Below are 71756 nucleotides of genomic sequence, written 5' to 3'. Positions count from 1 at the left end.
TCAGCATTCCCAGCAGTGCATCTCTATATCTTGTCAGTCCAGTTCACGTGGGCAGGCCCAGTTGCGTGACCGGAACTTTTGAAGCATATGAAGTTCCTGCTTCGCCAATTCTGCCCGTGAACATTTGGCCATATTGCGTCATTGACAGCTAATCAAGAACCTACTGAGTACGTCACATGCATTTGCAGGATCGATCTTTGAGACTGAGAGGCAAACACCACAGCCAGCTTCATTTCTTAGCCTGAACTTAGACAAAAAAAAGACCAGCAGGGTTGGAGAATTGGGAGTAAAGAAGCTGGAGTTTCTTGTGAGTGGACTGAATTGTTTATAACTGGTTAACTCTAAACAAAGAGCATTTAGCAGCCAACAAAACCATCACTAGATTGACTGGTGATGTCTGAACTCCCCCCTGCCGGAGGAGACGAGTCACTCTTGTCGGCTCAAAGCAAACCATTGTGAGCAGTCACCTCCACATTGCGATATTTCACATTGGGTCTGAACGTAGCATAAAGGATTGGTGGCAACTTGGAAACTTTAATTAATCATGCCGTTACTTGTCGATAAGTCCGCCAAAATAACACAAAATCCATGTCTTATGTCACGGTAACACCGCTCTCAAAATCGGTTGAAGTCATTTTGACCCGCTGCGACGCCCAGCTCCACTCCACTCCTTTCACGACATACACAGTGAATGCGAAGTGCAGTGTGAAAAGCGCCTAATGAGAGATAGATAGAGAGATAGAGAGATAGATTGAGAGATAGAGAACTGTATATTGTAATAACTGCATTTGAAACCATTTGTCTTTTAGTATGAAGAGGTGCTTCTTTTGGAGATTGAGAAAATGCTGGTCACAGAAAATGCTTTGGCGGTGAGCAAGAGCCTTATGGAGCAGGGGAACTCACAAGGTTCTACCAAAAAATGGAGTAAACTTAGCAAGTATGTATTATTAAAAAAAGAGTCAGATTTCACCCCAAAATCCAAATTAAGCATTAAGACCTGCAGTGTGAACCAATCCATAGTGAGCCTCCCCTCAAAGATATAGAAAAAAGTGTTTTCTTCTTAGAAGACATTATAGATGTTACATATGCAAATTGCATATTTTAATTATTTGTAAGCGATTATATTTTGATTACTGGTCTTCAAATCACTTGGTGTGGCACAGTTGTCAATTAATGCCAATACAGTCTGAGTGCTTAAAACATCTGTCTCACAGTTCTGAGGTTCCAATTTGGCCTACGGCCGTCCTGTGTGGAGTTTGTTCTCCCTGTTATGTTCTCCCTGTGCCTGCGTGGCTTTTCTCCATGTTCTCCAGCTTCCTCCCATAATCCAAAGACATAAATGTAGCTTTATAGAAAACTAAATTTGTCATTAGGTCCGAATGTGATGATGGATTTTTTTTTTTTTTTAATGGTATATGCCTTGCAATTGGCTTGTGACCAATTTAGGGTGTGGCTCACTGAATGGACAAATACCGGAAGTTCAGGCTCAAGTTATAACTGGGCAATCAAGTAAATCTTTTCCGATCGGTCTATGTCAGCAAATTTATTTCTAAGCATGATATTGTAAACTATGTTGTCTTTTAATGCAACAGAGTGGCTAATTTATAAATGTACATGTGCATCCATTGATGATCTCCTTCCCATTCCGCCAGGTTCCTCCTCCCAGAGTATGTTCTGGATTTTGGTTATGTTGTTCCGAGCCAAGTACTAAAACAAACTGTTAAGATCACCAATAATGGACCGCTACCAATCTCCTTCCATGCAAACTCTAAAGTCATTGCAGGTAATGCATTTGCAGATGTTTAATGTTATTTTTAACACTTTGAGATAATATTTGATATTTGTAAGTTATCATAAAGAAATGTATCATGGCTAAACTATATCAGCTGCATCCTGCTTTTTAACAATGTTCTAAAATAGTCAAAAGTTCCTGCCTTTCCCTATTAGGGCTATATGCTATTACAATGTTGTGATTATGTGTTTGGTCTTTCAAGGTTTCAAGGTAGAATTTGGTAGCATAAGGAACCTTTCCTGTGGTGAAAAAGAAACTTTCAACGTTGAATTTGATCCCCAAAAAGGCAACCTATCATTGGGGATCAGAAGTGCTGTCAATCCAATTCAGGTACTCGTCACTTGAGCGGAGTCATCTGTTCTTATGGCAATTATATTATTCGATTGTTTGCTTACACTGATAAGACTTTCTTTTAATTTTTGTAAAAGAAAATTGCAGGATAACATCTTTCTCAGTGCCAAGTATGAATTGAATGTTTAGATTTACAGGGTATTTTATTTTGGATTACAGGTTATAGGTGGTCCATCAGTGCAAGTGCATCTTTGTGCGGTGGTGACTGTGCCGTCAATCTCTGTTTCCTCAGAAACACTGCAGTTTGACGTTGTGCGGTGTGGATTATGTCAGGTAATATAGTGTCATAAATGAACAAATTATAAGGCAACATGTTTCTGAATAACATGTATGCTCATATTTATTATTGCATGTCATTATTTGCACAACGTGACATAAGAGTAGCATGTAGCAAACATTGAGTGCACAAACAAGTCGAGTCATTCCCTAAAACGGTCTTATGTTCCATTAGATTCAGACAATGCAGATATTTAATTACGAATCTGTGTCCTGCCAATGGAGCATAGTGGAAGATGTGAAGCCTGTAAAGGTACTCAACAATACAAGCTATTGTCAATTTCAATTACACGTTAATAACATGTCACGTTCGGGTGAAACCTACCCCTGTTCTACTTTTCTTCCAGGTCGATAAATTCCTGCCCCTCCATCAGCGCAGTAAATACCTGCAGCAGCACCGGCCACCACGTGTAGTGTTCGAGATGACTCCTTCCTCAGGCATGCTCACCCTCGGCGAGCATGTCAACATGCAGGTCAAATTCAGTCCTACTGAAGGGGTAAACACATTCACCTTGTAGAAATAATACAAATATAATACAATAATGTTTATGGAGAAGTGATGACAAGCACGTTGACTTACAATGAACTGATTTCTTCACAGTGTCTTTACAAGAGGCATTTAATAATAACTGTAACGGAGGGAACTCAGCCGGTGATCATTACAGCCCTGGGGCGGGGCGATGACCCACAACTGGTGTTTTGTCCTCCAGAATTAACCATGGGCCCTAGTCTGCCCTTTAATATGGAGATTGAAGCAGAAGTCATTGTTAAAAACCCTTGCTCTTACCCCATTGAGTTCTACTCCGTCGAGTTTGACACACAGTACCTGAAGGAAGAAAAGGTAGCGCTTTTTTGCAAACAATTTTCAAGTCTATTTCTAATTATACAATCCTATATGTAATTATTGTTATCATTGTATCTTTAATTCCTGTACCCCGTTACATTATTCTATAAAGATCCTCAGTCTACTGGATGGATATGATGCAAACGATGTGTTGCTGCTGCCTCCAAGAAATGCCGGAGAGAGTCTTCCTGTAGAACTTATGGACTTCTACAAAGATCACTGCTTTCGGCTCAAAGGTCATGCTCGTGTGAAGCATTATCATCAATGTGCATCTGTCAGAAATTATTAAATTTAAAGGTGCTAACTTAGAGATTCAATGACCTATAATCTGTTTTTTTACTCCAGATAAACACGTAACTGGAACAGGTCTGCAAAAACGAAGAGGCGGCAAAAGGGGCGAAAGACGAAGAACTGAACTGAGTGGGTGTGACTGCTTAATCGTTGCAAATACATTAAAGTAATGCTGTTATTTTAACACTCATACGTGTACTTCAGTCATTTCAGATATCATGAAAGCAGAAGCTACTGGGAGTCTGGGAACACTAGAGATAAACCCTCTGTCCAATGCAATTGCCCGCTATATGGGTGTTGACCTATCACCCAAAGGTCTCGCTGCTCTGAACTGCCGAGGCATTGCTATTATTATATACGGAGCCCCACTGACAGGTAACCAAGCAAAGATTTTTTTAATGATTACTTAAGCCTTTCTGCAATAAATGGGAAAAAAAATTGCTGGATGCACAAAAACAAATAAAAACAGAATACAATAATTTCAACCAATATTGAATTGAATACACTTTGAGGTAAGAGATTTAATAAGTAATATTTTCTTACCATAAACTTCACATCTTTTATTTTGAAATTCAACAAAAATTCTCTAAAATTTCGTTTTTCTACTCTAATTTCTACATTTTTCAACCGATTCAACCCATTCCAACTTTCAACTGTTCATCATTTTTCTACCATGATAGCATAAGGGCAAAAGGGGCGAAAGACGAAGAACTGAACTGAGTGGGTGTGACTGCTTTTCAACCTATTTTAATTAATTATTAAAATTAATAATTTTAATTATTATTAAAATAATAATTAATGGCAGTTGTGGAATACCACAACTTCCCAAAAACTTCACATCTTTTATTTTGAAATTCACACCCAATTCCTTTTTCCCTTCTCATTTCTACATTTTTCAACCGATTCAATCCATTCCAACTTTCAACTGTTCGTCATTTTTCTACCTATTCCACAACTTCCCACTTCCCAAAAACTTCACATCTTTTATTTTGAAATTCACACCCAATTCCTTTTTCCCTTCTCATTTCTACATTTTTCAACCGATTCAACCCATTCCAACTTTCAACTGTTCATCATTTTTCTACCTATTCCACAACTTCCCACTTACCAAAAACTTTACATCTTTTATTTTGAAATTCACACCCAATTCCTTTTTCCCTTCTTGTTTCTACATTTTTCAACCGATTCAACCCATTCCTACTTTCAACTGTTCATCATTTTTCTACCTATTCCACAACATCCCACTTACCAAAAACTTCATATCTTTTATTTTGAAATTCACACCCAATTCCTTTTTCTCTTCTCATTTCTACATTTTTCAACCGATTCAACCCATTCCTACTTTCAACTGTTCATCATTTTTCTACCTATTCCACAACTTCCCACTTACCAAAAACTTCACATCTTTTATTTTGAAATTCACACCCAATTCCTTTTTCCCTTCTCATTTCTACATTTTTCAACCGATTCAACCCATTCCAACTTTCAACTGTTCATCATTTTTCTACCTATTCCACAACTTACCAAAAACTTCACATCTTTTATTTTGAAATTCACACCCAATTCTCCAATATTTCCTTTTTCCCTTCTCATTTCTACATTTTTCAACCGATTCAACTCGTTTCAACATCATTCTGCAGCATTCCTTCATTATTTATTCAACTTCTTCACCTTCACACGCAATTTCTTCAGGAATTGCAAATTCTAGTTAGTGTGAAGGTGAAGACCTTCACACTATTGTTATTCCTGTCCTTTATTATTATACTATATCTTCCGCTCACTTTTTCGCTGATTAACTACTTCCACATACTTCAACCGATTCACTCCATTCCACTTTTCACTTATTCCAAAAATTCATGGCATGGGTGCTCACATTTTTTTCGTTCCAAAAATTTTCCGTTTTCGCAAAATTCACAAATTTATGGCGATTTTTGCCCCATTCATTCTTAATGGCAGATTCAACATTTCACATTTACGTTGTTCCTGTTTGAAATTCACATAATTCAACACATTCAAATCACATTGGGGACATTCCCAAACTTGCCGAATTCAAAATTTTCACGTTTTCACTTTTAAAATTTGCATAGAATTTTGCAAAATTTCATAAAATTTCGTTTTTCACTTCTAACTTCTACATTTTCCACCGATTCAACTCGTTCCAACTTTCAACTGTTCATCTTTTGCCTACCTATTCCACAACTTCCCACTTACCAAAAACTTCACATCTTTTATTTTGAAATTCAACCAAAATTCTCTAAAATTTCGTTTTTCTACTCTTATTTCAACATTTTTCAACCGATTCAACCCATTCCAACTTTCAACTGTTCATCATTTTTCTACCTATTCCACAACTTCCCAAAAACTTCACATCTTTTATTTTGAAATTCACTCCCAATTTCTTTTTCCCTTCTCATTTCTACATTTTTCAACCGATTCAACCCATTCCAACTTTCAACTGTTCATCATTTTTCTACCTATTCCACAACTTCCCACTTACCAAAAACTTCACATCTTTTATTTTGAAATTCACACCCAATTCCTTTTTCCCTTCTCATTTCTACATTTTTCAACCGATTCAACCTGTTCCAACTTTCAACTGTTTATCTTTTGCCTACCTATTCCACAACTTCCCACTTACCAAACACTTGACATCTTTTATTTTGAAATTCACACCCAATTCCTTTTTCCCTTCTCATTTCTACATTTTTCAACCCATTCAACCCATTCCAACTTTCAACTGTTCATCATTTTTCTACCAATTCCACAACTTCCCACTTACCAAAAGCATCACATCTTTTATTTTGAAATTCACACCCAATTCCTTTTCCCTTCTCATTTCTACATTTTTCAACCGATTCAACTCGTTTCAACAGCATTCTGCAGCATTCCTTCAATATTTACTCAACTTCTTCACCTTCACACGCAATTCCTTCAGGAATTGCAAATTCTAGTTGTTTTTACTTTTGTTATATGTATTTATGTTGTTGAAATGCCTGTTACTGCTGCTGCAACAAAGGAATTTCCCAGATTGGGATTAATAAAGAAACTATCTATCTATCTAACTATCTATCTATGTTACGTCGAAACAGGAACGTCGTGAAGTTTTTTTTTTTTTTACGTCGTTAAGTTCAAAGGTGAGCTCCGGTCAGAGCTCAGGATGGCCCAGAACACAAATAATAACGCTTTGGTGAGTGTACTCTTTATTTACCTTTTGTGTTCGTAAAAGTCAGTATTTTATTTACCGGACACCTTAACATAATTTGTTGAACAATATCTACACAGGGAACTTTTAATGAAGTGGCGTTCCTTAAAAGTTTGCTAGCTATGAGCTAGCGTTATGTTAGCTAATAGCTGGCGTTATGTTAGCATGGCTTATTTATACTCAAAACAGTTGAAAAAAAGGACAAATGGACATCCGATAATGTGGCTGTCACCAAACTACTCTAATGCTTATTAAAGTCTAGTAACATTTAGCTATCACCGTTCTTATCTCCGTTGCCTTTCGCGGCGCCATCACCATGGTAACCATTATCATGGTGATGGCGCCGCGGCCACGGTACTGCGCTCTTTAGCAGGAGTATGCTATACATACTGGTTGGTGTACTGATGTCACAGTACTGCATAAACATTGCTACCCGAACCTGGAGTTCCTTGTTCTAAACTGTAAACCCTTTTATTCACCGCGGGAGTTTTCCTCCTTCATCTTCATCGGAGCCTACATACCACCTCAGGCGTCTGTGAGCGACGCTATCCAACAGCTGGCTACACAGATCACATGTTTAGAACGAGATCACACGGACTCTCTGGTTATTGTTTTAGGCGACTTTAACAGAGCTGCACTCAACCATGAACTGCCTAATTACAAACAACATGTGAGTTGCCCTACCAGAGCTAACAGTATATTTGACCACTGTTACACCGTTCTGAAGCATGCCTATCACTCTGTCCCCCGTGCAGCTCTGAGACAGACCACTGCCTTGTTCATCTCATTCCAGTTTACAAGCAAAAACTGAAATCTGTTAAGCCTGTAGTTCGGTCTGTAAAGAAGTGGTCTGACGATGTCAAACAGGAACTTCAGAACTGTTTTGACACCACTGATTGGAGTTTTTTTGAAGCTGCAGCCACCAGCTTTGATGAACTTGCAGACACTGTGACATCATACATCAGCTTCTGTGAGGATGTTAGTGTGCCAACCAAGTCATTTTTGGATTACAGCAACAACAAGCCTTGGTTCACGCCCTTTTTTTTTTCTTTAAAAAAAAAAAAATACATATATACATATACATATACACATATATACATATACACATATACACATATATACATATACATATATACATATACATATACATATATACATATACATATACATATATACATATACATATAGACATATACATATACATATATACATATACACATATACATATATACATATACATATATACATATACATATATATATATATATATATATATATACATATTTATTAATAGTCATTACTTTTCCACTCCTTTTATGTGTTTTATTTCTCATTATTACTACTATTACTTCAAATACTTCTAGAGTAACAACATCTGCCGGTGAAAAATTCCTTGTATGTGATCATATACTTGGCAAATAAATCGAATTCTTATTCTGATTCTGACAGGATAGTCAGGCTGAGATTGTGCTGTCAGCCAGGCTCTTATTGGATTTAATCAGTTCGCCTGAAAGACAACGGGGCGCAGCCAGTGGTGGAGTAGTAAATCAAGTTCCGAGGTTTAGTATTACTAAACTTTAGTTCATGTACACATGGCTTAGTCAAGCATGAATAATGAAACCACGTTTGTTCGTTTTTTCTTATTAGACTGGTTAACTATCAGTGACCCCACCAAGGCCATATCTCAGTGTGCTGACAGTTTTCTGCGTATTCATCAAACTGAGAGCCCCTTACTTCTCAGCATGGACATCAGAAAAAGCCCTGCTTAACAGGACATGGCACTAATCTCCTTCTACAAGCGAAATCATGTGGAATGGGGACGGCCTCTGAATTGCAAACTTGAAGGTAGCTCCAATTACAAGTTACAATGATCCAAAAATGTAAGTATTTTCTCTGTCTTTATTCTGTCAAACCTAATGTGTTACAGGAGATACTGCTATTGGACAGGGTGTAACTCGCTTCTTTTTCTCAACATGCATGGAAAAATTGAAGTCAGGGTTTTCCATCAATTTTGGTATGTTATGTGTATGGTTTCCTTCCAAATGCTATGTTTATTCAAAGCTGTTTAAGTTTTTTTTTTTCATATTGTCTCTATAGGAAGTTTATCGTATTTGTATTGGTTTGCTTTACCATGAAAGTTCAGAGGATTCTATTAAATGTGTAATGCCTGTATTGACAACTACTATTTCCTGTCCATGACTACTAAGGGACTGTGAGAGCTATATTAACCTGCATGTCTTTGTATTGTGGACGGAAGCTTAATACTTTTTATTGAAATACTTATTTCGTGTTTTTTTTTTTAATGTCTTCAACAGCAAACTCAAATGTTACGCGGCTTTTTGAAGGAGAGACTGGCCATTTGGCTCCCTCAGCCTCTCACTTTCTTGTTGAAAGTGATATGTTCATGTTGGCGGGGAGAATGGTAGGCCACTCCTTTCTACATGGCGGACCATGCCTGTTGGGAATCAGCCCTGCAGTGATTCATGTCCTACTTGGTGGAAGTCCTGAAACTGCAACTGTTACACTTGAGGACTGTCCAGACCTGGATATCAGAGAAACAATCGGACTTGTATGTTTGATTTTAAAAATGTTTTTTCTTTCACTAAGATTTAATTTACAATGGGGCACCCTTTGATTGTGTATTCATTATCCCTATTGAGTGACATTAATATATGGATAACTTAAGATTATCAATTCAAGAGGGAGTGAACAAGATTTTTAATACTTAGTTTTCTAATACTGTAAATATAGTTTTATATAAATTATTTTAGAGCTTCTAAAATGCCAGTAATCTATCTATGAATAAAATAGATGGTGGTGCTTATTTGGATCCACTATGTAATATTCATATTCATTACTTTTTGCTAGTGCACATACAGAGGACAAATTAAAGGATGATTCTACTTTTCATTCTATATCCATTCTACTAAGTCTCTGAACTCTACTGGAGGAATGAACAATATTCTTCCAAACGATATTCCTTCGTTTGGTGTTTTGATGATGATGGTGGAGAGTGCTGTCTAACACATCGGCCAAAAATGTCCCGTGTTCAAGTGGGTCAGTTATGGTGACTGAAGACCGTAGTATATAATTCACATTATATTTTCATCAAAACACCCAGTGACCCCTATGGATGAATCCCACCTCAATGTAGGGGGTGGGTATTTCTGTTTTTTCCTTTTATAGTAATTTGTCCCCCATCTGTAGTATCTGGCATTACACTTTTTCCCTCTGTCTTGAAGCTTGAAGGGGAATCCATACTGTCAGATAAAGATAAACAGCGGGTCCAGGACTTGGCCCATGCCAAGAAAATTAAGTTCCAAAAGTTTGCTAAGGTACCCTGGGGATATGACCATTCTTTGTCGCCCAGCCGGTTCTTGCTCAAACTGCACAACTGCAATGTGTTGCTCCCTTTTGTCTTTTTCCAGATTGATGAGACTGTGTAGCTGTGTCAGTGAGTCTAGAATAGCTGGACAAACAGTTACTTGACTGGATACAGCATTTAATAACACAAGTTCTTGTGTGCAAGTGAACTCTAAGAAGTCCAGATCAAGAGGCATGCGTCCCAGAATATGCTCCAATCGAGAGCGAAGTCTTTCTAAAAGATGATTAAGCAGGAGTTCCTAGGAGAGAAAAATAAAATCACTGTGTGAGCACATTTTATGGAAAATTCAAACTAAGCATGGATTTGTTAACATTTTTACGTTCTCTTTTTATTGTCTCAAGTAAGTTAACATCTCATGAGTATCGGAGTGAGTGCAGAGCTGAGATTATTTATTTTCATATGAAAAATGCTCATTTGTAAATGTATTTTTTAGTGGGCATCAGGACTTTGTCCTTAACCTTGGAAAACAACCTCTGTCCCCACGAGTGAGAGAGTCAGACAGCGTCCAGTACTGGCAATTATGTAAATTGGCACGGAAAATGTAACTTTGCAAACGGCAGAATGGGGCTGCTAACTTATGAGCAATCACGACCCAAGCTGTTACCAGTAACAGTTAATACTGTAATGCAATTATTTGTGCCTTCTTTTAATGTTGTGGGTAAAGTGAATCACCTAGTAGTAGTTTGCTGTTAAACAAACGGTGAGTCAGCCACATCATAACATCGGAACAGAGTACTAAAGAGCGCAGTACCGAGCGCCATGTTACCATGGTAACCATGCTAACATAACGCTAGCTCATAGCTAGCAAACTTTTAAGGAACACCACTTCATTAAAAGTTCCCTGTGTAGACATTGTTCAACAAATTCTGTTAAGGTGTCCGGTAAATAAAATACTGACTTTTACGAACACAAAAGGTAAATAAAGAGTACACTCACCGAAGCGTTATTATTTGTGTTTTGGGCCATCCTGAGCTCTGACCGGAGCTCACCTTTGAACTTCACGACGTTCCTGTTTCGACGTCACATGACCAATGGAGCGTAACTTGATTGGCTGAACGTTGGATGATTGGCTGACGGCTCTTGCACTTCAAAATATTCCACAGGCCCATATAACGAGATATAAATTATATATCAAATAACTATTATATAAGCAATAATGTTATCAAACCATCTGTGCACTCTAAATCATTACCGTTTTTTTCCGTGTATAGTGCGCAAAATTTAACTAATTTATTGTCCTAAAATCTGGGGTGCGTCTTATACATGGTTAATGGTTAATTTTTTTTTTTTTAATTTTCTTTTTTTTTTAAAGAAAGTCATGGTACAACAAAACCAACAATAGGACTGACCGACAAAGTCGTGGAACAAAAAGACAGGGTGAAATTACCAAAGACAGGAACAGAATGACAGTAACACATGCAATGATCCAACGGTGAGCGAGGGGCAGACAGGACTTAAATACAAAACACGTTACATCGATTGAGGTGACACAGGAAGAGAGGGGCGACGCGAACATAAACTATGGCAACCTAGACACATAGCAAAACTGGGGACGAGACATGACAAATTTCTTCTTGTTTGTTGTCAATCGCGCATCGCATTCAGCCATCCTGCCCAACACACTTAGTAAAATTCATAATTGACGACACATCGTTTGATGCGATGGTGCAATCCTTGATGGTGTGTTATTGTCAAATATTGTTTGTTTTTTAATCTCCATCGCGGACCGGACGTCATACGGAGGCCGCCATTACAGATGCGCAGAACGGTTGCGCAAGACACGTCAGCTATATAAAGAGCGAGAGTTCAGTTCTCCACCTATTAGTTTCAATTCACAGTTTAATTTGCAGTTTCAATCAGCAAATAACAAAATGCGTATTACAGGTAATATTTTATTTCACAACACTATGCCTTGTTCCTTTCGTCTCTGCTGTTCACTTCAAACACGCTCCATACGACCGCAATGCTCTTGTATCAGACGCTCGCTCGATCACCTGCAAGTTTGCTGTCTGTCACAATGTACCCTACACAAATCCGAAACATTTGTTGCGGCTCCGAGTCACGACGAGGGGCAAGTTTGGGTTTCCAAGGGTGTTTTTATTCCTCTTCAACGTCTCTCCCATACAGAGCCGCCTCTTTCCCGTGCGCGCACGGAGCGCGGTGGTGCGTTTAGGGGCAGTCGGAGAAATCAACGCCAACAAAAAAAATGACATCCAGCCTAGTTAAGACAATACCAAAGAATATAAAAATAGGACCCATTGCCTCCCTGCGTGTGTGACGATCATTGGGACTTAAAAAAAAAATTAAATTTTTTTTTTTTAAAATTCATAAAAATTGGGTGCGTATTATACATGGGTACAAGCTTTTTTCCAGCATCAGCATGCCATTTTTAGGGTGCGTACTATACATGGGGGCGCACTATACACGGAAAAAAACGGTAAATCCATCGATCAAATTCCTCGTCCTTTGTCAACGTCGCCGCCCGTGCGCCCTGACGTCAGCCTCATAGTTATTCCACAGATCTACTATATAACTATATTGTAGCATCAACAAAGTTCAAGGAAAGACGTGGGTTTGGTAAAGGGCTCTTTATTTAACAAAACAAACTTACAGGCGTGTGGCGGCGTGGACTTCCAGCCACGGAAGTGGAAGAGAGCTCCATAGAATAGGACCGGGCGTGCGTAAAAGCCATGACTGACCCCCATCCACCGTCCTCGGACAGCCACCCGGCTGAGCGCCGGCCCTCGACTTCCATCCACAGAGGTGAAAGACAGCTCGGTAGAGTAGGACCGGGCGTGCGTAAAAGCATTGTCCCCCCCCCCATCCACCGTCCCAGGACGAGTCGATCTTTGTCCTTTATGTAAACAACCGCGCGTCACTCGACGGAGCTCTCCTTCACCTCCGTGGATGGAAGTCGAGGGCCGGCGCTCAGCCGGGTGACTGTCCGAGGACGGTGGATGGGTCCACGCCGCCACACGCCTGTAAGTTTGTTTTGTTAAATAAAGAGCCGTTTGTTAACGCTACAATATAGTTGTATAGTAGATCTGTGGAATAACGACGAGGCAGCGCGACGCTGCGTCAGCAGCGTGACGGTTGTTTACACAAAGGACAAAGATTGACTCGACGAGCTGCTGCTGACGCGACGTCGCGCTGCTATCGTTACTTGAAATTCAAATTACAATAATCCCTTGCTACGTTGCGGTTCGTTTATCGCGGTTTCACTTTTTTTGGGGGAAAAAAAAACCATATATAAGTCGCTCCTGAGTATAAGTCGCCCCCCCACCCAAACTATGAAAAAAAAAAGGCGATTTATACTCCGAAAATTACAGTAAATATTTACCGACCATGATCGATATTTTCTCGAAATGTGCCTATGTACTAGTTTTGAAAGCTAAAAAAGGTATGCAGGTCACCAAAGCATTTAAAGATGTCTTATCAGTTAGCGGCACACCATTACGACTCCAGACAGTTTGGATTATGCAATTTCACGTGACATTTTGGTGTCTTTGTCAGGCTGTAGCCTTGTGCTTGGAGAAAGGCCAAAGAACGCAGGCGTCCGGTACCCTCCGGTGGTTCGACGAGCACGTCGAATACCCGCCAAAAGTGGCAGCCAAACTCTCCAACATTGTGGCGCAGATGGACACCTACCACCCTTACCTCACCGTGTTCAGTTTCGATTGACTGCTGGAGGTGGTTCAGACCTTCCTGGACGCCTACCTGGCCAAGAATCCGACCGAGTTCCTTGCCAATGTTGGCATGCCCACCGCAGGCTTTTTTCTCACGAGGGTCATGCTTTGGAAAGGTATGTAATATGAGGAGAGCTGATTTTGATTGTCTATCTCTCAGCTAGCCGTCAAGAAGATCCAGTGTTCCCGCAGTACGGATGCCACAGACGCCGTGGCCACTGAAGACAAGTCTCTCTTGGAGAAGGTGGACCACGCGAGACTCGAGACCAAGTAAGAAATGATCCGCTCGTGTCGACTGACAGTTTCTACAAAACCAACTGTCATCCAGAATAAGTCATCATTGCCAGATAAATCATCCAGATATTAAAACCGCTACATTTGATTGCAGTCATAAATCTTAAATCATTCTTTTGCAAAATAACCCCCCAAGTTATCCCACTTGAATCGCTCTCAGAGGCTCAATTGGAACTCTACTTGACACGCCGCGTCGCTTTGTAAAATGTTGCCTTTCACACTTTTGTAGGACAGAAGCAAATCTCCAAGTTAGCAAGAAGCTGCGAGTGTCCCTCCAATGGCAATCGGTCAACAGTGAGTTGTGTCACTGAGCCTTTATTTATTGCTATTTGGAATTCTCTTCCATGAGCACAAATGTCACCCACAGAGTTATTGTCCACTGACTTGTCGACTGATGCGGATAAGCAAAACGTGGAGGCCTTACAAGACACCACTCTCGCTGAAGTTGAGTATGGACTGCAAATGCTTTCAATACGCACCAAATTGTCATGACAGCCTAGCAAAGCTCTTATTGCATTCACATGAATACAAATAGCTATCCTAATCAGAGCAGAGCTTTTGTTACATCTCAAATATTGAGGAAGCTAAATGTCTCGCCCGTCAAGCATTTTGGACCACCTCCAACGTTTTTTTTCTACTTGCCCCCAAGACCGAAACGTAAGGTTCGCTCGGCAAAAAGCACCTCCGCCTCTGGCAGAAGACTGTTCTCCAGCAGTTAATTCTGTTTATTGGCTGTATTCTTCGGCGCAGGACTCAACGGTTTAGTTGGAGCGAGCGAGGGAGGGAGGATACGTGGTGGTCTTTTTCCAAACGTACTGATTTCTATATTGTAGAAATGGACGCACGAGCTGGATCTTAGGCTGTTGCAGGGCGTCCGCCGTCATGGCAAAGGCAAGTGGAGTCGCATCCTGCAGGATTATGACTTTGAGGGCCGCACCGGGGTGATGCTGAAAGACCTCTGGAGGATTCTGGAGAAGCTCCACAAAGTGAACTAAGAAGATCAAAGGGACAAGCCTACCTCGCTATGGGTGCTTTTTATTGTACATAGTTTGTGGTTTTTGTTATATTTGATTGTATTTTGTTAGGGCTCTTGAAAGATGTTTGTGCAGTTTCTGGCACATCGTGGTATGCATTAATGCTGGTAGTAGAACGACGTGGCTGCAGAATGTCATGTCTCGATGTTCCCCCACCAAGAGCAAGTCCGTTCCTTGCTTCTTTTTTTTTTTGCAGAATAAAAAATGTTCAAATAACAACCGGTGTTTGGCTCCATCTATTTTGTACTGTTTCTTCCGGGTTGGTTAAGGGTGGCAGCAGCTTCAGCAGGGAAGTCTAGACTCAATTTCATACATTTATATTCCTTTATTTAATTTCTTGTTTCTCACAGTTTTATTATTATTAGTAGTAGTCGTGCTTACGAGTCAGTAAAAGACAATCCAATTCACACTGCAACCACATGGCAGCGCAATAGGATGACTATACAAATAAACTTGACTGATAAACAAGCTACTGGAAGAAGAAGACAAAGTAAAGAAGAACTACAATAACCACAAGTCTTTCTGCGTTCGGCCCGCGGGCCAAATCCGGCCCCCGATCAGATTTCATATGGCCCGCAGCTTCGGTCTTATAATGTATTTATGGACCGCCTGCACTGTCAAACTGAATTAAAAAAAAAAAAAAATGAAACTTGAACCTGTAATTCCTCCTATTACCAAAGGGTGGCAGCGCCACCCCTCACCGCTCATTTCCGCCATGGCGACTGCAAAGAAAACGAGGACAGTTGACATTGAGGAACGTCGCGTTCAAGAGAAATGGGAAATACAATACTTCTTCGCTGAAAATCAAGGCAATTGTGTTTGTCTAATTTCGGGTGGGAGAGACGGTTGCCTTGTTTAAGGATTTCAACCTAAAGGATATGAAGACATTAAGATAACAGGAACCAAAAGACATCAAGACAACAACAACAACACAATGATGCGAAGGGGCACGAGAGGCAGACAGGACTTATATAGGCGACAGGTAACAAGAGGCAGGTGAGGATAATCCAACTAATCATGGGCACACGGGAGGGGAGGGAGGGGCGAGCACACAGACAGAAACCATGACAACAGAGACACATAGTGGACGAGACGTGACACAGGAGGGACTTAAATACATGAGAGGTAACGAGAGGCAGGTGACGGCGATTACATAGATTGTGAGCAGAGACAGGAGGGGAGGGGCGAGCATACAAACACACAAACCGAAACGATGACTTGAAAACAAGGAAAAAAAACGGTGACAGATCTTGACAAATACAGTGGCCAGCACACTGCACGGTAAACGAAGTCAAATGGCCCCCCAATTTGACGTTCAAATGACATTTTGAGGATTTGTCAGAAGCAAACGGTTTGCCAATACTTCATTGGATTGCAGTTGACAGACTTAAAAACACTTTCAATGTCACAAAGGCAATTTAATACAGGTGTGCACAAAAACTGTAATAAAAATGGCGGACATCTGCTCACCACATTGAGTTGTGATATAAAAAAGAAAAAGATTTTTCTCCCCCCCAAAAAAACCTCACCCTATTTCATATTGTGAGATTGCTTTGCAGAGGCGATGAATTGAAGTGCATCAAATTGCCGAATTATGCCAACATTTTGTACTATTTCCCCACGTAATAATAAGCTCGAAAATATTAGAAACATTCTCGGGATGGTGTTGCGCGAGTCGTCGACACATCTACAATATCTCATTTAAAGCTTGCAAATGGAGCACCATTTGGACAAAATGTGTTGGTTATTATTGTTGTGTGAAGGCGATAGCCTTCACAAATGTTATTCTACTCCATTCACTTTATTGTGTGAAGGCGATGGCCTTCACACGTTATTCTACTCCATTCACTTTATTATTGTGTGAAGGAAATCAAATGACCCCAAATGAACCGGAAGTGACCTAAGGTTCTAATTTGAAGGTTCGCTACCAATCGGAATGTAACGAAGCTGTTTCTACCCAGTCACGAACTGGGGACTTTTCGTGTGTTAGGCAAACATGATAATCACTACACTATGGAAACATCTGCTACAGTGGTGGACCTTACTTACTGGACCAAAGGTGAGGGCAGGTGCTCCCTGTGTGGAGTTTGTAGGTTCTCCCCGTGCCTGCGTATGTTTTCCCCGCCTCCCACATCACACAAACATGCTTGGTCAGCCGATTCAGTAATCCAAACTGCCCATAGGTGTGAGTGCCAGTGTGAATGATTGTTGTCTCTGTGTGCCCTGCGATTGTCTGGCAACCAGTTATAATGTGTCCCCCGCCTACTGTCCGATGACTGCTGGGATAGGCGGTTTCCAACCAGGGACCTTCAGCGTGTGAGGGAATGTGATAACCACTACACCATGGAAACTGCGCTGACACATAGCCTTTTGAAGAGCCTGGCAAAAGTTAAAGAAAAGTGCGAAACCTGGTTTTCACCCAGTCTCAAATCAGGTACCCTTTAGCGAAACGACTCAGCCTGGGCTCGGCAAATCGGGCTTCAATTCCCCGACGTGGAGTTTATTTCTTTGTATGGAAAAATTGCTTTTGCTAGCACAGTTTTGTAAAGCAAATCAAAAAGTTCACAAGTGCCTGCTTTCTTCCTCACTCACTTTTGTTGAATTTTTGCCAGGCTTCTCAAAATGCTTAGGACGTCAAAGCAGTTTCCATAGCGTGGTCATCATGTTCTTCTAAGACGCGAAACTGGGTGGAAACAACATTTTCTAAATGTATTTTCCAGTGTTGTCTGCTTTGCAAAGTGTGCCAAGGACACCTCGGCAAACAGGAGCCATATAGTATTTGATAAAGTAATCACATGTTCTCCAAAGTACAATGTCAACTGGTGGAACTTACTTTAGATCTTGGATGGTTTTAAAGCTAATGCTCTCTGGATTACCGAGTAATCGGTTGAGACCGGCGTAACTCTACGACGGCTTCCTGCTTATCCGGCCGGTGCTGACGGGTCCCTTGCCTTGGCCTCGCAGACTCGTGCTCGTCGGAACCAACGGCCTTCGCCGTGCTAGCCCTGTGGTGTCCATGTGGATGCTGGACGCTGCTCACAGGTTTGCCTGTTTTGTGATGTTTTCACCAATTCACGACCACGGTCCATTGGACGCCGTTGAACTGGACTGTCCTTACACCTGTTTATGGACCCCGTGGAGGCTATTTTGTGTGTTTTGGGGTGTTCTTTGATATTGAGGGGTGCTGGTTGGCCGTTGTTACTTTTTTTCCTTTGCTTTGATGGCTTTTATCTTTCGCACTTACTGGCTTTCTTTGTGGCGCTGTTGTGTGGCAGCCTTATGAGAGCCTATTGAGTTGCGCTCATGCCATCTGTGTCTTTTGTATACCCGCTCTGTGGTATGGATTCTGATGGGGCCTGAATTTCCCCATCCCGGGGGATCAATAAATGTTCAATCAATCAATCAATCAATCAATTAATCAATGTTGGCATGGTGTGATTGTGAGCACTCTGAATCTAGCAATCCAAGTTCAAGTCTTGGTGTAACTTCCAATTTGTAGTCATTTACATGGAACACAAATTTGGAAATTCCAATCCAGTACTTTGTGGACAGCCCTATGAGTGTGTAAGCCCTGCCTCCACTACTTTCGTCAATTTCATAAAAATGAGCAACTTAGTTAGTGCATTGTGCTCAGAAAAATTATGCTCCTCCTTCTGTCACTGCCAGGGTTCTATGGTGAAATGGTGAGCACTCTGGACTCTGAATCCAGTGATGCAAGTTCAAGTCTCGGTGGGACTTCAAATAATTTGTCATTTAGCTGGGAAAAATTTGCGAAATGGCAATAGCTTGTGTGCAGCCCCATGAAATTGTATGCTTCCCTACACCTGAGGGTTCCATGAGCGCTCTAGATCTCAGTTTTAGTCCCGGTTGGACCTCAAATATTTGGTCATATACATATCCGTTGTATGCAAAAGTTTGGGCACCCCAATCAACTTCAACATTTTCTTTATAAATTCAGCCTTCTCAAAATGCTTTGGACGTCACAGCAGTTTCCATAGCGTAGTGGTCATCATGTTCTTCTAAGACGCGAAACGCCCCCTGTTTGAGACTGGGTGGAAACAACATTTTCTAAATCTATTTGTCAGTGTTGTCTGCTTTGCAAAGTGGGCCAGGGACACCTTGGCAAACAGGAGCCAGAAGCTCTCTGAGTCAGCAACAGCCAGGTGTGCGACACTCCGCTACAATGCTCCCCTGACCACGTGTAGGCCAAAACCAGCCTCTAATTTGTGTTTCCATTTTTTTTTCCTTCAACTGTCAAGCCAACACTTTCCTTCTTGGCTTGGCCAGCTGCCTGCAGACCCACTCCAGAACTACCTCCAGTTCATCCATGCAAGAAGACATTCAGTGAGTGCAATTTATCAGGGTACAAACTACTGGAGCTTAAACTGTTGGTTCATGGTCACCCCTTATGAACGTTAAAATCATTTCATGCCCATATCGCTTATTTCGAGTTGCTTATATTGTTCATCTTGTCATTCGATGATATTCTCATTCTTTGCTATCCTTTCGCAATCACTCAATTTGTCAACCAATCAATCTGTAAATCTGTCAATCAATCAGTCAATCAATATGTCAATCAACCAATCAATCAACCAATCAATCAATCAAATAATGTTTGCATGCTGTGATTGTGAGCACTCTGAATCTAGCAATCCAAGTTCAAGTCTTGGTGGAACTTCCAATTTGTTGTCATTTACATGGAACAAACATTTGAAAATTCCAATTCAGTACTTTGTGTACAGTCCTATGAGTGTGTAAGCCCTGCCTCCACTACTTTTGTCAATTTCGTAAAATGAGCGCCTTGTGCTCAGAAAAATGATGCTCCTCCTTCAGTCATTGTGTTAGAAAAATGTATATATATGTTATCATGCGTTCTCTAATCAATGCTTTACCCCAATAGTACTGCAAGAGATGCTTGCTGTTTGGCCTTGCTGTTTTTATGATGTACCACAGAAGAGAGATTACAGCTGGGTCAGACAGGACGCAGCTGGCAACTCAGTGACACAGCAAAATGAAGACATCTACCAAGACAGTTCCTTTTCAACAAAGAATGATTGCTGATCACTCATGTTTCCTGATTTCATCACAGACACAAACAATGATCGCTGATCACTCATGTTTCCTGAATTCATCACAGACACAAAGAATGGTTGCTGATCACTCGTACTCTTTCTCACACTGTTCCATATCAGTATGTAACACCTTGTAATTTTTCTTCTTACGAAACAAAGCCCACGTGCTTCCCTCCTCCCCTTTTAGAGGGCTTGTCTCATTTTGTGGGTAGGGCAAATCCAAATAAAAAGAGCAGGAGTACATACAGATAATTAGTGTAGTGAGATTGTTGTGAAGGATCTGTACTGCACTCCTTGCGAGAAAAGACTTAATATTCTGTCTCACTTGTGGTCTGTTTGCTGTTGCTCTTCTCTTAATAGTTATTCAGTCATCAAAATAAACTTGACGCATTGCCAGGGTTCTATGGTGTAATGGTGAGCACTCTGGACTCTGAATCCAGCGATCTGAGTTCAAGTCTCGGTGGGACCTCAAATAATTTGTCATTTAGCTGGGAAAAATTTGCAGATGGCAGCAGCTTGTGTGCTGCCCCATGAATTTGCATGCTTCCCCACACCTGAGGGTTCCATGAGCGCTCTAGACTCTGAATCCAGTGATCTCAGTTCTGGTCTCGGTTGGACCTCAAATATTTTGTCATATGCAAGAGTTTGGGCACCCCTAATCAATTTCAAGATTTTCTCTATAAATCCTTGGCTATTCGGATCAGCAATTTCCGTTAAATAGATCATATAGCAGACAGACACAGTGATATTTGAGAAGTGAAATTAAGTTTATAGTAGTTACAGATTTGTCAAGAAGAATGGACCATTATACCTTCAACCAGAATCCACACTCTCATTGGAAGCTATAGGAAGTGTTTATAGCAGTGGTTCTTAACCTTGTTGGAGGTACCGAATCCCACCAGTTTCATATGCGCAATCACCGAACCCCTCGTTAGTGAGAAAAAATACATGTGTTTTTTCAAATTCAAGACATAGATGTTTTCTTACTGGCACACAAAATGAGCCGTGCATGAACATCACCTTGTTCACAGAATAAAACCAACACAATGCATGAATTCACAAGAAATGGCATACCAGCAAATCAGTGTGACGTCTGCTTTTGCCTTTGCGAGACCAGTTCAGATATGCGGATATATAAATCAGGTGTGTTCGGACCTCTCCAGCGAAGGCTCTGCTGAACCCCTGAAACCGACTCACCGAACCCCCAGGGTTCGACCAAACCCAGGTTAAGAACCACTCGTCTAGAGGCTGTTATTTCTGCAAAACGAGTATCTACTAAATTTATGTACCTGCCTTCTTTTGTTGAAATAATAATTGCACATTGTCAGCAAATCCAATAAACTTCATTTCACTTCTCAAATATCACTGCCGCCATCCACCGTCTATGGATTCGGGCTAGCGCCCAAGATTAAATTGGGCTAGTTGATCAACAGCAATGTTTTAAAGAAGGGCTCGTCTGGGAGTTAAATCCAGGACCTCCCACACCCAAAGCGAGAATCATACCCCTAGACCAACGAGCCAAAACGAGACCTGGCAGACCATGACCACAAGGAATTTCGGTTTCTTTGTGTGTCTTGACATATGAAGGGATTGACAATAAAGCTGACTTTTGACTTTTTTGACTTTTTTGACATGTTACGTTCCGTGTAACGTTGGCCTGTCAAACGCTCCACATAATGATAGACAACAGTGTTTGCAAGAAGAGCTCGTCCGGGAGCTAAACCCGGGCAATCATGCATCCTAAGCAAGAATCATGCAAGTTTCATTCCCCCGTACCAATGAGCCCCATAGTAGACCAGCTGACCCCGTTACATTCCGATTGGTAGCCCATGTGACATGGACCTGAAGACTGAATGTGTCTTAATTAATGGAATAAATGGAATCTGGTTGGCCTAAGGCTCCTAATTCCCTAACTTCAACCCCTAACGCTAACTCTAAAACCGTAACAATAACCAAACCCTAATAATTAACCCCTTACCTGCTAACTCGCTAACGGTAACCCCCTCACCTTTAACCCTAACCTCTGATGCTCCCCCTAAAAGTAGTGCCCTCTAAACCTGAAGGCAGGTGTTGGGTTCACAACATTTTTCTGAAAAGAATCTCACAGAGGCAGGATATCTCTTTTTGGCGAACGATCATCTGCAGATGGGCTCAATCCCAGACACCGCGAGTGTCGTTGGGATCTGCGCCCTTCCTTCAGTTTGGTCGTGCCTTTTATTGAGGAACAAACAAAGGGGCAAGTGTACATGTACATGAATGCATAGCTTCTTTAGACGGGAAGGACATTCCACAATTACATCTCATGACCACCGCGCAACAGCGATACTATAAGGACAGAAGCGGTAGGGTCGTCACATGACTTTAGCTAGAAAAAAGACGTAGTCTTAGTGCTCATGGGATGGATACCTCTGTTGGAGTTCTCATGACTTCTACTTAAATAAGACGTTTGTCTGCTTCAGCCATCCCATGACAACCTCATGATATGTACATGGATAGCTAACTATGGGCTCATTGTATTGCGCGGCTCGTGACTCCACACATGAGCTCCTTAGCCAGCCATCTGCTCCCAAGACATTATCACGAGGCCAAACTATCACATGTTGCGGAGAATCTTGCACACATAGGTAGATACATAGAATCCAATGATAAAAAGTAAATTTTTCCCAACAGCAGGCATATATGAACCAGACCAGCAGATTGCCCCATTTCAGTACTGTTTTAGAAAAGTTTACAGATGGTTAATATCCACATAATAGTTATGCACGCATGTGTTCTGTGAGCGTTCCCCTTTCTGCCTCTTCCCTTTCCTTTCTCCTGCCAAGCAGTCCATCTTGCCCCAACACAGGGCATGTCCTCGTTAGTATCGTGGATAGTATCTCTGCTTGTCGCGTAAAAGACCGGGGTTCGGTTATCAACCCAAGTGTGTTAACCTATGTTTGCAGCAGAGTCATTATATAGCTGGATTGGTTGTGCGTGCATCTGAACTTAAGTGAGTGACCTGTAGGTTTTTCAAAATGAACTCAAACTTTTATCTGTAGCCGCCTTCTACTAAATCAGTGGTCCCCAACCCTTTTGGCGCCACGGACCGGTTACGTGTCAGAAATATTTTCGTGGAGCGACCTTTATATAAATAAATAATACATTTATATACTATGTGCTAACCCTAACCCTAACCCTAACCCTAACCCTAACCCTAACCCTAACCCTATTTTTACTTTGTGTATTGTTTACTTGAATGTTTTGTTTGTCTGTGGACCAATTGGGTGTAATATGTCTCGCAGTTTTGATCTCTTTGTATGTCTTGACATGTGAAGAAATTGACAATAAAGCAGACTTTGACTTTGACAATGTGTTACAGTAATCCAGGCGCGACATAATAGTTTCCGCATCACCGGTCGAGAGAATCGGACGAATCTTACCAATATTACGGAGGTGAAAAAGCGCAATTTTAGTTATGTTCTTAATGTGCTTTTGAAAGGAGAGAGTTTGGTCAAAGATTACCCCGAGATTAGATACAGTATCGCTCTGACTGATAGTACAGGTATCCATAGTTATAGTGGTTTCCTTAAATAAGTGGTGATAACAAGCTGGACCAATTATCAACATCTCAGTTTTATCTGGGATAAGACGAAGGAAATTGAGAGACATCCATTGATGGATCTCCGCAAGGCACGCCTCAAGATTAGAACAGTCCCGCGGATTTGTCATCGATAACGGCATATATAATTGAGTGTCATCGGCGTAACATTGAAAACTAATGTTATATTTATGTATTATGTCGCCAAGCGGAATCATATACGTAAATTACGTATTCAATAGAATTGGTCCGAGTACCGATCCCTGCGGGACACCACAAGTAACGTTATAGAGCTCAGAGGTCGCATTACCATGAACTACTCGTGTTTTTGCTATGAATGGGAGATTTGAAACCGGCCTATAATTACTGAGACAGTCCGGGTCGAGATTTGGTCGCTTAAGTAGCGGTTTAATGATAGCGGTTTTAAAGGCTGTTGGCACTATACCAGAGGAGACAGACAGATTAATTATATTTAAGACGGACGGTCCTAAAATTTGAAATAATTCTTTGAATTGTTTGGCTGGAAGCAGGTCGAGTGAACATGTTGTTTGTTTAGCCACACTAACCAATTGCGTAAGCCTTTCAAGGGACACACTTTTAAAATTTGAGTCAGAGTCAGCTTTATTGTCAATTCCTTCATGCCAAGACACACAAAGAAATCGAAATTACGTTTCCTCCATCCCACGGTGACGAGACACAGTACACGAGTAACATACAAGTAAACAACGGGGGAGAGAGTTCAGGACGCCAAAAGCCTGAAGATCACAAACTTCGCCAGAGGCGAGCAGTGCTTGCATCCCACCACAGAGTCCCGGCACCATTCGTCACGGATGTAGACACGCATTCCACCTCCTCGCGATGTTCCCCCTCGTACAATGGCCCGGTCCGCCCGATAGCACGCTAGCCGCTCCAGATGCACAGCAGTTACGCACTGTCCGTTTCATAGATCTCAGCAGGCATGTTGATGCCCAGCGATCGAACGTTCGCCCGAAGAAAGGAAGGCACGGCCGGTCGAGCTGGGTTGGCCGCCAGCCTGGCCCGGACGCCCCGCTCTCGCCCCTCTTCAGCCTCCTCGCACACCGCTTCCGACGCTTCAGGACGGAGCAGACCGAGCGCCTTTAATGTCCCTGCTTCAAAGTCCAGATCGCCACAAAACTCGCTTTCGCCGATGTCGAGCTGTACCAGCCCGCTGTACTTGTAGCACAACCCGGTTGATAGGGTTATTGCATGTTCGGCAGCGCCGGTAATGGGCGGTCTCGACTGAGCGATTGGAACTGTCATCTTGATCTCATCCCTAATGGATTCAATCTTTCAAGCGAAAAATTTCATGAACCCGTCGGCTGAGTGGAAGGAGCTATCGGAGGTCGGATGGCACCGCGTCAGCTTTGCCACTGTATCAAATAAGTATTTAGGATTGTTTTTATTGAGGTTAATAATTTGCGAGAAATAATTAGTTTTTGCTAAAATAAGCGCATCTTTGTATTTCAGGAGGCTGTCGCGCCATGCCTGATGGAAAACCTCAAGTTTGGTTCAACGCCATTTTCGTTCATGCTTTCTACATAATTGCTTAAGCGTTTGTGTTTCACCTGTGATCTGTGTAGTAGGCTTTCTACGGCGAGTTTTCAGACGTAGTGGCGCTACCGAGTCGATGGCATTTAACAATGTCGCATTGAATTCATTTGTAAGATTATCAATAGAGCCAATATATGCTTGAAATATATCATTGGAGCCACCGTGTATCACTATATTTGAGTGGCTAGTGTTGTTGGACCTACGCTGTTGACTAGACCTATTGCGAGCTAGCGCCCTTAGATTAGCTTTTATGTCGGGTGCTCTGCCTCCAGGGATACACAATACCGTGGCTGGAAATAATAGTTTTTTCAAATCAGATGAGTGGAAACGTTTCAAATATTTCACAAATAATTTTAAGAAGATTCTTGAAAGTTACGACAATTTGAAATTTTAGCATGACATGAATTTAATGCACAATTTGTTGTTGCGGGCCACAGAAAATGATACGGTGTGCCATAACTGCCCCCCGGGTCTCGAGTTCGACACCGGTGGTCTAGGGGTATGAATCTTGCTTTGGGTGTGAGAGGTCCAGGGTTCAACTCCCAGATGATCTCTTCGTTAAAACATTGCTGTTGATCAACTAGTGCAATTTTATCTGAGGTGCATGTCACATGGGCTGTCAATTGAAACGAAACGGTTTGAATTAACTTACCTTGGGTCTCTTAAATCTGTTGTTTTGATTCTCATCACTTGCCGTCATGTGTCATCCATTGCGCCACTCACCCTACGAGACTGTATCGACTGTAAACTTGTCTGGAAAACTGTCATTGACCTAAGAAAGGCTGTTTAGCAACAGTGACCAGCAGACAAATTCAACAAGGTAATTTGATTAAACCATAACCCGGATTCGAATCGAACACCATTAACCACTACACAATCATGGCCTATATGCAGTAGCGTTAAATAGATTGTGTATATTGGCCATGATCGTATAGTGGTTAGTACTCTGCGTTGTGGCCGCAGCAACACTGGCTCGAATCTGGATCATGGCTTAATCAAATTACTTTGAATTGCTCCCTTGCTTCATATTGCTAAACTGCCATCTTTTGGACAATGACAATTTTCCACACAAGTTTACGGTCAGTAGCCGTAACTTGTAGGGTTAGGGTTAGCGGCGCAATGGATAAAACATCATGGCATATTCAAATAATGTCACCCATTTTTTTTTTTCATTTTTGCAAAAGTGTTGCACACAAGCTTAACAGGCACATATTCCTGTGGGGCTCGTGGAGCGATGGGTAACGCATCTGTCTACAGATCAGAATATTCCAGGACTCCTGGCCAGCTCACATGCCATTTTGTGGTCAACATTAGCTATGTGTAATTTATGTGAACTTTTGGGTTGAAGTAACTCACAGACACTGTCAACAAATAGTCTTTCCAATTTTGTCTCTGTTGAGAGATGCTCTCAATTATACATTTTTCTATTGTATGTTTTGTCGGAATATGTTTAAATCGTGTTATTTTCTTATGACAGCATCTTGATTTATTATGTGATTGGAACCACCTGTGATGACCTGTTAAGTGGGCGTGTTTGATAAAAAGCCTTCCTGCATGCTGCACAGTGGGTCCCTACAAGCTGTTACCGCAGTAGTCGCAGCGAATGGTGTGCAAACAGAATATTCCTCCTCCTTAAACACAGGCCGGTGGAACGTTTGGCAGAATCTCGTGTAGGTCCGGCCACCTCCTTAAACACAGGCCGGTGGAACGTTTGGCAGAATCTCGTGGAGGACCGGCCGCCTCCTTAAACACAGGCCGGTGGAACGTTTAGCAGAATCTCGTGGAGGACCGGCCGCCTCCTTAAACACAAACTGGTGGGAACGTTTGGCAGAATTGCGTGACGGCCGCCTGCTCCCGGCGTCCGCACGTGAACGAACACACCCTCCCGGGGACGGCCGTCTGCTCCCTACCGCCGTCCTTCACCCCCTCACCTTCCGGACCCCCGTCTGCTCCCGGCGGGCCTCCGAGTACCCCCCCCCCTTCTCCCGAACTGACCGACAGGCAATGAGACCCGCCTTGGTAGGGCCCCCACCGGCCCCGGCTCGCGCCTGCGTTGGGTGGACGGTTCCTCCCCACTTGCGGGTCGCTCTCCGTGGAGGACCGGCCGCCTCACTAAACATAGGCCGGGCGAAAATCTGCGAATGTTCTACATCCAAGGAAGGAGGAACCGGCCGCCTCCTTAAACCACCGGCCGGGCGAAAATCTGCGAATGTTATCTATCCAAGGACGGAGGAACCGGCCGCCTCCTTAACCACAGGCCGGGCGAAAATCTGCGAATGTTATCCATCCAAGGACGGAGGACCGGCCGCCTCCTTAAACACAGGCCGGTGGGAACGACTGGCAGAATCGCGTGACGGCCGCCTGCTCCCGGCGTCCGCACGTGAACAAACACCCCCCTCCCGGGGACGGCCGTCTGCTCCCGGCCGCCGTCCTTCACCCCCTCAGCTTCCGGACCCCCGTCTGCTCCCGGCGGGCCTCCGAGTACCCTCCCCTTCCCCCGAACTGACCGACTGGCACTCATGACCCGCCTTGGTAGGGCCCCCACCGGCCCCGGCTCGCGCCGGCGTTGGGTGGACGGTTCCTCCCCACTTGCGTGTCGCACTCTAGCGCCTCGGCCGCCGCGAGAGCGTGCGCTACGCGACGCTCCCGCAGGCCTTGCCGCGACCGTACGGCAGCGAGACCGAGACGCCCTGAATCACGCACCTAGAGGAAATCAACAGAGGCCGAGCGCGCGATCCGATCGCGGCACGCCGCGTGGGCGTCCGCAGGCCGCGCCGGTCTACCACGAATGCTGTTTCTGAAACCCGTGCCTAACCAGACGGCACCGCGGGATGTGCTGTCCCACTCTGCTCGACTATCCGAATAGCCTTTCCCGACTGCTGCGTTGCGGGAGGCGTCTTTCGTGCCGCCGGTGGCGTATGACCTTCCGCGTGAGGCGTGCGGGCTCGGGGGGGCCGCAATGACCGAGTCTGACTCGGACGGGGCGCAGCTTCCCTCCCGGTCGCAGCAATAAGCGCCGAACGCAGCGTTGGTCACCAGCCCCCCGGCGGGTTCGTCGGGAGCGCCGGTACCCTTCCGTAGCTAGTTGCCAGCTGGCCACAGCGGGCCGCACCGACCGAGTCTGACTCGCCAGCTTCCCGTCTGGGTGACAGCGGCGCTGAGAACGGAGGGGCGGCCGGAACCCCTTCGAACCCCCGGCTCCAACTCCGCATCCTGGCCGCAGCGCGAGACCGGCGGGCCGTAACGACCGAGTCTGACTTGGACGGGGCGCAGCTTCCCGCTTGGGCCTCGGCGCGCGTGCCTCGCGCGAGCAAGTCGCCGGCACAGCGCCGCGCCCCGACCCCCGCTTTACAGAAACGAAGCGAGCCTCAGCGGGCCGCAACGACCGAGTCTGACTCGGACGGGGCGCAGCTTCCCGCCTGGGTCATCGCACGTTCCCCCAGCTCGGGCCTGGAAGGCCGACGCCTTTCCCCGGACCACCGCCGTGCCCGCACGGTTCATCCTCGGCCCCCGCTGGCCAAGCCCGACCGACGTGCCACCCCCGTTGCCGAGTTCACTCTTCCCGAGCTTCGTCCCCAACCCTCACGCGAACCGCCCGTCCCCCGACCGACCGACGGGAGCCGCTTGCCAAGCGACGTATGCGTCAGCGTCCTACGGGTCTGATCTGGCCACAGTACGCGCGCGGCAGACACAGCGACACCGCGGCGGCAGCTAAGGGCGGGCGAGCTCACACGGATCAGCTTACGGAGCGCGGCCCGGCTCCTCTCGTCAAGGCCTCAGCGAGCGGCTTGAATGTTCCGTTGCCGGCCGGAGGCCCGTCCCACCCGCTAGGCTCGTGAAGACGATTTACCCCAGCAAGCCCCTGCTGACGCGAGTGGCGTCCGGAAAATGTCGCAGAAACCGCTCGGCCGAGCAACCCCTTCCGACCCTCACCCCTACGTGGTTGATCCTGCCAGTAGCATATGCTTGTCTCAAGGATTAAGCCATGCAAGTCTAAGTGCACACGGCCCGCGAATGGCTCATTAAATCAGTTATGGTTCCTTTGATCGCTCCATAGTTACTTGGATAACTGTGGCAATTCTAGAGCTAATACATGCAAACGAGCGCCGTCCTCCGGGGACGCGCGCATTTATCAGACCCAAAACTCACGCAGTGCCCGGGCGCGCGGGCCAAGGGGTCCGGCCCGGGAATCAGGGTTCGATTCCGGAGAGGGAGACTGAGAAACGGCTACCACATCCAAGGAAGGCAGCAGGCGCGCAAATTACCCACTCCCGACACGGGGAGGTAGTGACAAAAAATAACAATACAGGACTCTTTCGAGGCCCTGTAATTGGAATGAGCACAGTCCAAACCCTTGGGCGAGAACCCATTGGAGGGCAAGTCTGGTGCCAGCAGCCGTGGTAATTCCAGCTCCAATAGCGTATCTTAAAGTTGCTGCAGTTAAAAAGCTCGTAGTTGGACCTCGGGACGCGAGCTGACGGTCCGCCGCGAGGCGTGCATCCGTCTGTCCCAGCCCCTGCCTCTCGGTCCGCCCCCGGGATGCCCTTAACTGGGTGTCCCGTCCGGGGCCCGAAGCGTTTACTTTGAAAAAATTAGAGTGTTCAAAGCAGGCCAGCGCCGCCTTGCATACCGCAGCTAGGAATGATGGAATATGACCCCGGTTCTATTTTGTGGGTTTTCCCTCCTGAACTGGGGCCATGATTGAGAGGGACGGCCGGGGGCATTCGTATTGCACCGCTAGAGGTGAAATTCTTGGACTGGCGCAAGACGGGCCAGGGCGAAAGCATTTGCCAAGAATGTTTTCATTAATCAAGAACGAAAGTCGGAGGTTCGAAGACGATCAGATACCGTCGTAGATCCGACCATAAACGATGCCGACCCGCGATCCGGTGGCGTTATTCCCATGACCCGCCGGGCAGCGCCCGGGAAACCACCAAGTCTTTGGGAGTATGGTTGCAAAGCTGAAACTTAAAGGAATTGACGGAAGGGCACCACCAGGAGTAGAGCCTGCGGCTTAATTTGACTCAACACGGGAAACCTCACCCGGCCCGGACACGGACAGGATTGACAGATTGACAGCTCTTTCTCGATTCCGTGGGTGGTGGTGCATGGCCGTTCTTAGTTGGTGGAGCGATTTGTCTGGTTAATTCCAATAACGAACGAGACTCCGACATGCTAAATAGTTACGCGGCCATCGAGCGGTCGGCGGGCAACTTCTTAGAAGGACAAGTGGCGTTCAGCCACACGAGATTGAGCAATAACAGGTCTGTGATGCCCTTAGATGTCCGGGGCTACACGCGCGCCACACTGAGCAGACCAGTGTGTGCCACATCCCCTGCGTCGAGGCGGACGGGGAGATGGCGTTACGCTACGCGCGGACCCTCCGCCGGGGCTTGCTGGCGCTGTCGCCGCCGTCCACCGCCGGACGGGGAAAGCTGGCGTTACGCCGCGCGCAGACCCTCCGCCGGCGCGCAAAGACGCCGGGGCTTGCTGGCGCGGTCGCCGCCGTCCACCGCCGCGCTCCCCTCAGCAGCGCGCCGTGGTTGCCAAGTTCCAACGATCAAAAATATGGTCTTTCCGACCTTCCGGCAACGGGTGCCACCCACCCGCCTCAGAACGTGCGTGTGGTGTTGACATTAAACCCCCCAGGGTCCGCCGAAGGCGGGCCGCGAGTTGGGTACCCGCCGCAATGGGTTATAGTTCCGAGTGGGAGGCCTCCGATGACACCGGGCCCGACCCCGGCCGTGGCCAACCCGAGACCAATTCAAGATAGCGAGGGAGAGTCCGGCCGGCGCTAGTCGAGCGGGCGCGCAGGGGCGGGGGGCGGACGGTGACGTCGCGCGACGGTGGGCGGCGGGCCAACGCCGGCGTGACGACCGGGCCTTTCCCACAGACGACGCACGCGCGCGGGCCACATACCGACCAACCGCTTAGCCGCGCCGCCGCCGGGGTCAATCTCTCGCATTGTTTGGGCGCGGCAGGCGAGGAGGCCGGCCCCGCGCGCCAGCGCCGCCCGCCCAGGTGTGGCCCCGGGTCCGTCCCGGCCGGCCGACCGCACTGGCCGCCCGGTTCCGGAGACATCCGGGTTACCCTCCTGGGGGGGCCAGGGCGCGTGAGCCGCGGAAGTCCTTCCTCCGTCATCCTCCGCTCATCGCTTCGGTCTAAGGGGCCGGGCCCCCGCGCGCCGGCACCAAACGCCCCCCGGCTAAGGCGGGGCGAACGAGTGTGTGAGCCGCGGGAAAAGTCCCTTCCCCCGTCGTCCTAGGCGGCGCTCCGGGCTAGGGCGGGGAGGGTCGGCGGAAGCCTTCCCCCCCGCACGCCTTTCGCCCTCGGCTGTGCGTTCGACGCGGGCCACTGGTCCCGCTCCATTCTCCGGTAATGATCCTTCCGCAGGTTCACCTACGGAAACCTTGCTTTGCAACCATACTCGGCGGGAAGGACGGCAGCCGGGAGCAGACGGCCGTCCCCGGAAGGGGGGTGTTTGTTCACGTGCGGACGCCGGGAGCAGGCGCCCATCACGCGATTCTGCCAGTCGTTCCCACCGGCCTGTGTTAAAGGAGGCGGCCGGTCCTCCGTCCTTGGATGGATAACATTCGCAGATTTTCGCCCGACCTGTGTTTAAGGAGGCGGCCGGTTCCTCCGTCCTTGGATGGATAACATTCGCAGATTTTGGCCCGGCCGGTGGTTTGAGGAGGCGGCCGGTTCCTCCTTCCTTGGATGGATAACATTCGCAGATTTTCGCCCGGCCTATGTTTAGTGAGGCGGCCGGTCCTCCGTCCTTGGATGGATAACATTCGCATATTTTCGCCCGGCCTGTGTTTAAGGAGGCGGCCGGTTCCTCCTTCCTTGGATGGATAACATTCGTTGATTTTCGCCCGGCCTATGTTTAGTGAGGCGGCCGGTCCTCCACGGAGAGCGACCCGCAAGTAGGGGGAACCGTCCACCTAACGCCGGCGGGAGCCGGGGCCGGTGGGGGCCCTACCAAGGCGGGTCTCATTGCCTGTCGGTCAGTTCGGGAGAAGGGGGGGGTACTCAGAGGCCCGCCGGGAGCAGACGGGGGTCCGGAAGGTGAGGGGGTGAAGGACGGCGGCTGGGAGCAGACGGCCGTCCCCGGGAGGGGGGTGTTCGTTCACGTGCGGACGCCGGGAGCAGGCGGCCGTCACGCGGTTCTGCCAGTCGTTCCCACCGGCCTGTGTTTAAGTTTGGCCGGTCCTCCACGAGATTCTGCCAAACGTTCCACCGGCCTGTGTTTAAGGAGGCGGCCGGTCATCCCCGTCGTTCCGCCGGCCTGTGTTTAAGGAGGCGGCCGGTCCTCCACTATTCCTTCCTTGGATGGAAAACATGTAGCACTTTGAAAATGTTCGAGCAATGTGGCACTTTGAAAATTTTTGAGCAATGTGGCACTTTGAAAGTTTTCGAGAGTTTTTGTACTTAGAAAGATTTTCGCTCTTGCACTTCCAGAGTGCTTTGCCAGAGCTCCTAGGTTCGCTGTCCGAGCAGGTGAACACTTTTTGGGGGGGAACACAACGCTGGAGACACCAGCCGCCTGGTTCTCGGGGCAAAATTTTGTGTTCCCCACACTCGTTCTGACTATATTTTGCGATTTGGGGGTAAAGGTAATGAGTACAGTGACTAGGGGGACCAACTCATCGTACTCTGGCGCACCAACAGACCAAAGCTGGTACTGCACCTACCCCTGGTACCCCAACCCCTGGTACCTGAAGGGACTTTGAAAATTTCCGCCAAATTTCGGAGGGAGCTCCAGGGCGAGAGGCTGATTTTTCGTTATTTGCAGCCGACCGCGGAACCAGCGCGGAGCAGACACTTTACGGCGCAAGAGCCGTTGGCACTTAGAAATTTTTCGCCAAAGTTGGCGCGAGCTCCAGGGGGAAGAGGCTGATTTTCTGCTATTTGTGGCCGACCGCGGGAACCAGCCAAAGCGGACACTTTACGGCGCAAGAGCCGTTGGCACTTAGAAATTTTTCGCCAAAGTTGGCGCGAGCTCCAGGGGAAGAGGCTGATTTTCTGCTATTTGTGGCCGACCGCGGGAACCAGCCAAAGCGGACACTTTACGGCACAAGAGCCGTTGGCAATTTGAAATTTTTCGCCTGAGTTGGCGCGAGCTCCAGGAGGAGAGGCTGATTTTTCGCCATTTGTGGCCGACCGCGGGAACCAGCCAAAGCGGACGCTTTACGGCGCAAGAGCCGTTGGCACTTAGAAATTTTTCGCAAAAGTTGGCGCGAGCTCCAGGGGGAAGAGGCTGATTTTCTGCTATTTGTGGCCGACCGCGGGAACCAGCCAAAGCGGACACTTTACGGCGCAAGAACCGTTGGCACTTAGAAATTTTTCGCCTGAGTTGGCGCGAGCTCCAGGAGGAGAGGCTGATTTTTCGCCATTTGTGGCTGACCGCGGGAACCAGCGCGGAGCGGACACTTGACGGTGCAAGAGCCGGTGGCACTTAGAATTTTTTCGCCTGAGTCGGTGCGACTTCCAGGAGGAGAGGCGGATTTTTCGCTCTTTGTGGCCGACACCGGGAACCAGCGCGGAGCGGACACTTGACCGCGCAAGAGCCGTTGGCACTTAGGAAATATTCGCCAGAGTCGGCGCGAGCTGCAGGAGGAGAGGCTGATTTTTCGCTCTTTGTGGCCGACACCCGGAACCAGCGCAGAGCGGACACTTGACCGCGCAAGAGCCGTTGGCACTTGGGAAATATTCGCCAGAGTCGGCGCAAGCTCCAGGAGGAGAGGCTGATTTTTCGCTCTTTGTGGCCGACACCCGGAACCAGCGCGGAGCGGACACTTGACCGCGCAAGAGCCGTTGGCACTTAGGAAATATTCGCCAGAGTTGGCACGAGCTCCAGGAGGAGAGGCTGATTTTTCGCTCTTTGTGGCCGACAGCAGAAACCAGCGCGGAGCGGACACTTGACCGCGCAAGAGCCGTTGTATTCGCCAGAGTTGGCGTGAGCTCCAGGGAGAGAGGCCGAATTATTGCGATTCGGATCCGACAGGGGAACCGTCCCAATTCGGACAGCTTGTGCGGCAGCCCACGCTCGCACTTAGAAAATGTTCTGAAATTCTCACTGACTTCCGTGGTGGAGAGGCCGAATTTTTGCCATTCGGGGCCGACCGGGGAACCGTCACCACTCGGACAGCTTGTGTGTCAGCCCTCGGTCACACTTAGAAAATATTCTGAAATTCTCACCGACTTCCGTAGTGGAGAGGCCGGATTTTCGCAATTCGGGGCCGACCGGGGAACCGTCGCCACTCGGACAGCTTGTGCGGCAGCCCACGCTCACACTTAGAAAATATTCTGAAATTCTCACCGACTTCCGTGGTGGAGAGGCCGAGTTTTCGCCATTCGGGGCCGACCGGGGAACTGTCGACACTCGGACAGCTTGTGCGGCAGCCCACGCTCGCACTTAGAAAATATTCTGAAATTCTCACCGACTTCCGTGGTGGAGAGGCCGAATTTTCGCCATTCGGGGCCGACCGGGGAATCGTCGCAATTCAGACAGCTTGTGCGGCAGCCCACGCTCGCACTTAGAAAATATTCCGAAATTCTCACCGACTTCCGTGGTGGAGAGGCCGAATTTTCGCCATTCGGATCCGACCGGGGAACCGTCGCCACTCGGACAGCTTGTGTGTCAGCCTTTTGTGACACTTAGAAAATATTCTGAAATTCTCACCGACTTCCGTGGTGGAGAGGCCAAATTATCGCGATTCGGATCTGACAGGGGAACCGTCGCAATTCGGACAGCTTGTGCGGCAGCCCACGCTCGCACTTAGAAAATATTCTGAAATTCTCACGACTTCCGTGGTGGAGAGGCCGAATTTTCGCCATTCGGGGCCGACCAGGGAACCGTCAACACTCGGACAGCTTGTGCGGCAGCCCACGCTCGCACTTAGAAAATATTCTGAAATTCTCACCGACTTCCGTGGTGGAGAGGCCGAATTTTCGCCATTCGGGGCCGACCGGGGAACCGTCGCCACTCGGACAGCTTGTGCGGCAGCCCATGCTCGCACTTAGAAAATATTCTGAAATTCTCACCAACTTCCGTAGTGGAGAGGCCGAATTTTCGCCATTCGGGGCCGACCGGGGAACTGTCGCCACTCGGACAGCTTGTGCGGCAGCCCACGCTCGCACTTCGAAATTATTCTGAAATTCTCACCGACTTCCGTGGTGGAGAGGCCGAATTATCGCAATTCGGATCCGACAGGCGAACTGTCGCAATTCGGACAGCTTGTGCGGCAGGCCACGCTCACACTTAGAAAATATTCTGAAATTGTCACCGACTTCCGTGGTGGAGAGGCCGAATTTTCACCATTCGGATCCGACCGGGGAACCGTCGCACCTCGGACAGCTTGTGCGGCAGCCCACGCTCGCACTTAGAAAATATTCTGAAATTCTCACCGACTTCCGTGGTGGAGAGGCCGAATTTTCGCCATTCGGGGCCGACCGGGGAACCGTCGCCACTCGGACAGCTTGTGCGGCAGCCCACGCTCGCACTTAGAAAATATTCTGAAATTCTCACCGACTTCCGTGGTGGAGAGGCCGAATTATCGCGATTCGGATCCGACAGGGGAACCGTCGCAATTCAGACAGCTTGTGCGGCAGCCCACGCTCGCATTTAGAAAATATTCTGAAATTCTCACCGACTTCTGTGGTGGAGAGGCCGAATTTTCACCATTCGGATCCGACCGGGGAACCGTCGCACCTCGGACAGCTTGTGCGGCAGCCCACGCTCGCACTTAGAAAATATTCTGAAATTCTCACCGACCTCCGTGTTGGAGAGGCCGAATTTTTGCCATTCGGATCCGACCAGGGAACCAGCGCGCCTCGGATAGATTGCGTGTCAGCCCTCGGTGACACTCAGAAAATATTCGCAAAATTTGATTGGACCTCCAGGACCGCTTTTTCACCGTCGTTGTCCGACCGGGGAACCGTCGTAGCTCGGACAGTTCGTGTGCCAGCATCCGCTGGCACTTAGAAAAATTTTCAAAAAGAAAAAAAAAGTCTTCTGCATATACGTGCCGACTATATTTTGCGATTAGGGGGTAAAGGGGATGAGTACAGTAACTAGGGGTACCAACTCATCGTACTCTGGCGCACCAACAGACCAAAGCTGGTACTGCAACCCTAAGAGCTACCCCGGCTGCCGCGAGCGATGCCCGGCGAGGCTTCCAGAGCCTCGGCTAAGCATTTTCGACGGCCCGCTGGTCTTCCAGGGGCGCTCCGGCCGGTCCTCGGGGGGCCGTTCCGCCTATTTTTTTACGCCCGATTAGGCTTCCAGGGCCGCGGCTAAGCATTTTTAACCAATTATGGAGCTTTTTGAGGACTTCCAGCTGGAGCTCCAGGGCCGTTCCGCCTAACTTTTTACGCCCGATTAGGCTTCCAGGGACGCGGCTAAGCATTTTTAACCGATTATGGAGCTTTTTTGGGACCTCCAGGTGGAGCTCCAGGGCCGTTCCGCCTAGCTTTTTATGCCCGATTACGCTTCCAGGGACGCGGCTAAGCATTTTTAACCGATTACGGAGCTTTTTTTGGACCTCCAGCTGGAGCTCCAGGGCCGTTCCGCCTAACTTCTTACGCCCGATTAGGCTTCCAGGGACGCGGCTAAGCATTTTTAACCAATTATGGAGCTTTTTTGGGACTTCCATGTGGAGCTCCAGGGCCGTTCCGCCTAACCTTTTACGCCCGATTGGGCTTCCAGGGACCTGGCTAAGCATTTTTAACCGATTATGGAGGTTTTGCAGACCTCCAGGTGGAGCTCCAGGGCCGTTCCGCCTAGCTTTTTACGCTCGATTACGCTTCCAGGGACGCGGCTAAGCATTTTTAACCGATTATGGAGCTTTTTTGGGACTTCCATGTGGAGCTCCAGGGCCGTTCCGCCTAACTTTCTACGCCCGATTAGGCTTCCAGGGACGCGGCTAAGCATTTTTAACCAATTATGGAGCTTTTTTGGGACTTCCATGTGGAGCTCCAGGGCTGTTCCGCCTAACCTTTTACGCCCGATTGGGCTTCCAGGGACGCGGCTAAGCATTTTTAACCGATCATGGAGCTTTTTTTGGACCTCCAGCTGGAGCTCCAGGGCCGTTCCGCCTAACTTTTTACGCCCGATTAGGCTTCCAGGGACGCGGCTAAGCATTTTTAACCAATTATGGAGCTTTTTTGGGACTTCCATGTGGAGCTCCAGGGCCGTTCCGCCTAACCTTTTACGCCCGATTGGGCTTCCAGGGACCCGGCTAAGCATTTTAACAGATTATGGAGGTTTTTGCGGACCTCCAGCTGGAGCTCCAGTGCCGTTCCGCCTAACCTTTTACGCCCGATTGGGCTTCCAGGGACCCGGCTAAGCATTTTTAACAGATTATGGAGCTTTTTGCGGACTTCCGGCTGGAGCTCCAGGGCCGCTCCGCCTAACCTTTTACGCCCGATTGGGCTTTCAGGGCCGTGGCTAAGCATTTTTAACCGATTATGGAGGTTTTAGCGGACCTCCAGGTGGAGTTCCAGGGCCGTTCCGCCTAACCTTTTACGCCCGATTGGGCTTCCAGGGACCCGGCTAAGCATTTTTAACCGATTATGGAGGTTTTTGCGGACCTCCCGGTGGAGCTCCAGGGCCGTTCCGCCTAGCTTTTTACGCCCGATTACGCTTCCAGGGACGCGGCTAAGCATTTTTAACAGATTATGGAGCTTCTTGCGGACCTCCAGCTGGAGCTCATTCGCGCGAGACCGAAAGAAAAAAAACGGCATGAAAATGAAGAATCGAAAAAGCTTGATTTTTTTCAACCGGGGCGCAGGGAGTCCTAACCGGGGCTCGCCCCGGCTTGGCTACGTCTCTGGTCTACACTATTTCAAGATTTAAGATTCAAGAGTTTTTATTCGCCGTGTTTGAACGTGCCAAACAAGGGATTTGACTTCGGTAAATCACACCCTCTGTTCAACATTTAGGTGACTAACAACACTCAGGACATATGAAAAATGGCAACTATTCTCAAACATCCCCTGATCTTAAACTCCTGGTTAGCTGGTTAGCAAGCCTTGGGCTAAACAGGTTCTACTGCAGGTACATATTTTTACTATGTGTCCTCTCTGCATCCATTGCAGCCTGGTCATCCTGGAAGAGGGACCCTCCCATCTGTGGGCTCTTCTCAAGGTTTCTCATTTACCCTTTATTTGTCATTTTTCACACGTCCTGAGTGTTGTTAGTTACCTAAATGTTGAACAGAGGCTGTGTTGTACCGAAGTCAAATTCCTTGTTTGACACCCTCAAACATTGCAAATAAACACTGAGGTATTAGGCCCACTTACACTCACTGGTGTCTCGTAACTTGCAGAGGACTGCTCAGTGGAAGGCATCCTCCCTTGCTACAGGGAAATGTGCAACAGCCAGCAAAGATGCCACATTGAGCTTTTGAAGGACCAGTCCTGCCCTGCCACCTACAAATATCTGCAGATGGTCTATAGCTGTGAACAGAAAGGTGGGATTCACGTCTCGTGATCTTCCACTCTGCACTGAATCTAAGACTATCTAAAGCAATGCAAGGAGTCCCACAAGGGGTTCGACGGCCAGATTTTTTTTTAATCGTCCGTTCCAAATTAAAATGACTTTTGGCTGTCCTCAGTATGTCTCGATAGTCTGGGCATCGCCGACGGCAGCGTTGCAGACTCTTCCTTCAAAGCCTCCTCAATGAAAGACGCCACCCCAGTAAAAGCCCGCCTCAACAGGGAGTCCTGCTGGAAGCCGTCAAGAAATCGTACGTAGAAAATTGACCGCTTGGGACTTTGGTCACCTGAGCTTTGGAATGTCTGCCTCCTCCAGCCGTCGGCAGCTGGATCCTGGTGAACCTCGGCTACAAGAGAAAGGTGACGTTGATCGTGACCCAGGGGTGTGATAGCAACGATACTCGCTCCTGGGACATCAAACTTGAGATGAGACTAAGCGTTGACAAGAGGAAGTGGACCAAACACCTGGACGGGAAGGTGAGCGCGGGGGGGCCAATCAAGTCGACTGTGACCGCATCCTTCAATCTTGTCACAACAAACAAGGAAACATTCCATTTCTAGTTCATCGGCGGTGGGACTCATCTGCTTGAGACGCCCGCAATCGCTCAGTACGTCTGCATCCTGCCGCTAGAAAATTGTCCAGAATTTGGCCTCCGCTTTGACATCTTGGGATGCGCACAAGAGGGTGAGCAACACAATTTGCCGCTTTGGTTGCCGAAAACAACAATCCCAAAACATGCCACGAACTCTCGCCTTTTGTCCGACAGATGAGACGACCTGTGCCGGAAAGTTCAACAGCCTCCGCTTCACCAATTCGATGACATGAGTCACGCTTGACACAATGTTTCATGACCGCCTGTCGTCAATGTCACGTGTGTGTCTTCTGCAGGTTCTACTGTCCGCCCGGGTGTGACAAAGAGGAACACTTTGTCTTCGGAACGATGGTCTACTCTGCAGTACGGGATTGCCTGACCCCACCGGTGGACTTCTTGTCTGTGACTGCAAGTATGTGTAAATGCAGGACTCGCACATCTGTGCGGCTGCTATTCACGCTGGAGTCATTCAGAACAACATCGGAGGAGATTGCATTGTGATGAGCGCTCCCAAGCAGCACGTTTACTTGGGCTCCACCGGGAACGGGAGCACCTCCAGACAGAGAAGTCCCATGAAGAGCAACCGACTAATTATCACTTTATTATTTGCACTGGGTGTGTATTTTATGTTTGCGGACAGGGGTGAGTTAAAAAAAAATTTAGGTCACGCCAACTGTCATGACGACTAAAACTCACACAGGGTCTCGCCTGCAGAGCCCAGATGCTCGTTACCTGACTGGGAGGAGTTTGCGGGGTTCTGCTACAAACATTTTGACGATGAATTGAACTGGGCTGATCCTCAACGGGTCTGCCGTGGTATTGGTGCCAAACTGGTGTCCATCCGCACCGAGGTGGAGCAGGCGTGGGTTAAAGTGCCTCTAATGTTGGCGCGCATCCCAACCTTAAATTTCCAAAAGTCTCCGTAGAACGACTCGATGGGTGCAATATCTGATAACCGGATGAGAGCTCTGTTCCCATCCGTTCCTGCAGAAACCAGCGACATGTGGACCGAACTGAACAACCTGGTTCGTGTGGTCGGACCGCCACAAGGTGACCTTCACCCACTGGGCCAGCGTGTCAGTCTCGGTAAACACTCTGTGGCTGTGTTACGGCAGGTGCGTGGTCAAATCAGCATTTGGAAGATGAATAGATTTGCGCTCCACTGAAATTGATTGTTTTCCTTCAGACTGGAAGAAGATGGAAGCCAATGTCTTGCGCCCAAGTCAACAGCTTCATGTGCAAAATGCCCCACAGAGCATTTTCCAATTGCCTCATCGAAGCCACAGGTGGCGTCATAGAGTCAACCTCGCTGTGTTGGTTCCAAACATCCCAAGACCAATCGAAGTCCATGGAGAAAATTAACAATGCAAGCAAGACATCGAAGACGAAAATTTAATGCCCTTCCTACTCTGCTCAAAATAAATAGTATCACCATTTTAACAAAAAAAAAAACACAAAAACAAAAAAAATGTCACTGACTAAGGACAACATACCTGTACAGCTGCTGCGAGAAGGCCTGGAGAGCAAACTTATCACAAGTGTTTTTGGCATTTAGCTTAGCTGTTATTAGCCAACTAGATGTCATGTCCAGATGCAATGTGAACAAGCGTGCGATGTTCACTAAGACTCGACTCTACTTGGTTTGTCCTTTTCTCTTGACAACTTTGAATGCCTTTTTGTAAGGTTACTGACTCAAAGAGCAAAACACATTGTACAGAAATTCCAGTGCTTTCAAAGAGCCCAATTGTAAGAACGTGAGACAAGAATAGTTTTGAAGCTGGAATGAAAGGTTCAAAGTCAATTATTGCTCTCATTCATTGTTTTGTTTTTACTAATGTCGTGTTGTCTTGTCCTCATTGGCCTGTAGAAAGCGAGCCCAGACTTGACAGCTTTTTGTTTTATTCTACAAACCGGATTCGGTTAAAGTTGGGAAATTGTGTAAAATGTAAATAAAAACAAAACACAATTTGAAAATCCATTTCAACTTATATTCAATTGAATACACGACAAAGACAACATATTTAATGCTCAAATTCATTATCTTTATTTTTCAAATAATAATTTACTTAGAATTTCATGGCTGCAGCACGTGCAGTAGAAGTTAGGAAAGAGCATGTTTACCACTATGTTACATCACCTTTCCTTTTGATAACATTCAATAAACATTTTTGGAAGAGAGGAGACTACCGTTTTTTTCCATGTATATTGCGCAAAATTTAACTAATTTATTGTCCTAAAATCTAGGGTGCGCATTATACATGGGTACAATTTTTTATTTTTTTTTTGTAAGAAAATCATTGTCCAACAATTTTTGAAGAAAATCTTGTCACGGATGGAGTGTGGAAAGGAGCAGGGCGACCAAGTGCAGCTTGGACCAGGGTTCATTGGAGGAACTCAAAACACAGACTTGGTAAACTAATATAACTCTCTAACAAAACCAACAACAGGACTGACCGACAAAGACGTGGAACAAAAAGACAGGGTGACTTTTCCAAAGACAGGAACAGAAACCTGTGTTATTGTCAAATACTGTTTGTTTTTTAATCTCCATCGCGGACTGGACGTCACACGGAGGCAGTATCACTGCGCATGCGCACTATAGATCCGATGCGAATAGTCCTCTTCTTGACTGTCAATGAATGTGATAGTTTAATACAATCAGCAAATAACAAAATGTGTATTACAGGTAATATTTTATTTCACAACACTTTGCCTTGTTCCTTTTGTCTCTGCTGTTCACTTCAAACACGCTTCATACGAACGCAATGCTCTCGTATCAGACGCTTGCTGGATCACCTGCTCGTTTGCTGTCACAATGTACCCTACACAAAACTGAAACATTTGTTGCAGCTCCGAGTCACGGCGAGGGGCAAGTTTTGGTTTCCAAGGGTGTTTCTATTCCTCTTCAACTTCTCTCCCATACAGAGCCGCCTTTTTCACGTCACTTTCCTCTTTTCATTTTAAACGAACTGATCGCGGTGGTGCCTTTACGGGCAGTCGGAGAAATCATCGCCAACAAAAAAAATACATCCAGCCTAGTTAAGACCATACCAAAGACTATAAAAATGGGAGCCATTGCCTCCCTGCTTGGCACTCAGCATTAAGGGTTGGAATTGGGGGGTTAGATCACCAAATGATTCCCGAGCGCGGCACCGCTGCTGCTCACTGCTCCCCTCTCCCCCAGAGGATGGATCAAAATCACACGGGGATGGGTCAAATGCAGAGGACAAATTTCACCACACCCAGATGCCTGTGTGACGATCATTGGGGCTTAAAAAAAAAAAAAAAAAAAAAAGAAATTTGGGTGCGTATGGTACAGGCTTTTTTTCCAGCATCGACATGCCATTTTTAGGGTGCATATTATACATAGGGGCGCATTATACATGAAAAAAAACGGTAATTCTCTTAGCTTCTCATGTGGAATTCTTTCCCATTCTTGCTTGATGAACCGCATCAGTTGTTCAACAGTCCGGAGTCTTCCCTGTCGGAATTTATGCGCCACACATTCAATAAGAGAGACGTCTGGACTGCAAGCGGGCCAGGGAAGAACCTGGACTCTTTTACTTCGAAGCAGCGCTGTTGTAACACGTGCAGAATGTGGCTTGGCATTAAATAAGCAGCGGCGTCAATGAAAAAGACGTCGCTTGGACGGGAGCATATGTTGCTCCAAAATCTGTATGTACTTTTCAGCATTTTTGTGTTGCCTTCACAGAAATGTAAGTCACCCATGCACCCCCATACCATCACAGATGCTGGCTTTTGAACTTTGCGTTGATAACTCCGGATGGTCCGCTTCCTCTTTGGTCCGGAGGACACGACGTCCAATGTTTCCAAAAACAATTTGAAAATTGGACTCATCAGACCACAAAATACTTTTCCATTGTGCTTCAATCCATTTTACATGAGCTCAGGCCCAGAGAACCCGGCGGCGTTTCTGGATGTGGTTCATAAACGGCTTTTGGTTTGCATGGTAGAGTGTTAACCCGCACTTACTGATGTAGTGACGAACTGTATTGACTGACAGTGGTTTTCTGAAGTTTTCCTGAGCACATTTGGTGATATCCTTTACACACTCATGTCGGTTTTGAAGGCAGTGCGGTCTGAGGTATCGAAGGTCACGGTCATTCAATCTTGGTTTCCGGCCGTGTCGCTTACGTGCAGTGATTTCACCAGATTCTCTCAACTTTATGAAGATATTATGGACAGTAGATGTTGAAATCCCTGAATTCCTTGCAATGTTGCTTCGAGAAATGTTGTTCTTAAACTGTTCAACTATTTTCTCACGCCGTTGTGGACAAGGTGGTGAACCTCGCCCCATCCATGCTTGTGAATGACTGAGCATGTTTGGGGATCCTCCTTCTATACCCAATCATGGTACCCACCTGTTCCTAATTAGCCTGATCACATGTGGGATGTTCCAAATACCGTTTTTTTTCATGTATAATGCGCAAAATTTAACTAATTTGTTGTCCTAAAATCCGGGGTGCGCATTATACATGGGTACAAATAAAATAAAATAAAATTATTATTATTTTTTTTTAAATCCAGATATCATACGGAGGCCACCATTACAGATGCGCTTTCTTCTCTGCTGTTCACTTCAAACACGCTCCATACGAACACAATGCTCTCGTATCAGACGCTTGCTAGATCACCTGCTCGTTTGCTGTCACAATGTACCCTACACAAATCCGAAAATTTTCTTTGCTACTGAGTATGCTAGCGCATGCGCAGTGATACTGACCGGCAGAATAACATCCGGTTGTTCCCAAAGATGATCTTTTTTCTGAAATAATTTTACGTTCACGGACTTAAGTAGGAGTCAAAATTTGGGTGCGTATTATACATGGGTGCAGGCTTTTTTCCAGCATCAACATGTCATTTTTAGGGTGCGTATTATACATGGGGGCGCATTATACATGGAAAAAAACGGTAGGTGTTTGATGAGCTTTTCTCAGCTTTCTCAGTATTTTTCTGTCACCTTTCCCAACTTCTACTGGACGTGTTGCAGCCATGAAATTCTAAGTTCATTATTATTTGGCAAAAAACAATTACCGTTTTTTTCCATGTATAATGCGCAAAATTTAACTAATTTATCGTCCTAAAATCTGGGGTGCGCATTATGCATGGGTACAATTTTTTTAACATTTTTATTTATTATTTTTATTTTTTTTAAGAAAATCATGGTACAACAATTTTTGAAGAAAATCTTGTCACGGATGGAGTGTGGAAAGGAGCAGGGCGACCAAGTGCAGCTTGGACCAGGGTTCATTGGAGGAACTCAAAACACAGACTGGGTAAACTAACATAACTCTCTAACAAAACCAACAACAGGACTGACCGACAAAGACGTGGAACAAAAAGACAGGGTGACATTACCAAAGACAGGAACAGAAACCTGTGTTATTGTCAAATATTGTTTGTTTTTTAATCTCCATCGCGGACTGGACGTCATACGGAGGCAGTATCACTGCGCATGCGCACTATGGATCCGATGTGAATCGTCCTCTTTTCTTCTTGACTGACAATAAATGTGATAGTTTAATACAATCAGCAAATAACAAAATGCGTATTGCAGGTAATATTTTATTTCACAACACTTTGCCTTGTTCCTTTCGTCTCTGCTGTTCACTTCAAACACGCTCCATACGAACGCAATGCTCTCGTATCAGACGCTTGCTGGATCACCTGCTCGTTTGCTGTCACAATGTACCCTACACAAATCTGAAACATTTGTTGCGGTTCCGAGTCACGACGAGGGGCAAGTTTTGGTTTCCAAGGGTGTTTTTATTCCTCTTCAACTTATCTCCCATACAGAGCCGCCTATTTCACAAGTCCGCACGTCACTTTCCTCTTTTCATTAACCTAACTGATTGCGGTGGTGCCTTTACGGGCAGTTGGAGAAATCAACGCCAACAAAAAAAATACATCCAGCCTAGTTAAGACCGTACCAAAGACTATAAAAATGGGACCCATTGCCTCCCTGCTTGGCACTCAGCATTAAGGGTTGGAATTGGGGGGTTAGATCACCAAATGATTCCCGAGCGCGGCGTCGCTGCTGCTCACTGCTCCCCTCTCCCCCAGGGGATGGATCAAAATCACACGGGGATGGGCAAATGCAGAGGACACATTTCACCACACCCAGATGCGTGTGTGACGATCATTGGGACTTTAAAAAAATAAAATAAAAATAAAACTTTGGGTGCGTATTATACATGGGTACAGGCTTTTTTCCAGCATCAACATGCCATTTTTAGGGTGCGTATTGTGGTCAGGTCTAAATACCATCAGACATTTAACCACACGCTGGAAGGAAGAGGAGAAAAGAACCAGAACAGGTTTACTCGCGAGGAGAACGATAGAGAGAGGAGACTCGGTTACAATCTCCATCAATTTTGAGTTCCCCTTCCACGTGCTCTTCTATTTAATGTTTTGGTTGCCCTGGTTACAGAGGCGTTGCTACACTAAAGCGAGGGGAGATTGTGTCTGTAGCAACGCTGATTAGCAAAAGAATGTAGTGTGGTGTGAATTAGCACTTCATTGTCGGCCCGTGACCCCCGCAGAGTTTGTCCATCTGTTCTTCTCCAGTTGTTGGCCGAGTCGTCCGCGAATGAGATCAGATAACTTCAATTGCCGCTTTCCTGTGGAACAATGCAACTAGACCTTTGCTAGACTTTATCTACTTAGTAAATTAACACGCAATAACAAGAGTGACTTGTCCTAAACACTTGAACAAGACTTGAGTAAATATGGGATAACTTGTACTAGAGATGCACCGATCCGACTTTTTCAGTTCCGATACCGATACCGATGCCGTGGCTTTGCGTATCGGTCGATACCCGATACCGATCCGATATTATGGTTGACTTAACAAGCTACATAACTCTACATGTGGAACAGAAAAGACCAAAGGCAATGGCATCAGGCAGACTACACAGTTCTTTGCTCTAAATTAGGGGTGTCCAAACTAACGGTCCAGTTTTTATTGGCCCGCAGCAAATTCTGAAAACATAATTGAATATGGCCCGCACAAGAAGCTTGAGCTCAGCTTCTCAGTTTCCACACTAGATGGAGCCCGCCACACAAAGCGTTTGACGTCCCATTAACACCCCCCCCGGAAGAGAAGCGAACATGCAGCGTTTGACATCCGATTAGCCTCCGCCCCCCCCCCCCCCCCCATTCGGGAGAGAAGCGAACGCGCAGCCTTTGACGTCCCATTAGCAACCCGAAGAGAAGCGAACGCGCAGGGTTTGACGTCCGCTTAGCAACCCGGGGAAGAGAAGCGAACGTTCGCTCCATGTTTGCGTTTGTTTAGAAAACTCTCGTGGCATGCGGCACACGTGCTGCTGGCGTATGACGTAGGCCGCGTCCCAATAGATTAAGGAAAGTATCGGCTCACAGATCGGCTGTATTTTCCAATGCCCGATCCATCTATTTTGTTGATATCGGGGCCGATATCCGATCCAGATATCGGATCGGTGCATCTCTAACTTGTACGCAACCACTTCAAACTGTGTTTAACACTTAATAAAGAAAAACAGTTCTGATCAACAACAATCTATAAACCAAACCTACAGTTAACTAAAAGGAATGGAGTTTCTTTCAACCAAATAAGAACATTTCGCCTATGCAAATAAGCTCTGCTCATTGTTAGTGAAGGCCTCTTACAGGAACAAAAACACACAGATAACATAAGGACAGGAAGGACACATATGGCTGACAGGGATCAAAAGACATCCCTGTCACTAAAGAGGAAGAACGTAGATAAAAGGAAAGCCATAAACTCGTAAATGACAAGGCTTTACTTAAATTATTCTAACAATTGTACATGGGGGCGCATTATACACGGAAAAAAAACGGTAATCTAGCTAGGTTATTTATTACAGGTTACATTCCAACATAATCATACGATCAAGATAATCTGGAAAACCCTGACAGCCCGGGTGTCCTGGCTGAAGAGTCAGCATGGTTCCATCTAAAGTGAGTGAAAGAAGCCAGTTTTCAACCAGTCTCAAATCAGGTACCACAACATAATTGCAGCGCAAAATCGTTTTAATGTGTCATGGACTTTGCACAGGAACCAGCAATGACAAGAAATAGTAGAAGAAGCTGTTTCCACCCAGTCTCGAACTGGGGATCTTTCACGTGTTAGGCCAAGGGTCGGCAACCCAAAATGTTCAAAAAGCCATGTTGTCCCCGCCCCCCACAAAAAAAACATACCTGTCTAGAGCGGTAAAAATCTAAAAACCTTTTATAAGGCAATATAGACTGTCAATACATGACCTGTATGCCTACTATTAAAATAATTAAGTAGGCTACAAATACAAAGCAACAAAGTGACGCAAAACGTTGCCCCTGGATAGCCGGCAGACTTTGTTGTGCAGCAGAAGATCGGCATATTCGCTCTCAACTTCATCTAGCAATCCACGGAACTGATGGTGGTTTACTGCTTTTGCGATTATTTTCTTCCCAATTTGGATGACAAGGTTCATTACCTCCATACACTCTGGTGGGAATGTTTACGCACACAACGCCTCTTGGTGCACTATGCAATGGAATGCAAGCAAATTTCGATCCAATGCTTTCTGTCGTAAAGTCACAAACTTTTGCGATCCTCTCAAACTCTGTGTGCCGTCTGTAGCGTCTGAAATCAAGTGGCCAGTGTGTATCGCTGTCATCTAAACACTGCAGCACAGCCTCGCAGATGTCCTCCCCCCGTTTTTGGCCTTTTAGTTGTCTAAATTTCTTCTTGCGGCCCATTAGAGTTCACGTCCCTGCATAGCAGAGCTGTCTGTTCGATATCGGTCATGTCACACGACTCATCACAGGCAATTGAGAAAGGTGGAGCTGAAATGGGGAGCTTTCGAAGCTGCAACTTCAGACTTGCATGAACTCACTGACACTGTCACATCATACATCAGTTTTTGTGAGGATCTGTGTGTGCAGACTAAGACCTTCTGCATGTACAACAACGACAAACCTTGGTTTACATCGAACCTCAGGAGGCTGCGCAAAGTCAAGGAGGAGGCCTACAGGAGCGGCGACCGCGAGCTGTTCAGGCAGACCAGAAACACACTGAACCGAGAGGTCAGGAAAGCCAGGAGGTGCTACGGGGAGAACCTGAAGACACACTTCTCTGCCAATCCTGATCCCTCAACGGTGTGGAAAGGTCTGCAGAGCATCACGGACTACAAGAAACGAACCCCGTCCTGTAGAGAGCCCAAGGCTTGCTAACCAGCTAAACAAGTTCTACTGCAGGTTTGATCGGTCCTCCCACACAACTCCTCCGGCAGCACAATCTACATACTCACCTCTCCCCACAACTGCTCTGTCCACACCTGTATCATCGTTTTCACCCACTCACTCTCTTGCATAGGCCGCGTCCGCACTCCAGGTCCGCCAGGAGGAAGTGCGCCAGATGTTCCGGAGACAAAAGACCAGGAAGGCACCAGGCCTAGACGGCGTGTCACCTTCCTGCTTGAAAGTCTGCGCTTTGCACGGATCTTCAACCATTCTCTGGAGCTGTGTGAGGTGCCCTCGTGCTTCAAGAGCTCCACCATCGTTCCAGTGGCCAAGAAGCTCGCCATCACAGGTTTGAATGACTATAGACCCGTCGCACTGACATCTGTGGTCATGAAATCGTCCGAGAGGTTAGTGCTGAACCACCTGAAGGAGGTCACGGGCCCCCTGCTTGACCCCCTCCGGTTTGCCTACCGGGCAAACAGGTCAGTGGATGATGCGGTCAACATGGGACTGCACTACATCCTGCACCACCTGGACACCCCAGGAACGTACGCCAGGATCCTGTTTGTCACACAACTCATCACAGGCAATTGAGAAAGGTGGAGCTGAATTGATGTCCTTGATACATGAGTATCATGAACTCATGCCCTTCTTAACATCTAAGGCCCCATCCCTGAAGATGAGGGGCCAAGTGTACTCAGCCTGCGTCAGAAGTGGTATGACGTACGGAAGTGAGGCATGGGCCCTGAAAACAGAACACAAAGACAAACTAAACAGATCAGAAATGAGGATGATCAGATGGATGTGTGGTGTGTCAATGAGGGAGGAAAAGACCAGTGCAGAGCTGAGAAAGAAGATGGCAGTGGAGGCCATAGTGGATGAGGTGAGGAGAGGCAGACTGCGATGGTACGGACATGTAGTGAGGAAGGACGAGAACGACTGGGTGAAGAAAGTTATGTCGTATAACGTAGAGGGGACAAGACCCAGTGGCCGACCGAAAAAAAACCTGGCAGACGACCGTGGCAGCCGACATGAAGGCACTCGGCATCAACCACGAGATGGCCATGGACCGTTCCCGGTGGAAGAAAGCCATATCGAGAATCCAGTCCAACCCAGCGGCGACTGGAAAGCGGACTTTAAACCGATGATGATGACGATGATGATGATTTGCTGATTGGTAATATTGTTTGCCATTCGAATTACCATTTCGTTCACTGATTTTGCTGAGAGAGGCAGGTCTTTAATTTTTGGAATGATCTCGGTTTTGTTTTTGAAGTCCGAAAATAGGCACTGATATTTTAACGAATGAGTCCTTCATCGGCCATCGGTGAATGGTTTTCCGCGCTTTATTATCTCCCGGGCTGCAACAAAACTTGCAGCAGTCGTAGAGTTTGGAGATGCAATCTATTTCTTGAACCTGTTTTTTCGTTCCTCAAATTGCACCTTTCCTCTCAGTTCCAACTGGGTGATCGGCAGCAAATTTAGCATGCTTTAGCTGAAAATGTCACTCCAAATGGATCTTTTTGTTATATTTGACAACTTCTCATTGCAAATCCAACATTCGGGCAATCCTTCAGCATTGGTAATAAAAGCAAATAGTTGAGTCCATTCTTTCTTAAACCCTCTGTTCTTATCAGCAATCTTTCTCTTTTTGCCTTTAGAATCCATGGCCCGTCACTCAAACACCTGTTTGTTTACAACTCGCCTGTGCTGTGTCGCTTGCTATGACGCAATTTTGCGCCATTCTAAAATTCTGTATTTTTAATATATTCACAACTACATACATTTTCTACAGAATAAGAATGTTTGTGTCATCATTACCATCTAAAAACATATATTAAAAAAAACATATTTTTCCATTTTTACGCATTTTCGCAAGAGCTACAGGGAGCAGCTAGGATTGTGCTAAAGAGCTGCATGAGGCTCTGGAGCCGTGGGTTGACAACCCCTGAACTAGCCCCATTTAATCTGAGGTGCATGTCAAATGGGCTATCAATTGCAATGAAACGGCTTGAGTTAATTGACCTTGGGTCTCTTTCGTCTGCTATTTTGATTCTCATCATACATAAAACATCACTTAAATCTGCCATCATGCGTTACCTATTGCGCCACTTGCCCTACAACACTGTATTGACTGTAAACTTGTGTGGAAAACTGTCATTGTCCAAAGGAAGGCTGTTTAGCAACAGTGACCAGCAGACAAATTCAACAAGGTAATTTGATTATGGAATAACCCGTATTCGAACCGAACAAGGAAACAAATCGAAAGGAACCAATCAGATGGCCCGAATCCAAGCACGGTGGATGGCGGCGGTGGTAAACAGTGATATTTGAGAAGTAAATGTAAGTTCATAGGATTTGCAGACAGTGTGGAATCATTATTTCAACAAAAGTAGGCAGGTGCATACATTTGGGCACCCCAAGAGAAAAATGACATCAATATTTAGTAGATTCTCCTTTTGCAGAAATAACATCCTATAAACCAGGGGTCCTGAACCTGGAATCGGTCAAACTAGGGGTTCGGTGAGTCGGTCTCAGGGGTTCAGCAGAGCCTCTACTAGGGAGGTCCGAACACACCTGATTTATCAATTTGTGATAACGCATATCTGAACCGGTCTCGTAAAGGCAAAAGCAGAAGTCACACTGATTTGCTCGTATGTCATTTGACGTGAATTCATGCATTATGTTGGTTTTATTCTTTGAACAAGGTGATGTTCATGCACGGCTCATTTTGTGTGCCAGTAAAAAACATCTATGTCTTGAATTTGAAAAAAATATATACATTTTTTTCACTAACGAGGGGTTCGGTGATTGTGCATATGAAACTGGTGGGATTCGGTACCTCCAACAAGGAACCACTGCTCTAAACACTTCCGAAAGCTTCCAATGAGAGTGTGGATTCTGGTTGAAGGAATATTGGACCATTCTTCTTGACAAATCGTTAACTCCAATAAACTTCATTTCACTTCTCAAATATCACTGTGTCTGTCTGCTATATGATATATTTAACTGAAATTGCTGATCCGAACAGCCAAGGATTTATAAAGAAAATGTTGAAATTGATTGGGGTGCCCAAACTTTTGCATACGACGTATATGTATATGACTAAAGATTTGAGGTCCAACCGGGACTAAAACTGAGATCACTGGATTTAGAGTCTAGAGCGCTCATGGAACCCTCAAGTGTAGGGAAGCATACAATTTCATGGGGCAGCACACAAGCTATCACCATTTCGCAAATTTTTCCCAGCTAAATGACAAACAATTTCAGGTCCCACCGTGACTTGAACTCAGATCACTGGATTCAGAGTCCAGAGTGCTCACCATTACACCATAGAAGCCTGGCAGTGACAGAAGGAGGAGCATACTTTTTCTGAGCACAATGCACTCACTAACTGTCAGGTTTATTTCAATAACTGAATAACTATTAAGAGAAGAGCAACAGCAAACAAACCAGAAGTGAGACAGAATATTAAGTCTTTTCTCGCGAGGAGAACGATAGAGAGAGGAAACGGTTACAATCTCCATCAATTCTTAGTTCTCCCTCCACGTGCTCCTCTATTTAATGTTTTGGTTGCCCTGGTTACAGAGGCGTTGCTACACTAAAGGGAGGGGAGATTGTGTCTGTGGCAACGCTGATTAGCTAAGGAATGTAGTGTGGTGTGAATTAGCACTTCATTGTCGGCCCGTGACCCCCGCAGAGTTTGTCCATCTGTTCTTCTTCAGTTGTTGGCCGAGCCGTTCTCGAGTGTGATCAGATAACTTGAATTGCCGCTTTTCCTGTGGAACAATGCAACTAAACCTTGGCTAGACTTTATCTACTTAGTAAATTAACAGTCAATAACAATGAGTGACTTGTCCGAAACACTTGAACAAGACTTGAGTAAATATGGGATAACTTGTACGCAACCACTTCAAACTGTGTTTACCTCTTACAGGAACAAAAACACACAGATAACATAAGGACAGGAAGGACACATATGGCTGACAGAGATCAAAAGTCACTAAAGAGAAAGAACCTAGATGAAAGGAAAGCCATAAACTCATAAATGACAAGGCTTTACTTAAATTATTCCAACACTAACTCAGGTGCTCATTTTACAAAATTGACAGAAGTAGTGGAGGCAGGGCTTACACACTCATAGGGCTGTCCACAAAGTACTGAATTGGAATTTCCAAATTTGTGTTCCATGTAAATGACTACAAATTGGAAGTTCCACCAAGACTTGAACTTGGATTGCTAGATTCAGAGTGCTCATAATCACACCATGCCAACATTGATTAATTGATTGATTGAACATTTATTGATCCCGGGGGTGGGCAAATTCAGGCCCAATCAGAATCCATACCACAGAGCGGGTATACAAAAGACACAGATGGCATGAGCGCAACTCAATAGGCTCTCATAAGGCTGCCACACAACATCGCCACAAAGAAAGCCAGTAAGTGCGAAAGATAAAAGCCATCAAAGCAAAGGAAAAAAAGTAACCGGCCAACCAGCACCCCTCAATATCAAAGAACACCCCAAAACACACAAAATAGCCTCCATGGGGTCCATAAACAGGTGTAAAGACAGTCCAGTTCAACGGCGCCCAATGGACCGTGGTCGTGAATTGGTGAAAACATCACAAAACAGGCAAACGTGTGAGCAGCGTCCTGGGCACGTGCAGATGGACACCACGGGGCTAGCACGGCGAAAGTCGTTGGTTCTGACGAGCACGAGGCTGCGAGGCCAAGGCGAGGGACCCGTCAGCACCGGCCGGATAGAGTTACGCCGGTCACATGTGATTACTTTATCAAATACTATATGGCTCCTGTTTGCCGAGGTGTCCCTGGCACACTTTGCAAAGCAGACAACACTGACGAATAGATTTAGAAAATGTTGTTTCCACCCAGTCTCAAACAGGGGGTGTTTCGCGTCTTAGAAGAACATGATGACCACTACGCTATGGAAACTGCTGTGACCTCCAAAGCGTTTTGAAAAGCCTGGCAAAAGTTCAACAAAAGTGAGTGAGGAAGAAAGCAGGCACTTATGAACATTTTGATTTGCTTTTCAAAACTGTGCCAGCAAAAGCAATTTTTCCATACAAAGAAATAAACTCCACGTCGAGAAATTGAAGCCCGATTTGCCGAGCCCAGGCTGAGTCGTTTCGCTAAAGGGTACCTGATTTGAGACTGGGTGAAAACCAGGTTTCGCACTTTTCTTTAACTTTTGCCAGGCTCTTCAAAAGGCTATGTGTCAGCGCAGTTTCCATGGTGTAGTGGTTATCACATTCCCTCACACGCTGAAGGTCCCTGGTTGGAAACAAGTCTTATGATCCTTTTGATTTTAGACTCCGCGTCGGGGAATCGAGCCTCAGTTTGCCGAGCCGAGGCCGTGAATAGTATAGCTAAAACGGCCTGTTGCGTTTTGTTCAAGATGTCCATTGTTAAGCAAGGAAAACAAAAATGTGGAGTAACAGTTTTTGTAACAGATATTAGGTTTTTTAATGGCAGATGAAACAACAACGTCAAACTTCAGATCAGAAGGGTTTATATTGACCAAAAGCAGGAACTAGGAAGGGAACGGAAGGGAAGGATAAGGTCTGTTCTGTTATCACCTGAATGTCCTGTTATTTACTGACTGTTTTGTGACTATGTGTCATGGAACTTAACTGAGCTCTGTGTGCCGTGTCTGTGCTCACTGCCTATGTGTAAGTGAAAGTCACAAAGCTCTGTATGCTGTGTCTGTGCTCTGATTGAGCAACTATGTTTGGGTAAATTATTCACACATTGATTTATATGTTTGTATAAACTAATAAGAGTATCTGCATATTGCTGTTGCTCCCTCTTCAGGCCCTAAACTGATCGACATTCAATTCCATCCATTCTGTCCATTATCTGTACTGCGGGGGGTCGCAGGCGTGCTGGAGCCTATCCCAGCAGTCATCGGACAGTAGGCGGGGGACACGTTATAACTGGTTGCCAGACAATCGCAGGGCACACAGAGACAACAATCATTCACACTGGCACTCACACCTATGGGCAGTTTGGATTACTAAATCGGCTGACCAAGCATGTTTGTGTGATGTGGGAGGAAAACCCGGGGAAAACATACGCAGGCACGGGGAGAACCTACTCCACACAGGGAGCACCTGCCCTCACCTTTGGTCCAGTAAGTAAGGTCCACCACTGTAGCAGATGTTTCCATAGTGTAGTGATTATCACGTTTGCCTAACACGCGAAAAGTCCCCAGTTCGTGACTGGGTAGAAACAGCTTCGTTACATTCCGATTGGTAGCGAATATGACATGGACCTGAGGACTGCATTTCAGTGATTATTCTGATATCATAGCCGGTTTTGACGTGTCCTTTCAGGGTCATAATTGTGTCTACCGCTGCCAGGCCTAAAACAAAATGGGAACGCCTAAGGGAGTTTTGCCAAGATGAATTAGGAAGAACTTTATGAAATAAAGTTGATGTTTTAACGTGGTTGGATGTAATGTCTGGAAGCTTGTGTCAGGGTTTTCCCAAACTATCTTGATCTATGATTATGTTGGAATGTATATAACCGGTAATAAATAACTTAGGTGGATTAGTTTTATGCTTACGTTGGTATGTATCCGGTAATAAACCACCTAGCTCTGTCCCATCCTAAACAATGTCGTAAAACATCCCCTGCTCTGTTTACCTAGAAGTCAAGAGCTTTAACTTGTTTATTCAGTCTACTGTCACCCCCACCCTTTTCCTCTTAATAAAGATGCTCTTGTGGGAAGGGAGATCAGACTTCATTCGACCATCGCTGTAAGCACAGCGACGAGTGAACTCTCTTGACTCCTGTGTGGTTCTTGCAAAATAAGTTAGAGTGAGAACCACTCTAACAGCTTGTGTTCAACAGAAGGCTGTTTGGTAACAAAGTCAAATTTATTTATATAGCACATTTCATACACAGAGGCAATTCAAAGTGCTTTACAAAAAAAAATTATTGAAAGCAGGTGAAGCAAAGCATAGCATTTACCGTATTTTCCGCCCTATAAGGCTCACCTAAAAACCTATTTTTTTATCAAAAGTCGACAGTGCGCCTTATAGTCCGGTGCGCCTTATATATGGATCAAGTGATGAATTTGTTGATCCATACTGGTTGTACACAGTGCTCTCCCAAAATGTTTTAGTACGTTTTAGTACGACTACTAAATCACAAGGTCGCATCGCTTCCCAACATTACGGTAACTGTAGTCAGGGGGCGTCACCGAATAGCTGTTGTACCCGCGAGGCTATTTCATTTCAAAATAGGCTGCTGCGGTAATGTTTCGAGTAAATATACGGATCGATATGGAAGGGAAACATAGGTAAGTAGTACCAATGCGCTAGATCGAACTTTAGTCAGTTCTGATCATTTTATAGGAGATCGTTTGAGAAACGCGATTGTTTACACTTTGCTGAGGCTCATGGGAGATTGCGAGCTGAGGCTCATAGGAAATTGCGGATGGCTAATGCTATAACAATAGCTGCTATACGCGCGAGGCTATTTCATGTCAAAATAGGCTGCTCTGTTCATGTTTCGAGTAAATCTACGGATCGATATGGAAGGGAAACATAGGTAAGTAGTACCAACGCGTTAGATCGAACTTTAGTCAGTTCTGATCATTTTGTGGGAGATCGTTTGAGAAACGCGATTGTTTACACTTTGCTGAGGCTCATGGGAGATTGCGAGCTGAGGCTCATAGGAAATTGCGGATGGCTAATGCTATAACGATAGCTGTTATACGCGCGAGGCTATTTCATGTCAAAATAGGCTGCTCTGTTCATGTTTTGAGTAAATCTACGGATCGATATGGAAGGGAAACATAGGTAAGTAGTACCAATGCGTTAGATCGAACTTTAGTCAGTTCTGATCATTTTATAGGAGATCGTTTGAGAAACGCGATTGTTTACAGAGGGCTCGTTGGTTATTGGCTAGTGGGTGCATACCGCAACCCTAGTCAACCTCATTTTGTTGCCGTAAAGCTTCTATTTTATGTGCCTTATAGTTCGGTGCGCCTTATATATGGACAAAGTTTTAAAATGGGCCGTTCATTGAAGGTGCGCCTTATACCCAGGGGCAATTTGAGGGGGGACGTTTGTTAGCCTGTTAATGGTGGCAAAGAGAGTACGAGCGTCACTTGTGATTTTGTTGATTATGTCAGCAAAGAAAGATTGTCAAGTCAAGTCAGGTTTATTTGTATAGCCCCAAATCACAAGCAGTCTCAAAGGGCTTCACATAGACAGAAATTGACAATTATTCTCAAAGCATCCCCTGATCTTAAGCTCCCAAAAGGGCAAGGAAAAACTTAAAAACCCCTAGCAGGGGAAAATGAGAAACCTTGAGAAGGGACCACAGATGGAAGGATCCCCCTTTCAGGATCACCAGGTTGAAATGGATGCAGAGAGGGCACAAATGATACAACATGAAAACAATTAAATAAAAAGTGGATGTCCATGTCACAGCAGAGGGCTGCCGAAGGAGCCCTCAATTGTCCTGGCAGTGCTCTTCGAGGAGGTTGAGCTGCAGTTCCCCTATCCTGAATTGGCCCACGAGAATCCAGATAGCCGCTGTCAGCATGGGTGCCACCTAACCACCTCCCCGGCCGGGGAGGGGGGAGGGAGGGGGTGGAGAGGGAGAGAAAACAAACTCCAGCCGAATCGGCCACTACAGGTTAGTTAAAGGCCATGTCATAGAAATGTGTCTTTAAACGTGTCTTAAATGTTTCTACTGAGGTAGCAGTCCTAATATCCATTGGTAGGGCATTCCAAAGCTCTTGAGCCCGAATAGAAAATGCTCTAGAGCCTGCAGACATTTTCTTAGCCCTCGGTGTCGCTAAAAGGGTAGCGTTTTGCGAACGAAGGTTACGAGACGGAACATAAGGAACAACTAGGTCGACGAGATATGAAGGCGCTAAGCCATGCAGCGATTTATAGGTTAATAGAAGAACCTTGAAGTCACATCTTAAATGGACCGGGAGCCAATGTAAGTTGGCTAGTATTGGGGTAATGTGATCAAATTTTTTTGTCCGAGAGAGCAGCCTTGCAGCGGCATTTTGTACTAACTGTAGACTTTTGATGCGGGACTTAGGAAGACCCGAAAATAGTACATTACAGTAGTCCAGGCGCGACGTGACGAACGCATGTATAATAGTTTCCGCATCACCGGTCGAGAGGATCGGACGAATCTTTGCAATATTACGAAGGTGAAAAAACGCAATTCTGGTTATATTCTTAATGTGCTTTTGAAAGGAGAGAGTTTGGTCAAATATTACCCCGAGATTAGTTACAGTATCGCTTTGAGTGATAGTACGGTTATCTATAGTTATAGCGGTTTCCTTGAATAAGTGTTGATAACGAGTTGGACCAATTATCAACATCTCAGTTTTATCTGGGTTAAGACGAAGGAAGTTGAGAGACATCCATTGCTTGATCTCCGCAAGGCACTTCTCAAGATTACAACAATCCCGCGGATCTGTCATTGATAACGGCATATATAATTGGGTGTCATCCGCATAGCATTGAAAACTAATATTATATTTATGTATTATGTCCCCAAGCGGAATCATATAAATATTAAAAAGAATTGGTCCGAGAACCGATCCCTGTGGGACACCACATGTAACATTATAGAGCTCCGAGGACGAATTGCCATGGACCACTCGGTGCGTCCTGTTTGATAGATAGGAATGGAACCAGCCTAGTGCTGACCCTGAAATACCAACACAAGTTTTAAGACGCCCTAATAAAATATCGAAGTCTACAGTGTCGAAGGCAGCACTAAGATCGAGTAGTAACAGTACAGACGAAATGTTTGAATCCATAGCTACGAGGAGATCATTAGTCACTTTAGCAAGTGCTGTCTCAGTGGAATGATTAGCTCTAAAACCAGACTGAAAAGTGTCGTATCGATTATTGGCGACCATGTAATCAATAAGCTGCTGCGCTACTACTTTTTCAAGAAGTTTTGCTATGAATGGGAGGTTTGAAACTGGCCTATAATTACTGAGACAGTCCGGGTTAAGATTTGGTCGCTTAAGTAACGGTTTAATGATAGCGGTTTTAAAGGCTGTTGGCACTATCCCAGAGGAGACAGACAGATTGATTATATTTAAGACGGACGGTCCTAAAATTTGAAATAATTCTTTAAGTAGTTTGGCTGGAAGAGGGTCGAGTAAACATGTTGTTTGTTTAGCCGCACTAACAATTTGTGTAAGCCTTTCAAGAGACACGCTTTTAAAAGTTGAGAGGGTTGTTGCATGATCATCAGCGTTGGTAAACGGCGTACTCGACCGAGCGATTGGAATGCTATTCTTTATCTCATCCCTAATGGATTCAATCTTTTGAGCAAAGAATTTCATGAACTCGTCAGCTGAGTGGAAGGAACTATCGGTGGTCGGCTGGCGCAGAGTCAGCTTTGCCACTGTATCAAATAGGTGTTTTGGATTGTTTTTATTGAGATTAATAACTTGCGAAAAATATCGAGTTTTTGCTAAGATAAGCGCATCTTTATATTTCACGAGGCTATCCTGCCATGCCTGATGGAAAACCTCAAGTTTGGTTAGACGCCATCTGCGCTCATGCTTTCTACATAATTGCTTAAGCGTACGCATTTCATCTGTGAACCACGGAGTAGGCACTCTACGGCGAGTTTTCAGACGTAACGGCGCCAGAGTCAATGGCATTTAACAATGTCGCATTGAATTCATTTGTAAGATTATCAATAGAGCCGGCGTATGTGAGAAAATTAGTGGTTGCCGGCGACAGTATTTCAGATAGCGCAGTTGCAGTCATGGAGTTGAAATGACGGCTCCTATAATGCTGATTGCTCTCTTGTCTTTGACAAGGAACTAGAATTTCAAACTTTATTAAGTAATGATCAGACAAAACAGTAGTGTATGGCAGTACTGCTATATTTGAGGTTGCAAGTCCTCGGGATAATACCAGATCTATGGTATTTCCATTCTTATGCGTTGCTGCCTGTACAGCTTGCGTAAAACCAAAGGTATCAGTTAAAGTCTGAAACGCCGAAGTAAGTGGCTCTGACGGTAAATTCATGTGGATGTTGAAATCGCCCATGATAATTATATTATCCGCATTGGTTACTAGATCAGCCACAAATTCTGAAAATTCATCCAGGAAGCCAGAGTAAGCCCCGGGTGGACGGTAAATAACAACAAGATAAAATGACGGTAAAGCGGTGGATCGGACAATGAGAACCTCAAATGTTTTAAATACGTTGATCGAACGAGGCCTAAAACTAAGCTCGGAATTCGAGATGAGGGCGACACCCCCACCCTTTTTTCGAGGACGCGCCACATGCGAGCTCACAAAATTTGGAGGCGAGGCCTCATTAAGCGGCATCAGTTCATTAGGTTTTAACCAGGTCTCGCAGAGACCAAAAGCGTTTAGATTATGTTCTGTGATGAGATCATTAACGAGAATGGCTTTCGTATGAAGCGATCTAATATTCATAAAACCAAGTTTAAGTGTAATTGGTCGATCCGGGTGCGTATTTATCGAAGGATATTTATACGAAATGCGAGTAAGATTGTGTTCTCTAAGCCTGACATCACCTCTCAAATGTTTGTTAGCGCGGTGGGCTGATACGACCGTGGGAATCTGATAGTAAATATTTGTTACACGTGTAGAATTATCTGAAACCGGCACCGTTTCCTCAGCAAAACCGGTCGGGGTGGAGTGATTGGATTTGTCTACTACCCCAGTAGAAAGTGCGTTTATGTGTACTGTCGCACTATTCAAACTATCACGCTCTAGTCTACACAAGGAGCTATGTGCATGCTGGGAGTCTAGCCTAGCGCTAGTTAACTTTATCTTAACAGACTCCAAACCCATCCTGACAGGTGGTCTAATCACCTGTGACCCGGCCTGCTCTAAAGTGACCTGTCATGTGTGGCTCAAACAGTAATCTATATTCCTAGAAAGAGTGAAGGCGCCTTCACGGTTAGGGTGAAGGCCGTCCTTCCTCAGCAGGCCGGGGCGGCCCCAGAAGGAAGGCCAGTTATCTATGAAATACAGTCCCTGCTTCTTACAGAACCCAGCCATCCATCGATTAAGGGAGACTAATCTACTAAGCCTCTCATCAGTGCCTCTCCCAGGCAGGGGGCCAGAGACAAATACTCGATGCCGACTCATCTTTCTAGCGAGATCACAAGTCCTCGCTATGTTTCTCTTTGTGATCTCCGACTGCCTCATCCTAACATCATTGGAGCCGACGTGTATCACTATGTCCGAGTAGCTAGTGTTGATGGAACTACGCTGTTGACTAGACCTATTGCGAGTCAGCTCCCTAAGATTAGCTTCTATGTCGGGTGCTCTGCCCCCAGGAATACACATTACCGTGGCTGGATTTTTAAGCGTAATATTTCGGGTAATGGAGTCACCTATGACCAAAGTGCGAGGGCCAGTAGACCGAGATGACTTTGGACGGCTATGCGTCTTACCTGGCTCATCGCGATTAGCAAGCCGCTTGGGGCTAATGCTAACTGGGCTAGCGGGCTGACTACAGCCCGCGTCTGTATCCGCCACATCTACAGTTATCGCGCAATTCTGCTCTAACTGGCGGACACGTCCCTCTAGCAGGGACAACCTCTCTAAGAGAAGGGTGCAGTTGGTGCACGAAGCCACACAAACCTCTCGATCCGCAGCCATACTTTGTGTCCGATGATCGACGGCAGACAAACGGCCACGAAGCCTCCGCTCTCCCAGGCACTCCAATTTAGAGTCAGGGAGATGAGTTCCACGCTGGAGAAAACAAAATCGTCCAAGCCTGAAAAGTATTGGGAGTCTGGCTGAGAAGGAAGAGGGCGTCCGGCAGAGAACCCGGAAGTCTGGATTTTTTTTAGTTCTTGGTTATAGGATTTAAGGCTGTCTTTGTAAATATCATGATGAATGTGAAGTTTAGTTTTTCGCCATTTGCGTTCTGCTTTTCTAGACTCTCTTTTTTTTATCTTTTACAGAGAGAGAGTATGTCCATGGTGCTTTCTTCTTACCAGAGATTAACTTGGTTTTCAGAGGGGCTACTGCGTCGATAGCTTTTAGGGTTTTAGAGTTGAAGTTATCTAGGAGGTCATTGACAGATTCTGATGGAAGGGTAGGGGCCTGCGAGAAGGCCTCCATAAATCGTGTACTAGTGGCCTCATTAAAGAGCCGCTTTTTAATGGTTTGTGGTTGACTGAGAGCTATAGTGGTGACCTTCATTTCGATAAAGATGCAGAAGTGATCAGATAAGGCAATATCGACTGCTGAGAGGAAAGATGACTCAAGACCTCTGGTTATGAATAAATCTAGTGTATGGCCTCTGTTGTGTGTAGGTCCAGAGATATGCTGGGATAGGTCGAAGGTGTCAAGGAGGTCGTTTAGTTCTTTGATGTTATTATCATTGAGTTTGTCTATGTGAATATTAAAGTCACCTACTATTGATATACAGTCATGTTCCAAGGAGATTATAGCGAGGAGTTCAGAGAATTCGACGAAGAAGTTATTAGCATAACCTGGGGGTCTGTATACAACCATAAATAGGACAGGGGGAAAAGACTTCATTACAACTGCAAGATACTCAAACGAAAGACAATCTCCAAATGACGTCCGTTTACATTGAAAAAAATCAGAATAGATTAGGAAAACGCCTCCCCCGCATCGATGGGGGCTGGCTATATTGATGTTTGCCCGTTCAATCCTCTCGTTCATGTGTGATGAGAAGGGCAGTGGAGGGGGGGAGGGAGAAAGGGATATGGAGGAGGGTGGGAAGTGGGGGGTGGATGAGAGAAGGGGGGGGTAGTGGGTTTCTGGGGGTGTGTAGGGTGAGGTGTGGGGGTGGATGAGAGGAGGGGGGGTGATGGGTTTCTGGAGTTGGAGAGGTGGGGAGGTCTGAAGCGTGTGGGAGCTGCTGAGCTTGGTTGGTCTCCGTACCGGCGGCTGTAGGCGAGAGAGGGTCGGTCTGGGTCCGGTCTAGTGGTTGAGATGATTCTGTGGTTGCTGTTTGTAGGGTTTCGGCTTCTTCTGCTGGAGCAGTGGTCTCTGCGTCTAACAGTGAACAACGGACACATTCAGCAAGGTAATTTAAATACGCCATGACCCAGATTCGTTCCGGGGATGCTACGGCCACAAAAGTCAAAAAGTCAAAGTCAGCTTTATTGTCAATCTCTTCACATGTCAAGACACACAAAGAAACCGAAATTACGTTTTCTCTATCCCACGGTGACGAGACATATTACACGATGGACATACAAGTAAACGACACAATATAAAAACAAGAAGGCACAAACAATAAATAAGAGTGATGAATAAATAATAAATAAACAGATAACACAATAAATAAGAAGAGCAAAACGGAGCCAGTGTGCATACAGCAGACAGTAAGCATAGCGCAAAAGTACAGGACGCTACGCAGAAAGGGGAAGCGAGTTCAGGATCCTAACAGCCTGGAGTATGAAGCTGTTGTTGAGTCTGGTGGTGCGGGAGTGCAGGCTCCTATACCTCTTCCCAGAGAGCAGAAGATCAAACAAAGAGTGAGCGGGGTGACTCACATCATTCACAATCGTGGTCGCCTTGCGGGTGAGATGGGAGATGTAAATGTCTTTCAAGGAGGGGAGTGAAGCCCCAATAATCTTACCAGCCGTGTACACTATGTGCTGCAGGGCCTTCAAGTTGTAGTCAGTGCAGCCGCCACCCCAAACAGCAATACAGTTGGAGAGGACGCTCTCAATGGTGCCACGGTAAAATGTAGTCATGACGGCCGGAGGCTATACAGTCATGCAATAGCATACAAGAAATGTAGGTTCTTTTCTTTAGGATCTTCAGCCGAGATACCCAGGCAGACCATGAAAGAATGTTGATGTTAAAATGTTAGTGGAACTATCCAACTGCGCAGAGCCGATGATCCCAAAGATTTGGGGTGAGACAACATTGAAACATTTTTTTCCTTTGCTGACAGTGTCACTTCTTTTGTGGCTTAGCTCTTCTTCATTTCACATCTAAAGTATCGTATCATTTTACCTTGTACCTTATACTACCCCGTACATGCCATATCATGTCGCCCATACAACACATGCATGAGATGCGATGGCTGAGATATTTAGGCGATGGGTTGCTACTCCATTGTGCTCTCCACTCAGCATTTCATATCACAATCGTCGGATTTTCACACAAAGTATCTCGGCACAGCGTGTTGTCAATGCCATATGAGCAAGACGAGGTGGCTGAGAGGTTAAGGCGATGGATTGCTAATCCATTGTGCTCTGCACGCATGGGTTCTAATCCCATCCTCGTCGAAAGTTACATTGTTTTACAGTGGAGCCTCGGTTTTCGAACGTCCGGGTTCTCAAACAAATCAATAATTGAACAAAAAATTCGAGAATTCTTTGCTCCGGATGTCGAACGAAATTCGATTGTCGAACCTCACGAGAGGACCCGCATGCCAACTGACTCCGTTCGTTATTACATTCTCGTTACTCTGAGGATTGCAACAACTCTAATCATGCCTCCAAAGGAAGCAAGTGGGATCAGTAAAGCCATCCTAAAACACAAAGACGCTCATAAAGCAATGCAACAGTGAGCGGCCGGCGCGCTGCGGTTGCGCGATCAGACCAAATTAAGCTCCCTGCGCAGAGGTCCACTTAAATTTTGGAAAGTACATCAGGACTTTAAAAATATTTTCTAAATTTTAGCGACCGCTCTGTCACAATAAGGCTAAGCACTGGGAAAACACTGGGAAAACATGATTCGGAATTTGAACGATTCATTTCTCCAACAGCCTTCTGGAACGGATTGTGGTCAAAAACCGAAGCTCCATTGTATCTGTAATCTGCCTACTTTTGTTTAAATAATGATTGCACACTGTCTGCAAATCCTATAAACTTCATTTTACTTCTCAAATATCACTGTGTTGATCACTGCCGTCATCGGCAATGCATGGATTCGGGCCATCTGATTGGTTCCTTTGCCCCCCCCCCCCCCCCAAAAATGGCATGTGAGCTGGCCAGGAGTCCTGGAATCTTCTGATCTGTAGACAGATGCGTTACCCATTGCTCCACGAGCCCCACGGGAATATGTGGCTTGTAACACTTTTGCAAAAATGAAAAAAAAAAAAAAGGGTGACATTATTTGACCGCAAACTTGTGTGGAAAATCGTCGTTGTCCACAAGATGGCAGTTTAGCAATAGTGAGCAACGGAGAAATTCTTCAAAGTAATTTGTTTATGCCATGACCCAGACTTGAACCAGGGTTGCTGCCGTCACAACGCAGAGTACTAACCAGTATATGATCATGGCCAATATGCATAACTATTTTAACGCTACTGCATACACGCCATGATCGTGTAGTGGTCGATTAGAATCCGGGTTATGGTTTAATCAAATTACCTTGTTGAATTTGTCTGCTGGTCACTGTTGCTAGACAGCCTTCCTTTGGACAATGACAGTTTTCCACACAAGTTTACAGTCGATACAGTCTTGTAGGGTGAGTGGCGCAATGGATGACACATGACGGAAAGTGATGAGAATCAAAACAAAAGATTTAAGAGACCCGAGGTAAATTAACTGAACCCGTTTCGTTTTAATTGACAGCCCATGTAATATGCATCTCAGATGAAATCGGGCTAGTTGATCAACAGCAATGTGATAACGAAGGGATCATCTGGGAGTTGAACCCCGGACCTCTCACACCCAAAGCAAGATTCATACCCCTAGACCACCGGTGTCAAACTCGAGGCCCGAGGGCCAGTTATGGCCCACCGTATCATTTTCTGTGGCCCGGAACGACAAATTGTGCATTAAATGTATGTGATACTAAAATTGCAAATTGTCGTAACTTTCAAGAATCTTCTTAAAATTATTTTTGAAATATTTGAAAAGTTTCCACTCCTCTGATTTGAAAAAATAATAATAATAATTATTATTATTGTCAGTTTGTTTTGTAGCTTATACTGTATATAATATGAGGTGTTTATTTATTTGGGTTGACAGTCATAATGGCCCCTCGAGGGAATCTTTGACTACAACGTGGCCCGCGACAAAAATGAGTTTGACACCCCTTCCCTAGACCAACGAGCCACAAAAAAAGCTTGCAGACCATGTTACATTCTGTGTAACATTGGCCTGTCAAACAGTCCACACAACGATAGACAACAGTGTTTCAAAGAAAAGCTCGTTCGGGAGTTTAACCCGGGTAATCAAAGAACCCTAGGCGAGAATCATTCCCCTGCACCAATGAGCCCCATAGTAGACCAGCTGACCCCGTTACATTCTGATTGGAAGCCCTGAAGACTGAATGCCAGTGATTTATGGAATAAATGGAATCTGGTTGGCCTAAGGCTCCCAATTCCCAAACTTCAAGCCCTAACCCTAAAACCCTAACAATTAACAAATCCTAATAATTAAACTTTAACCTGCTAACCCGCCTACCATAACCCCCTCACCTTTAATCTCTAATGCTCCCACTAAAGGTAGTGCTCTCTAAATTTGAAAGCAGGCATATGCGAACCGGACCAGCAGATTGCCCCATTTCAGAAGTGTTTTAGAAACCTTAACAGACGGTTAAAATCCAAATAATAGTTATGTGCGCATGTGTTCCGTGAGCGTTCTCGCCCGCCCCCTCGCTTTCCTTTCTCCCGCAATTTGCCCCCTGCAGCGCAGTCCTCGTTAGTATAGTGGACAATATCTCCGCCTGTCACGCTGAAGACCGGGGTTCGATTCCCCGACTGGGAAATTACTTCTTTGTGCGAAATAGCATTTAAGCAGGTTTTCAATCCATGTGCGTTAACCAGTGTTTGCAGCAGAATAATTATATAGATGCAATGGTTGGTATCATTACATCGTAAGATGGCGCCGCAGATGGTCACCTCGGTAACTCGCTCTCTGTTACTTTGTGTTATTTTACATCTTTTTAATCTCACTTTGTATCATACTTCCGGTTTGCCACGTAGAGCGCCGCAGCGTCACTAGAGAGACGATCTACATTCCTACATTTCTATATGCTTTTCTAGTTTTTCCTCGCTTTTTACTCCACTTTTTGGAGTTTACTATTGTTGAAAGTCGCGGACCGTCAATTCCTGCCCGGCTTTGTGGCTGTTTGTCTACCGTCGATCATCGGACACGTAAGTATGGCTGCGGATCAAGAGGTTTGTACGGCTTTTTGCACCAACTGCACCCTTCTCTCAGAGAGGTTGTCCGTGCTAGAGGGACGTGTCCGCCAGCTAGAGCAGAATAGTGGTATAACAGTAAATGTGGCGGACCCAGATGCGGACTGTAGTCAGCCTGCTAGCCCAGTTAGCATTAGCCCCAAACCACGATAAGCCAGTTAAGACGCATAGCCGTCCCAAGCCATTTCGGCCTACTGGCTCTCGCACCTTGGTCATAGTTGACTCCATTACCTGAAAAACATCACACTTAAAAATCCAGCCACAGTATTGTGTATCCCTGGAGGCAGAGCACCCGACATAGAAGCTAATCTAAGGGCGCTAGCTCGCAATAGGTCTAGTCAACAGCGTAGTTCCAACAAAACTAGCCACTCGGATATAGTGATACACGGTGGCTCCAATGATATATTTCAAGCATATATCGGCTCTATTGATAATCTTACTGCATCTATATCTTCTATATCTGCATCTTAATGCATCTATATAATTCAATGTGACATTGTTGAATGCCATCGATTCGCTACCACTATTTTTATGGGACTTATCTTCTCACCAATTTAAGAAGGCTCTGAAATCACTTCTCTTTGACACTTCCCATATGAACCTGGATCCATTCATTATTCTCTTTAGTTTTAGTTTTAGTGTGTTTTTTCCCTATTGTTGTATGTTGTATGCCAGGGGTCACCAACCTTTCTTAATTCGAAAGCTACTTCCTGGGTACTGATTAAGGCAAAGGGCTACCAGTTTGACACACACTTCTGAAGTAGCCAATTTGCTCAATTTGGTTTTCACTATGTGTTATTATTGTTATTTCCAGTTCACATGTAAGTGTGATTTTAACAAGAATAGCAAAAATACAGTCAAACCTTGGATTTTGACCACGATCCGTTCCAGAAAGCGGTTCGAGAAGCGAATCGATCGAATTCCGAATCTATTTTTCCCATTACAAATACAGTGGAGCTTTGGTTGACGACAACAATCCGTTCCAGAAGGCTGTTCGAGAAGTGAATCGTTCAAATTCCGAATCATGTTTTCCCATTACAAATAATAGAATAAAAATTAAACCATTCCAAGCAAAAAAACGCCTTTTTTAAGCATTTGTTCATTTGCGCATTTTTGTCCGATCGTGCAACTGCAGCGCACCGCCGACCGCGCAACCGTAGCGTGTCGCCGACCGCGCAACTACACCGCACTGGTCGCAATATTGTGACAGACCCGTCGCTGAAATTTGGAAAATATTTTTAAAGTCCTGATGTACTATCCAAAATTTAAGTGGACCTCAGTGCGCAGGGACCTCAATTTGGTCCGATCACGCAACCGCAGCGCGCTGGGCTCTGACTGTTGCATTGCTTTAGGAGCGTCTTTGTGTTTTAGGACGGCTTTACTGCTCCCACTTGCTTCCTTTGGAGGCATGATTAGAGTTGTTGCAATCCTCAGAGTAACGAGAATGTAATAAAGAACGGAGTCAGTGGGCATGGGGTCCTCTCGGCTCGCGAGATTCGACAATTGAATTTTGAACCCATGAATTCAGAGCACAATGGATTAGCAATCCATTGCCTTAACCTCTCCGCCACCTCGTCTTCTTCATCTGGCATTGACAATACACGTTATGTACGTTGTACCAAGATACTTTGTGAGGCCTGAAAATCCGACGAGGATGTGATATGAAATGATGAGTGGACAGCACAGTGGAGTAGCAACCCATCGCCTAAATATCTCAGCCATCGCATCTCATGCATGAGTTGTATGGGCGACATGATATGGCATGTACGGTGTAGTATAAGCTACAAGGTAAAATGATACGATACTTTAGATGTGAAACGAAGAAGAGCTAAGCCACAAAAGAAGTGACACTGTCAACAAAGAAAAATATTTGTTCAATGTTGTCTCACCCCAAATGTTTGGGATCCTCGGATCTGCGCAGTTGGATAGTTCCATCAACATTTTAACATCAACATTCTTTCATGGTCTGCCTGGGTATGTCGGCTGAAGATCCCAAAGAAAAGACCATACATTTCTTGTATGCTATTGCATGATCGTATAGCGTTATGGCCGTAGCATCCCCGGAACTAAGCTGGGTCATGGGGTAATTAAATTACCCTTCTGAATTTGTCTGTGTTCACTGTTACCAAACAGTCTTCTGTTGAACACTTGCTTCCAGACATTACGTCCACCTACGTTTTAACATCAACTTTATTTCATAAAGTTCTTCCTAATTCATGTTGGCGAAACTCCCTTAGGCGTTCCCATCTTTTTTTAGGGCTGGCTGCCACGAGGAAGCGGTCGACACACAATTATGACCCTGAAAGGACTCGCCTATGATATTAATCAGAATTCATTCATTCATTCAATTCGTAATCACTGAAATGCAGTCCTCAGGTCCATTTGATATTCGCTACTAGGGGTGTAAATCGCAGGTTGTGTCACGATACGATATAATATCGATATAAAGAACTACGATACGATATTTGCCGATATCTTAAAGCCTGCTGCGATTCATTCACGATATATCGCGATATAGTGCTCTACGATCGATTTTTTTTTTTTAAATAAAAAATATAGAACAATATCCTGATTTATAACAATTCATACGCAAAATCAACAAGGTACTGCAAACTCTTTATTTAGGAAATTACAAGAGTATTGTACTATACAAATTGCTTACTTTAACACTGAACTTTGATGTCGTGTTTTTTCTTTAAATGTGCGGCGACATTTGTGCTCCCTGAATATTTGATCACCGCATGGCAGGATTTACAAACTGCACGTGTCTTGTCCGTTGAGCCATCTTTTCTTTGGAATCCAAAGTGCTTCCATACGAATGACTTGAAGCCTAAAGGGGAGCAAATTTCCTCGTCTTTTTGGACACTAGCCATAGCACCAGCCCAGGAGCCGCGTACTAGTTGTCGACTCCCCTTTCACGTGCAGCAACGCCGCGCACTGCTCCCTGCTCCCGGAAAAAGGAAGCAAGCAACAATGAACTGGATTTCAAAATAAAGTCGCGTCTAATGTCCGAGGTCAAACACGGCGATATAAATCGATGTTTACCTTTAGCATCGATGCCAATAAATCGTAGAGCATTATATCGATTAATCGATGTGTATCGATGTATCGTTACACCCCTATTCGCTACCAATCGGAATGTAACGAAGCTGTTTCTACCCAGTCAAGAACTGGGGACTTTTCGCGTGTTAGGCAAACGTGATAATCACTACACTATGGAAACATCTGCTCCAGTGGTCCACCTTACTTACTGGACCAAAGGGGAGTGCTACTGGGCACCAAGCGCACCCGAACCATCACTATTTCAGATCTTTACGGTTACTCCCTCATTCATTCACATGTTCAGTGAAACCTCCTCGTCCCCACTCAAACATGCAAAGCATACGATTCGACATGAAAGCAAATCCATTTGTATCATGTAAGGACTTTTGACTTGTGATCTGGTGCTCCCTGTGTGGAGTTTGTAGGTTCTCCCCGTGCCTGCGTATGTTTTCCCCAGGTTTTCCTCCCACATCACAAAAACATGCTTGGTCAGCCGATTTAGTAATCCAAACTGCCCATAGGTGTGCGTGCAAGTGCGAATGATTGTTTGTCTCTGTGTGCCCTGCGATTGTCTGGCAACCAGTTACAACGTGTCCCCCGCCTACTGTCCGATGACTGCTGGGATAGGCTCCAGCACGCCTGCGACCCCCCGCGGAACAGATAATGGACGGAATGGATGGAATTGAATGGCGATCAGTTTAGGGCCTGAAGAGGGAGCAACAGCAATCTGCAGATACTCTTATTAGTTTATACAAAGATTCAAGATTTGAGATTCAAGAGTTTTTATTCGCCATGTTTGAGCGTGCCAAACAAGGAAAAACACACCCTCTGTTCAACATTTAGGTGACTACCAACACTCAGGACATGTGAATAATGGCAAAAACAGTGTAGACAAATTCAAAAAGGTGTGAAAAGCAGGATGTTATTGCACAGTAATGACTCTGAGACTCTATGAGAGTTATTTTAGTCTGAGCAACCTGCTCCCTACTGAAAATAGGGTTTCCAACTAAGGTTTCCAACTAGGACTAGGGTTTCCAACTAGGGCTAGAGTTTGGGTTAGGGCTAGTGTTAGAAAAATGTATATATATATGTTATCATGCATTCTCTAATCAATGCTTTACCCCAATAGTACTGCAAGAGATGCTTGCTGTTTGGCCTTGCTCTTTTTATGATGTACCACAGAAGAGAGATTACAGACTGGGTCAGACAGGACGCAGCTGGCAACTCAGTGACAACTCAGCAAAAATGAAGACATCTACCGTTCCTTTCTAACAATGAACACTTTGTTAGACAACATGCCTCATTGCTGTCTTGCACCCCAGATGAACCTCCAAGTGACCATTAAAGTCAGGGTTTTTCCTAACTTTCTTTTTTGTAGGATTAGGTTGGAATGTATACAACCAGCAAAAAATAACTTAGCTTGTTGCATCCTACATAATGTCGTAAAACTTCCCTTGCTATGTTTTAACTAGAGGTCAAAGTTTTTTTCTCCTGTATTCAGTCCACTCAAACTCCTCTTCCCAGATGTTCTTATCAGTATGTAAACACCTAGTGATTTTTGCTTACGAGACAAAGCCCACATGCTTTCCTCCCCCCTTTAGTGGTTATGTCTCACACTGTGGGTAGGGCAAATCCAAATAAAAAGAGCGGGAGTGCCTACAGATATTCAGTGTGTTTAGAGATTGTATTGAGCTATCTGTACTGCACTCCTCGTGAGAAAAGACTTAATATTTCTGTCTCACTTGTGGTTTGTTTGCTGTTGCTCTTCTTAATAGTTATTCAGTCAGCGAAATAAACCTGACAGAAATTGGGGGCTCGTTCCGGGATCTCAACACGCCCTGAAC

General features: G+C 45.6%; 1 protein-coding gene, 5 long non-coding RNA genes and 2 other non-coding genes across 8 annotated transcripts in view; 6 read left to right on the top strand and 2 right to left on the bottom strand.

Annotated features, from left to right (window-relative positions):
- The window catches only part of LOC133147200 (uncharacterized), a 1618-nt gene extending 689 nt beyond the window's left edge, over window positions 1-929 (top strand). The window contains exon 3 of the long non-coding RNA XR_009711559.1: window positions 810-929. This is a non-coding gene — a long non-coding RNA (uncharacterized LOC133147200). The remainder of the gene's footprint in view (window positions 1-809) is intronic.
- A 2534-nt stretch (window positions 930-3463) lies between these two features.
- LOC133147201 (uncharacterized) lies at window positions 3464-3866 on the top strand. Its single transcript, XR_009711560.1, has 3 exons — window positions 3464-3499; window positions 3609-3683; window positions 3759-3866. It is a non-coding gene; the product is annotated as an uncharacterized LOC133147201 (long non-coding RNA).
- Window positions 3867-8367: 4501 nt separating this feature from the next.
- Window positions 8368-9379, top strand: LOC133147196 (uncharacterized). Its single transcript, XR_009711557.1, has 3 exons — window positions 8368-8601; window positions 8684-8770; window positions 9072-9379. It is a non-coding gene; the product is annotated as an uncharacterized LOC133147196 (long non-coding RNA).
- An 858-nt stretch (window positions 9380-10237) lies between these two features.
- On the bottom strand, window positions 10238-11209 carry LOC133147204 (uncharacterized). Its single transcript, XR_009711564.1, has 2 exons — window positions 11078-11209; window positions 10238-10379 (listed from the first exon to the last, which is right to left on the bottom strand). It is a non-coding gene; the product is annotated as an uncharacterized LOC133147204 (long non-coding RNA).
- A 9415-nt stretch (window positions 11210-20624) lies between these two features.
- Window positions 20625-20696, top strand: trnaq-cug (transfer RNA glutamine (anticodon CUG)). The gene has a single exon. It is a non-coding gene; the product is annotated as a tRNA-Gln (tRNA).
- A 3717-nt stretch (window positions 20697-24413) lies between these two features.
- Window positions 24414-25006, bottom strand: LOC133147203 (uncharacterized). The gene is made up of 2 exons (XR_009711563.1): window positions 24895-25006; window positions 24414-24854 (listed from the first exon to the last, which is right to left on the bottom strand). It is a non-coding gene; the product is annotated as an uncharacterized LOC133147203 (long non-coding RNA).
- A 13398-nt stretch (window positions 25007-38404) lies between these two features.
- Window positions 38405-39437, top strand: LOC133147199 (neuropilin-1-like). Its single transcript, XM_061271232.1, has 4 exons — window positions 38405-38526; window positions 38708-38851; window positions 38996-39127; window positions 39193-39437. Exons 2-4 carry the CDS (start codon window positions 38749-38751, stop codon window positions 39435-39437), a joined length of 480 nt encoding a protein of 159 aa, XP_061127216.1. The 5' UTR covers window positions 38405-38526; window positions 38708-38748.
- A 24484-nt stretch (window positions 39438-63921) lies between these two features.
- trnas-gcu (transfer RNA serine (anticodon GCU)) lies at window positions 63922-64003 on the top strand. The gene has a single exon. It is a non-coding gene; the product is annotated as a tRNA-Ser (tRNA).
- Window positions 64004-71756: the final 7753 nt, after the last annotated feature.

Source organism: Syngnathus typhle, unplaced genomic scaffold, assembly GCF_033458585.1.
Source record: "Syngnathus typhle isolate RoL2023-S1 ecotype Sweden unplaced genomic scaffold, RoL_Styp_1.0 HiC_scaffold_35, whole genome shotgun sequence".
NCBI lineage: Eukaryota > Metazoa > Chordata > Actinopteri > Syngnathiformes > Syngnathidae > Syngnathus > Syngnathus typhle.
This window is presented reverse-complemented; position numbering and strand designations above follow the sequence as displayed.

Bases quoted from the DNA above. Each gene is read 5' to 3' on its own strand.
- LOC133147199 (XM_061271232.1), top strand. From the start codon at position 38,749: ATGTGCAACAGCCAGCAAAGATGCCACATTGAGCTTTTGAAGGACCAG. The intron at 38,852-38,995 runs GTGGGATTCACG...GGCTGTCCTCAG, and splicing joins CTATAGCTGTGAACAGAAAG to TATGTCTCGATAGTCTGGGC. The intron at 39,128-39,192 runs GTACGTAGAAAA...TGCCTCCTCCAG, and splicing joins CTGGAAGCCGTCAAGAAATC to CCGTCGGCAGCTGGATCCTG.